General features: G+C 33.9%; 6 protein-coding genes across 6 annotated transcripts; 4 read left to right on the plus strand and 2 right to left on the minus strand.

Moving 5' to 3' along the window:
• Positions 1-10815: 10815 nt before the first annotated feature.
• On the minus strand, positions 10816-12866 carry LOC143566249 (uncharacterized). The gene is made up of 5 exons (XM_077052998.1): positions 12478-12866; positions 12055-12319; positions 11429-11959; positions 11157-11336; positions 10816-11070 (listed from the first exon to the last, which is right to left on the minus strand). Exons 1-5 carry the CDS (start codon positions 12864-12866, stop codon positions 10816-10818), a joined length of 1620 nt encoding a protein of 539 aa, XP_076909113.1.
• An 8964-nt stretch (positions 12867-21830) lies between these two features.
• On the plus strand, positions 21831-24794 carry LOC143566250 (subtilisin-like protease SBT2.6). Its single transcript, XM_077052999.1, has 5 exons — positions 21831-21891; positions 21967-22103; positions 22657-22924; positions 23585-23866; positions 24072-24794. The coding sequence occupies exons 1-5, from the start codon at positions 21831-21833 to the stop codon at positions 24476-24478; spliced, it is 1155 nt and encodes a 384-aa protein (XP_076909114.1). The 3' UTR covers positions 24479-24794.
• A 2395-nt stretch (positions 24795-27189) lies between these two features.
• LOC143566251 (uncharacterized) lies at positions 27190-28221 on the plus strand. Its single transcript, XM_077053000.1, has 4 exons — positions 27190-27327; positions 27412-27531; positions 27622-27700; positions 28123-28221. The coding sequence occupies exons 1-4, from the start codon at positions 27272-27274 to the stop codon at positions 28219-28221; spliced, it is 354 nt and encodes a 117-aa protein (XP_076909115.1). The 5' UTR covers positions 27190-27271.
• A 1657-nt stretch (positions 28222-29878) lies between these two features.
• On the minus strand, positions 29879-37566 carry LOC143566254 (protein HESO1-like). The gene is made up of 11 exons (XM_077053003.1): positions 37494-37566; positions 36680-36752; positions 36151-36333; positions 35881-36057; positions 35037-35221; positions 34293-34388; positions 34037-34082; positions 33186-33292; positions 32993-33094; positions 31161-31798; positions 29879-30165 (listed from the first exon to the last, which is right to left on the minus strand). The coding sequence occupies exons 2-10, from the start codon at positions 36696-36698 to the stop codon at positions 31331-31333; spliced, it is 1383 nt and encodes a 460-aa protein (XP_076909118.1). The 5' UTR covers positions 36699-36752; positions 37494-37566; the 3' UTR covers positions 29879-30165; positions 31161-31330.
• A 19976-nt stretch (positions 37567-57542) lies between these two features.
• On the plus strand, positions 57543-58461 carry LOC143566252 (protein FAR1-RELATED SEQUENCE 6-like). The gene is made up of 4 exons (XM_077053001.1): positions 57543-57581; positions 57649-57809; positions 57898-58156; positions 58384-58461. Exons 1-4 carry the CDS (start codon positions 57543-57545, stop codon positions 58459-58461), a joined length of 537 nt encoding a protein of 178 aa, XP_076909116.1.
• Positions 58462-58696: 235 nt separating this feature from the next.
• On the plus strand, positions 58697-59759 carry LOC143566253 (uncharacterized). Its single transcript, XM_077053002.1, has 4 exons — positions 58697-58906; positions 59080-59156; positions 59199-59625; positions 59748-59759. The coding sequence occupies exons 1-4, from the start codon at positions 58697-58699 to the stop codon at positions 59757-59759; spliced, it is 726 nt and encodes a 241-aa protein (XP_076909117.1).
• Positions 59760-72089: the final 12330 nt, after the last annotated feature.

Consider the following 72089-nt stretch of genomic DNA (forward strand, 5'->3'; position numbering starts at 1 on the left):
ACGATCTCCGGATATTGCATGTACCGTTAGGTTATAAATAAAGATATGGATATTGTATGTAATGCAAGGATGATTACTTGGCGATACGTGAACGATCTTCGGATATTGCATGTATTGCCAAGAATAGTGACGATTGTCTCCTTATATGGATATTAAATGATAACTTATATATAGAGTTCCCTTTACGGATAATATATAGATGTTCCTTAAATGGAAAGCATAGTGTTCCTTTAATGAAAAGCCATGTGTTCCTTTGATGGAAAGCATAGTGTTCATTTAATGGAAAGCCCAGTGTTCCTTTGATGGAAAACATAGTGTTCGTTTAATGGAAAACATAGTGTTCCTTCTATGGAAGTATATAGGATGTTCCTTCTATGGAGAATATATATAGAGTGTCCTTCTATGGAAAATATAAATATTAGGGGTAATAGTAGTAGTTCTTTTAATAGATATTATGTGACGTTCCTCTTATGGATATTTATACAAGGTTAAGATATGTATGTATTATATGTCTCCTGATTAACTAGAACTCACTCGGCGTAGCTGACTTTTAGTATGCACGCAGGTGAATATGTTTATTGATATGGCACGCAGATGGCACATGGCATGGATTGAATGGCTGGCATCTGAAGATGGAAGATAAATGATGATTTAAATAAGATGTTGAATATTATGTTTTAACGAAAAGATCAAATGTTTTGTATCAAATGATTAAAGTTAAAATTTCCGCGAAAGTTTTAATAAACTCTGATTTGTAGAACTGTGTTTATGAGTAAATCCGACGCTAAAGTAGGGCTACCGGGAACGGGGCCTCACGAAAGTCCAACTGTATAAGTGTATAAGTGGTCAAGAATTCGAATTTCAAAATGGTGTAAATAAATATTTTTTATTATTCACATTTTGATATACAACCTAAAAAAATCTCCATTGTATCTCCCACAACTTTCGTCTCCTTTATCCTAAGAATATAAACTTTGAAATGAATAATTAACTTTGTATTGTGAATCTTTTGGACCTGCTTGACTGCAAACATAAGAACAATTTAATTGTAAAAACATTAGGAACACAAATTCAAAAAAAAATGAACATAGATAACCAAATTTAAAACGGTGAATATAAAAAGAAAATTATGTTTTGGGTGTGAAATCCCATAATCAATTGAATCTACTATAAATAATAACAATAAGAAGTTAATATGTGATTAATTTAATTATTAAAAAACAAAGTGAAATGTATATTAATAATTCGTTGAAGAAATTAAATGCTTCAACTTAAACATCGGTGTGGAATCCCAAATCATAGATTTTTGTTTCATGGTATATGTTTTAAATTATCATTTTTCTTTATTTGTTTTTGTATGTTGGATTCTTTTAAGTAAAACAACAATGTGATACCTTATATAAATAATATTATATTATCTGACGTTTACAATTCATTAAAATGTATATAACACACACGCATATATATATATATATATATATATATATTCACCCGTGACATATTCAATAAATCATATATGTCGAATAATATTTATAAATGATGATAAAAAGGTTATTTAATTTATGATATATTAAGGATTGATGATTAGAAATTATGTCGATTTAAATATTGTGTTCTATAATAACGCGGTTATTATTTTAGTATTAATTAATAATTAATATTCACATAAATTAAAGTAAGATTACATTACAATTATGACAAGTATTTTTTGTTTGACAATCAGGTTTTTGAACATTAAAATGATAAATTTTTCTAGTTAATGCCAAATCACAAAAATTAAAATCAAATCGGTTCTAATTTTACTAATATGACTAATTCATTTAGAAAAATTACAAAAATGAAAATCAAATCGGTTAATTTGAAAACTTCAAAAAATTATGGAAAGATTTTGAAATGAGTTTAAAATTATGGAGAGTATTAAACCTTTGAAACTTTGTTGAAAGATTGGTCAATTTCCAGATTTAAAAAGAGTTTAAATATGTTAATTAAATTTTGTAGTTTTAAGTTTAAATTTGGTCTTCCATATAAAGATAGAAATAATTTGAAATATCTTGATTCATGGAAATAATAATATTAATAAATTATGAAAAGTTTAAAACCTTTAAAACTTAGTTGAAATATTGGTCAATTTCCGAATTTAAAAGGAGTTTAAATATGTTAATTAATTTTTGTAGTTTTAAGTTTAAATTTGGTCTTCCATGTAAAGATAGAAATAATTTGAAATATCTTGATTTATTGGAATAATAATATTAATAAATTATGAAAAATTGTCATGTTTAATAATATTCATTTAATCATATGTGCCGAATAATATTTGATGTGTTGTGCGTGCGTGTGTTGTAAATATGTAAGGTTGGAATGAGTTGCTTTTGCACAAGATCGTGTTTTAAATTTATAAAAGTGATTTCTATAAAGACTAAACACACACAAAATAGGCAAGTGTACCTATCATATATGTAGAATAGTATTGGTAAGAACCAAGTATCGATCCGTGGACACAAATGTTTCTAATAAAATTGTTGTTTTACTTTAATCGGAGGTTTTAATCATTTTGGGGTTAATTTTTTGAACTTTTTATAAAATATAAATACTTATATATAATATATAGGTGACCAAGACGAGAAATTCTAAACGATTTGTTCAATTATGCGAAGGTTACCATCTAAGATCAAGAATCCACTCCATTTTAGCATTGATAATTAATATTCAAACATGTGATAAACTTGCCATAGCAATATATGATAGATAGCTCCTTAAACTTTAAGTGAGCATCTTTGGCACTAAGGAGATAACATGCGCATTTTAAAGTCCATCATTTCCTAATGTCATGTCATCTCAATGATGTCAACCTAAGTTGGCAAGTAGTTTCGTAAAGTAGAAAGATTAGGATTGACTTCGATTTCTCAAATATCAATTCTAACAACTTCGGGTGGTTGTAGTTAACTCATACAACCTCCCCTTTGTTGATTTATGTAGGTTATATTTACACATTCCGTTAACATATGATTTCATTAACTAGCATGATATCCTAAGCAAAGCCATTTTCGGATTACCAAGACTTAGAGAAATACATCATAACTTATATCTCATCATTTCTAAGTACAATATAAGGATCCATGTTTCGATAATGTATCAAAGTATTTCTATCTTTCAAGAACATGAATCGATCATGAACGATTGCCAATAGAATTGACAACCACCAACTTTGAATTAGTGATTTGAGATGGTGAAACATTCCTCATCAAAAGATAATTGTAATATAACCATGTACTTTACTAGACTACACCACATGTTTTGTATAATTATCAAGTAAAACAAAGCTTCTTCATAGATTTTAGATGGTAAAAGGAGTTTAGCTCATAATGAGCATGATGATAAACATTAAGATGAATGATGATAACAAATACATGATTAAACTTGGAATGATCTAACCAAATGTAGATGAATCTTCCTTCTTAATGATGGTGATGATGGATGATGATGATGGTTGATGGTGATGACCTCTAAGCCTTCAAACTCTTCACTAAATTTTCTATGTGAGTGTTAGTGTGTGTTTTTATAAGAGAGAACCGGATAGAATTCTTTTCAAGGCCCCCTCTTCAAATGGCACAAGAGCCACTATTTAGAGGCTGTCTGGAGAGAGAAGCACGACCCCGTGCTTTATTAAGCATGGCCTCGTGTCTACGTGTCCCAGTTGCATGTTGTCAGATCGTACATGATGACTCACCACGGCCCCGTGCTTCCTGAGGCACGGCCCCGTGCTTTTTAGTGACATGTGCTAATTCTTTTTGTCGTTTATGAAAGGTGACCACGGCCCCGTGCTTAGGTAGGCACGCCCCCGTGTTTTATTATGACATGTGCCAAATTCGTTTTGTCTTTTTCTCGAAGGCGACCACGGCCCCGTGTCCATTGAAGCACGGCCCCGTGTCTAGTTGTCCGATATTTTGTCTTTTCTTGTAGATTTTTGTCTTTTCTGATAGGTAAGCACGGCCCCGTGCTTTGCAGAAGCACAGCCCCATGCTTTCAGAAGCACAGCCCCATGCTTTCTGAAGCACAGCCCCATGTTTTGCTGTTTTCTTGTATTTTCTTTGGTTTTTCTTTGGCTTTTCATTCGTTTCTTCGTTTGAGGCTTGGATTCACCTGAAAATACATTTTAACATGATAAGTAGTTATTTTAGCTATATTATACGATAGAAGTTGCAGTTTTTAGAGGTTATTTGATGCTAAAAATATGTATATTTTTATATACATCAATATTTATAAATGATGATAAAACGGTTATTTAATTTATGATATATTAAGTATTGATGATTAGAAATTATGTCGATTTGAATATTGTGTTCTAAAATAATGGATTCACCTGAAAATACATTTTAACATGATAAGTAGTTATTTTAGCTATATTATACGATAGAAGTTGCAGTTTTTAGAGGTTATTTGATGCTAAAAAGATGTATATTTTTATATACATCAATATTTATAAATAATGATAAAACGGTTATTTAATTTATGATATATTAAGTATTGATGATTAGAAATTATGTCGATTTGAATATTGTGTTCTAAAATAACGCGGTTATTATTTTAGTATTAATTAATAATTAATATTCACGTAAATTAAAGCAAGATTGCATTACAATTACGACAAGTATTTTTAGTTTGACAATCAGTTTTTTGAATATTAAAATGATAACTTATTCTAGTTTATGCCAAATCACAAAAATTAAAATCAAATATGTTCATAATTTTACTAATACGACTAATTAACTTAGAAATAATTACAAAAATGAAAATCAAATCGGTTAATATGAAAACTTTAAAAAATTATGGAAAGATTTTGAAATGAGTTTAAAATTATTGAGTGTATTAAAACCTTTAAAACTTTGTTGAAAGATTGGTCAAATTCCGAATTTAAAATGAGTTTAAATTTGTTAATTAAATTGTATTAAAACCATTAATACAATTTATTGAGTTTGACTATCCTTGTTAGTTATTTAAACAAATAAGGATAGTCAAACTTAATAAATTTTATTAATTGGATACTTAAATGTGTAATTTACGTATACTAAGACAAGTCGGAAAAAAATATATATCAAGGTATCTCCGATATACATCAATATATTATTTTATCTACAAATAATGAATATAATTGACTATTCAAAAAAGAAATATACATCAATATAAAAAAAATACCTCTTATAAAATAATGCTCAATCCATGAAAATTAGCTTGTATCAGTCAGGACATTAACCTGAAATTATAAAGTAAAATATTAATATTGATATCATGTAAAATTAGATATTTAATTTATAACCGGAAAAATTGAATGTCTTACCGGAAAAAACAATATAATGATAATAACCATGGCATCTCAGATTTAGATTTAGAAGGTAAACTGAAATATTCCGTAAATCAATCGGGTAAATAATTTGAAATAATAAAGTTTTGGTATAACATTGATATTATGGAAGATTATAATTATAATTTATAACCGGATAATTTAAATGTGTCTTACCGGAAAAACGAAATAATGATATTTTCCATGGATGAAGGTGATTTTTATTTAGAACCTAGAAGAACAACATGTAAAACAAAAAAAACGTAAAAGAAAAATATAAAACTTCAAATAAATATAAAACAATCATTGTTATAGGTATAACAAATAACCGGAAAAACTTAACGGAAAAACTTACCGGAAAAACTTAACGGAAAAACGTAAATACGCCCACATAGTAGCTTCATCGCCGTTTTTGATTTACAACCTAAACTGATTATAATAAAATCAGTTAACAATGAAAATAAAGATAAAAATGTTAGAGGAAACAATAACCAGAAGAATATATAATGTTGTCGGAAATACATATATCAACAATCGGAAATTTTTTATAAAATATAAACTTACCGGAAAACGATTAATACAAATCTAAATCTAGATTAGTCGGAATATTTGAGAGGAAAGAAAAATATAAAACTTCAAATAAATATAAAACAACCATTTTTATAGGCATAACACATAACCGGAAAAACTTACCGGAAAACCTTACCGAAAAACGTAAATACGTCCACATATTAGCTTCATCACCGTTTTTGATTTACAACCTAAACTGATTTTAATAAAATCATTTGACAATGAAAATAAAGATAAAAAGGTTAGAGGAAACAATAACCGGAAGAAAATATAATTTTGCCGGAAATACATATATCAACAATCGGAAGTTTATTATAAAATATAAACTTACCGGAAAACGATTAATACAAACCTAGATCTAGAGTAGCCGGAATATATGAGAGTGTGAAAAGAGATCCGGCTAATAGAGAAAGAGAGAAAAATATGTTTATGGTGAAAAATTATGAATTATTAAGGTTTAAATACAGGGGGTTTGGTCAACATGACACGTGACAGCCTAATAGAGAATATGTGAATGGAAAGTTGCTGACTGGATTGCACATGTGGATAGCCTAGAAGAAGGCCATGTGTACAATTGTATTGCTTTAATAGTATTTAAAGATAAAAAGGAAAGGAAGAACGGCGAGAAGAATATGTCGCACCCGTCCCTTTTCGCCCAAAAATCGCCCGGAGGTGTTCTACCACCTTGTTGGCCCTTTTCGCCCCAACCTTTGCCCCACTACGTTTGGCCTTATTAGATGTTATATACATCAAACTTACACCAATAAATCCAAAAAGCAATTAATCATTTAAATCTTTTTGCAAACTAGACTGTTGCATATCAAACTGTACCTAATCGATTAATTGGACTAAGAGGGTGTTTGGGATTTCTTATTTTACCTCCTTATTTCTTATTTAAGGCATAAGTTATAAGTTATAATGTTGTATACATTTACAAAACCCAACTTTTCCAAACACCTTATAACTTATAACTCATAAGTTATAAACTATAAGGAGCTAAAATAAGGAATCCCAAACACCCCTGACTGAAACTTGTGATTTGAATTTATCAATCAATTGAAGCTTGCAAATCAAGAATTATGTAAACAACAAAAAAAATTGAAATAATAGTGTTTGCAAATGGCTTCATATGATAACTAGACTAATTATTTTAATAAGTTAAAAATAATTGTAGTAAACATATAACTAGAGTAAATGGTGTTTTAATAATTACATTTTAGCTATGTATGATAATTACTTTATTTATGAAACAACCACAATAATAAAGACAACTAATACTTTATTTATGCAACTAGTTACTACATATAAAAAATATTACAATGTGTAATTATTTGTAGAAGAGTAATTACTTCTTAGTGTGTAGTGAGTCATTTGTTTTTTTTTGTTAACGTAAGTATTTCTATAACTAGATCATTTCATATATAGAGTAATTAGCTTTAGACCCCGTGTATTATACAAGATGATCTAAATAATAAAAATACAAATAAAATTAATCAATAAGTATATAATGTATGTGAAAAAAAAACGAGTTACATATACATTTCTTATTACTTAAATTTAAGACTATTTCCCAAATACCAATTATGTCATTAAAATCAAAATTAGTAGAATCTACCATATAAATTTTGAAAATACCATAATATATTATGTAAATAATGTGTTCAATATGACCACAATCTAGAATACTACAAAGTAATCTATTTTTTTCATAGAAAACAATAAAAGGTATTTGTACACTTAAATACATAATTTGGATTATTTTTGACTTGTTTCCTTCTAGTTCAAAATGTAGCTTAACTTATTCCACTCATTAGGAATGAAACATAACCCAACTTCAAAAATATAAAGACAACAATACAACCGTTCAATTAAGATAAAACACATTCAAGATAAGAATTAAATTCGAATCAGTTCAACGAAATACAGGAAACCCCTAATAATCATATGAATCAAATAATAAGCAAATGTCAAAACATATTCAAAATAAAAACAAATTAAAACAAAATCAAACAAATATTATTAAGTTCAAGGAACACTATGAGAACCCAAAATGAAACTCAACATTAATCTAAGTCGTGTACTTTTTTTACAATATATTAAGTTACATGTTAAATAACATGTTACAATAATGATTTACATTTGAAATATACTTATTGGTATACAACTTGATGTGGTATTGATAAATTTATCAAAGATTAATAACTTTATATTTACTTTTTACTTTAAATAATGCAACATGTAGCTGATCAATAGTAAACGCTAGACATTTCAAATACAAATCAACCATTGGAAATCATTGTCATCGACTTTTATTTATGGTAATTCCAAAGGACAAAAAAAATGAGAAGAATGAGAAGAAATCTAATCAATTGATCTTAGATTTGAATGATATAGATTAATTTAAGGGTTAAAATTTATGAGAAGTGCATAAAGGTAATAACCAACTTTTGTTGACTTTTCACTTCACATGCAAGACACATGTCAATTCCCATCATTTTAAAGCATACATAACTTTTTCATACAACATTTTTGTTTAAAATCACCATAATTACAAATGTTTTTTTATCTTATAAAAAATTGTGTTATTGGTTGATCATTGTGTTTTTAATTGGGTTTTTCTATGCAGTGTATTATAGATTTTGGTCATTGTGTTTTTCAGTTAGTACTCATATTAAAGATTAAATTTTAAATAAAGATTACGTTATTGTGTCTTTTTGTTCTTCATTGTGTCTATATGCTCATCATTTGTCTTTCTATTTATCATTGTGTAATATGTTCATTGTCTGTTGTTCGGGATTGACATGTGACATTCACTTAATTTGAGAAAAAGAGTATTATGTTCATGTCGTAAACTTGCAACTATTTTTTTAATTTTAAAAAAGTTAACTAAAGTTAAAGGTGAAAATTGTAATGAATGTGAGATTTTTTTACTTGAAATACCATATTACCCTTTTTTCCAGCATGCATTGTGGCTGTACGTTGTGTTAAATATATTGTAAATTACTACAAAATAAAGTGTCTTAAATCACTCATGACTCATATATTATATATACAAATAATCTTAAATATAACTAAACTTTTAAAAGCTTTCTGGTCTATACATTTTCTTAAGCCACCGGATTGTTTAATTTATAAATGAAGGTTTCTCATCCATTTAACCCGAATTTACGGGTATGGGTCCCACCAAATCTAGATAGCCCTTAAACGTGTTATAACATCTCATTAAAAAAATTAATATCGCCAAATATTTGATATAAAAATTCTATAAAATAGGGATATACTAAAAATTAATATCCAATTTTTTTTAAAAAGATATTATATATAACTAAGAAACAATTTTATAGTAAAAAAATAAACGGGACATTGGTCTCACTAAACCCATATAGCTTTTAAACTGGTTATAACATTTCATTTATATGTGAAACCCTTTAATCTTCAAATCCTAAGTATATTATTAACTATCTTATGATCAATAAAATTAAAATACAAATAAATATATAAATATTAGAAACGAATAATGTAAAATAATCCCATAATACGAGGGGGGTAAAAGCTAGTTGTTTATATATTAAAAGTTAGTTATTCTATAAGTAAAACTAGTTTTTTACCCTGTTTATTGTGCCGGACAGATCAGATAACGTGCAAGGTACGCTGAACATGTTTATGTACTCATCGCATTGCAGTTGTGCACTACCGTGGGTTCGGTTGATTAGCATATAAAACATTAAAAATATTAAAAACAACATTTGTTCCTTCGGTAAAACCCAAGCTTTGTCGGTCTCGGGGGCTGTGACGGTGAGTTGGTAATACTAGGATGAAAACCTAAGCATTTTCGGTTCGTGGCTGCAATTCGACGTGAATTCGGTCGGTTTCGGTTACGTTCGTTACGACTCCGGAAGTAAACAAAAAGATTGGTAAAACCCGGACGTTAGTATAAACCTAACGTTGTCTGTTTCGGGCATTTTAATGGTAAGTCGAGACGAAAACCGTTTAATTGTCAAATTTAAAAAAAAATGTTGTGTACCACTTTGTTGTCACCACATGGCCTAATAGGGGCTTAGCGACATCAAAGTTGTAAAATATATTTATTTATATAATAATGAAAACTCGAAAAGGATTCTATCTTTAAAAGAAAAGTTGAAAACAATTTCGATTTTCGATTGAGCCTAATAAAAAATCTTTTAACACAAATATGTTTTTAGTAGGAGTTGGAATGGAATGTCTCATGTTATATGTTATGGTACAAGTTAAAATGTTTTTAGTAGGCTAGACATAAACATTTCTCCTCTTTTTTTTCCTTTTTTTCTTAATCAATTTTAGCTTTCAAGTATGGATTTTTCGATGGAGACCCATGTTTAATCCATACATACAAAACTTTGAGGAGAGCATATGTGGCTTCATGAATGAAGACCAGGATCTTGGTGATCTTCGGTTTGATCATGAGGGCATCCGGGATTTACCACCAGTAGGCCTTCGGGCGGGTGTGTTTTCTCAGGACTGGATATATCTTATAGGCGCTTAAGTGTAAGGCCCCGTTACCGGTGCCTCACATTTGGACGTTGGATTTACTCATCATCATAGTTCTAATTATTAGAGTTAATAAAAACATATGCGGAATATAAAATCTTTCATAAAACATTTCATATCAATTCAAAACGTGTCTTAAACAAACAACTTGTCTTTCAAATAAACAACATTAAACATAAATCATCTTGAGTCTTCCGATGTCAGCCTCTTATCCAATGCCACGTGTTCCCCTCAAGCGAGTTGTCTTATCCTACTCACCTGCGTGCAGGGCCATCTCCGAGAATACAAAAAAAAAATCAAGGCCTGGGACATGAAAAATAAAAGGCCCTAAAATATAAAACAAAAGTTTTTTTTTTAGCAAAATGAACTAACAAAAGTACTTAAACGAATCGTGATGCTCTTTTGGCATTTTTGGAAGCAAAGCCGTCGATTAAATCTTTGTAATCTATGGTCTCTAAAACATAGTTTTCGATAGCAATAATCGCCAATCCATTAAGCCTTTCTTGGGACATTGATGATCGTAAATAGGTCTTCAACAACTTCAACTTTGAAAAACTTCGTTCTGCCGATGCCACTATTACCGGAATAGTCAACAACACTCTATATGCAACTAATGCATTAGGGTAAGAATCTACCTGTTTCATTTTGATTAAAGCATCAAAAGATTTAATAATTTTACAAGGTAAAAAAATAATAAAATAACGCATTTGTATAAACGAACCTGTTTCAGATTGTTTAAAACATCTAAAGGACTTATAGCATCACCAGGTAAAAAGGTCTCAAACAACTTTAACTCTCCATAAAGTTCTTCAGCATTGATATCAGGTTCTTCACCATTCTTCAATGCATCTTGAAGACAATAACAACGAGATTTAAGATCTTTTTCTCCAAGTTCCCTCAACTTTTTAGGAAACAAAAAACCAAATAGTTTTTCGTATTGTTGGTATTGTTCAAATCTTTTTTCAAGAGATGAAATCGCATGATCAACGATACATTAAAAGTAATTGACTCTAAAATCCTCCTCCGCTGAAAATAAAACATCTTCTCCATTTGAAGTCTCCCCAAATTGTTTTTCCTTCGAATCGGACGCCTTTGATTGAATATTGGATCAACACTCAATTCAATTGCAATTTCCTTAGCTTCATTGATCGCCTTAGACAACCCCTCTTCTCTATATTTCTTGAAGTAATTAATCAACTTCTTCACTTGATCAATAGCATCATCAATTATCATATCCTTGGATTGCAACTTTTGACTCACCACATTCATGTTTGATAATACTTCATACCAAATAATGATTGATACTATAAATTCAAAATCACTAAATTCATTCCTTGTTAATGAATTAGCATCACTTGTTGTCTTAGGATCACCACCCTCGGTGTCCCTAACCTCAAGTAAAGCTTCTCCTACATCCGATAGTTGAAATCTAATAGGTTTCACACTCTTAACCTGACTTTCCCAACGAGTCGCAGACAAAGGCTTAACAGTCAATCCTTTAACATTGTCTTTTAAAATTTGCCACTTCTTTTTAGAATTGGAAAAGATATTGTAAATCCGTTGTATGGTTCCAAAAAAATATTCAGCTTAGTACACGTGGTAGCCATGTCACATAATACTAGATTAAGACTATGACAACCACATGTGGTATAAAAAGCTCTAGGATTCATATCTAAGAATCTCCTTTGAACCCCTTGATGTTTTCCTTTCATGTTGGCTCCATTATCATAGCCTTGGCCGCGCATATCATTGATATCAAGACCAAGAGACTTTAATTCCTCACGCGTAACATCAAAGAGTCCTTTACCCGTTGTATCATTAGCAATCATAAAACCAAGAAAAGATTCCTCAATAGTAATAGGTTTGGCGTTTAAATTCACATACCTAATATTTAAATATATTTGTAATAGTATAAATAACATAGCAATATAATAAAACTAACAATTAAAGAATTAGAGTTTAGATTGACATATCTCACAATTAAAGTCATTTGTTCTTGATAACTTTTATCCGGGGTGCAATCAAATATGATGGAGTAATACTTTGCTTGCTTTATCTTCTTGATGATTTCTGATTTAACTTCGTCGGCTAGTAAAAGGATTAGCTCGTTTTGGATATTGTGTCCAAGATAGTGTACGTGAACTTCATCATTCATGATTCGCCGCACATGCTCTTTAATAATTGGGTCAAACTCTTCCAACATCTCGATTAATCCCAAAAAATTCCCATTACTTTTCTGATATAACTTCTGATTTGTACCGCGAAAAGCTAAACCATTCTTAGCTAGAAACTTAACAAGAGCAATAATTCTAAAAATGACTTCTTTCCAATAATCTCTTTCCTTATTAAATTGGTCATGCGCTACTTTGTCAATCGTTTGGTTACAATTCAACCTTTGTCGCATTTCAAACAATCTTTGCATATTCCTCATATGTTCAAAGCTAAGTTCATGATCTTTAAGTCTATCACTAGCATGCTTCCAATCCCCATAACCATCACCATCTAACGAACCTTTTGGGGGACCTTGTCTAAATAGTTTACAACAAAAGCAAAATAGTTTGTTAACCACCGTTGAATACACTAGCCATGTTCTATCACAAGTCTCTCTATTTGATAGAGTTCTTGTATACAAACTTGAAGAAAAACGTCTTCCAAGTTTATCCGCGGGACCCTTTTTATTAGTCAAATCTCATTTTGGACCTTTCTTTACCAAAACATTAACCAAGTTAGCATTAAGTCCATCCCAAGTTGTAGGATCAAAAATATCAATTTTCGGATTAACATTAACATCATCGTTATCCAAAATAGCATCAACTTCATCCTCATCCACACTAGTATCAACATCATCTTCATTCACATTAGTATTACCATTAACATGATCATGAGCATCTCCGTTCATATTGAAATTAGCTTCATGCCCTTCAACATTACCATAACCATCTTCACCAACATGTAAATCTTCATGATCTTCATCGGCATGTACATCCTTTTCTTTTACATTAGAACTTTGAGGTTGCTTTTGGAAAAACGTATGTATCTTCGCATTCTTCTTTATTTGTGTATTTCTTAGTTCTTCTTCTATTTTTCTCTTTTTACGTTTTTGACAACCGGATAAGTGTTTAGACTTGGGAGGCATAATGTCTGAAAAACAAATAATAACATAGCTAATTAGTATTTAGTAATTAATTATCAAATATGAAATAATAACTTCGCTTTTAAAAACTGATAAGTACATGTGATGCTGTGCATACAGTGTCATGATATATATATATATATTTCAAAAGTCTCATGTTTCAATCGGCAATTATCATATATATATACTGTATAAAATAATACAAATATACAATTATACATGTTTAAGTTGTTATTAATCTACAATATTATTTTATTTGCAAGTTGCAACTTTCAACATATACATAAACTAGAAACTGAGAATTGAGAAATTCCAATCGGAACTTTTGTTACATGGTTTTCACTTTTTTTTATTTAAGAATGTATCATTAACAAATAATGTAATAGACAGTAAGTACTTATTTGTTCCAATCGGCCCTTTTTTGAAATAGAAAATTAAAATAAGTTACAAACCTGTAATAGGAGGCAGACTTCGATCACCGTTGGCCGGAAAAACTGTCGTCGGAAGTCAGATGAAGTCAGATGGTCGCTGCTGTTTTAGAAGTTGTGATGTGCAAGTTACTGTACGTACGTTTAAACTTCCAAAATCCAAACCCTGGTTATTATTTTGTAACTGGGCCTCCTTTTAATGTAATTGGGCCTAAAAATACTTATATATATAAAAGACATTTAAAAACTAATGGGCCCTGTAAAAGTTGTGGGCCGGGGGCCTGAGCCCTACCTGCCCTGCCCATGGGCCGGGCCTGCCTGCGTGCATACTAAAAGTCAGCTACGCTGACTGATTTCTAGTTAATCAGGTAACATACATTACATTCCCATACATACATACGTACCTGAAGACACGTATTTTCATATTTCCTTACATACTTACATATATACTTACTTACATACTTCCATTCATATATATACGTTTTAAAGAGCATTTCGCACTATAATCTTCACCGATACTATTAGGGTCGGTTCCCTACATTCGCTGATACTATTAGGGTCGGTTCCCTACATTCGCCGATACTATTAGGGCCGGTTCCCAACATTCGCCGATACTATTAGGGTCGGTTCCCTACATTCGCCGATACTATTAGGGTCGGTTCCCTACATTCGCCGATACTATTAGGGTCGGTTCCCTACATTCGCCGATACTATTAGGGTCGGTTCCCTACATTCGCCGATATTATTAGGGTCGGTTCCCTTCCTAACCATACCTTCCATTCGTCCTACCTTTCTTTATATGATCGTTCTTTCACACATACTCACTTCATTACGTGCTTACATACATACATACATGATTCAAACTAGGCATACTACATATTACCTTCCCTGCCGATACGTGCAATATCTGAAGAGCGTTCACGCACCAAGCATTCATTCATAACGTTCAAGTCATACATATAAATCATACATGGCATACATATCATACTTACAATATTCATAGCATTACAACTTGACAACACGTGCAATATCCGAAGATCGTTCACGTAGCGACAAGCAATCATTCATAACTTTCACATAATCACATAAGGCATACACTTATCACTTAGGATAAGTGTATTAACAATCACATCGAGTATGCACACAGCCCCGAAAACATAACAAGGAGATGGGGCTAGAAACTCACCTGAATCATGTTTCTTTCTCCGTTAATAGTTAATCCTTTCTTTAGTTGAGCTCTACTAACTATATAAGTTACACGTATCAATACTCGTCTGATCTAATCTAACGGTCTTGTATTAGATTACTTTTACTCAGCATATATATTGTTTTCCTTTATTTTAATATTTGTCTTTCTTTGGTAATCTTTCTGCCATACCCGTGCATTCGAACCATCCAGGTAATCCAAAGTAATCAAGCCTTAATGTAATCAAATCTTGGATATGTAAGCGAGCATAAATGTAAGCGAACTTACATTAGCGAACTTACATTAAGCGAACTTACATTCGAACTTACATTAAGCGAACTTACATCAAGCGAACTTATATGTACGTGAACTTAATTGTAAGCGAACTTATATGCATGCGAACTTATATGCACGCGAACATATTTGTAAGCGAACCTGCTTGGGCTGTTGTCCACGGGTTCGGTTCATCGCACGTTTCGCGACCTTAATACACTTATTATGATTCGGCCTTAGCCCCAAACGTTCCCTTACCATTTGCGGTCCAAACTTGACCCGAATGAACATAAAGCTTGGATCTTTATGGCTAAGATGCTCAAAACTAGATCTAGGGTTTCTTTATACGAGCCTTATATGTCCATAAGTTCATTAAGTCCATTTTAAACATCAAGTTTGCAAATTTATTACATAATAAGGTTCGATTTACTATCCTACTAAGTTTCATGCAAAACCGACTTCGTTTACTCGTTCTTTTCACAAACCGAACACTACTCGTTTTACCCGAAACGAAACAACTAACCCGTTTACTATCAATTTCATTACTTTATCAATAATCATGCCCCGATGTATCATCCTACCAATTTTCATGTAAATCCGTTCATGAAAAGTAAGCCTTTTTAACAAAAACGTACCTTTGAGGTTTTTGTTTGAAATCACTCGAGAGGCTCAAAGCCATATCAAACGAACTATGATTTGAGTGATTCAAGCGGCCACAGAACCGTCTTGTCCCGATCTACAAATCCATCAGCTCGCCTTCACCGGCAACCACCGCTACAGTCACCGGAACATCTGAACAGTCGCCGGAATCTTCACTTTTGAGCTGCTATGGTTTTGCTAATAAAAACCCTACTTCCCGACCTCTGATCGAAGATCTAATCGGTGGGAATCTTCATTTTTATACCATGAACACTCATTTAAAATTTGAGACCAATCCGACGGCTAGATCTCCGGAAATCTTTGTGTCTTTGTGGGTGGTTTTCTCAAAAACGCGAATTGGGTTAAGTGTGTGTTTTGATGGTGTAGGCTATGGTGTAGAGATGTATGAAAATGGAAATGATTAGGGTTTTAAGGTGTGTTTATACTCCCTTAAGCCCATGGAACTTATGCCCATCTTTCCTTTTTGTTCCATAATTAATTACATCCAATTAGCCTACTTATCCTTCCATCTTTATTATTTTACTATTTTTCTATTAACTCAAGTAAACTTTTCGGTCTTAAATAAATAATATATTAATTATTTATTATTAGAAATTTCGGGATGTTACAAGTCTACCCACCTTATAAGAGGTTTCGTCCTTGAAACCTGCTTAGTCCTTGTAAAAGGAATACTTCCTGTGTTCACATACTTTCTTGAACAGGCTTAGCTTCCTAACTTATCGGTTTATCCTTTGTCTCACAATAATCGAGTGATGTTCATTAGTTTTAGCTGTCTTAGGTAGATTGTGCATGAAGTCCTCGATGATATGTTTCCTTATCTAGACTTTGCAACTACACATCATTTCCTCAAGCATGCTCTTCTTTCTTGTACTTACCAGTTTCTCCTTAAGGATTATTTCTTAAAATCCCTTTGTCTATTCTTTGAGATAGAACACTCCGTGCAACCCTTGAGCACATCCATTGCATAACTTGTCGAAAGCTTCTTAAGTCACCATTTAAACCTTCTTTCATTCTCAGCCTTGCATCAATACGTAGGGTTCATGAGTTATAGCTGTCTAAGGTAGCTTGATCATGAAGTCCGTGCTGATACATCTTTCTTCTCTCAACTAATCAAATCTCGTCTTGTCCTCTGAATAATGTTGTCTATTGCTGCATAGCAGGTTGTTCGACATATCATAACAATTTATTTTAACCAGCTTCTTTTCTGAGCATGTGTTGGCCTTCATATGGATATTTATGATACCATTCTTTCTTTACCGACCTAAAGGACTTCTCGTTGGTGATCACATGAATATCAGTTACACACTAATCATTCATGTTAAGACTTAATTCCAATAACATAAGTCTAAGCCATCTCTATGCATTCCTTGCATGTCTTTCTAGCTTTTGTCCTTGGTTTCTTGTACCCTCTTTCTGCGTTACTGTTGTTTTCACCTTCGTAATAATTGCGGTTGTTCTTGTCTGTGTAGGAAAAGTATCATATTCTTCCAAAATTATTACATATCATGAACTCATCTTCGTTTGACTTCTACTTAAGGGTTTCACCTTCATCAGTATCCGCTTTCATTGTAATCAAATTCATTCCTTTCGAAACCCCGATGTAAACCGACTATTTATGTTTAACACAATTGACAATGGCACTCCATGCCTTGTCACAATCTTGCTAATGAACTCCTTAACTAACATTTCCGATGAGATGGCTTCTCATATTGGTATAAAGTGAGCACCTTCTTCAAACGGTCCACAATCACCCAGTTAGTATCATGGTTTCTAGCAGTATTATCTTTCAAATCTCTATGTAACCCGATAATTCATTCCTTTTCTTTTTCATCTTGCTCCCATTCTTTATAACTTCTATTGCGTCTTGCAGATCTCGCTCATGAAATCCGAAGTGCTAACTAATTTATACAACTTAATCGTCATGATAGCCTCTTCAACTTTACGACTTAGCGCGTCAGCGACCTCATTAGCCTCACCAGGATAATACTTGATTTCAAAATCACAATTCTTTTATCAGCCTTACCCATCTTCTTGTCTTATATTCTGTTCCTTCTGCTTGAAGAGATATCAAAATTCTTATGACATGTATTAATAGTACACCTTGAAAACCTAGCATACAATTATTCTTTCTTCAGCGTTTCCAACACCTCTTTCAAGTGTTCAGCATGGTCGGACTTATCCCTTGAATAATCAAAACTATCGTCTATGAAAGCAATGGCATATTTGTCCTAATATCGGATGACATGCCCTATTCATCATAACCATAAATGCTGATTGAGCATTCGTCTATCCAAACGATATCACGAGAAACTCGTAGTATTCATCTCGCGTCTGAAATGTTGTCTTAGGGATGTCTGCCTCTTTCACCTTCAACTGATGATAGCCTGCTCTGAGGTCTATTTGCGAGGACCAAATCTCACCTTGCATTTGATCAAACAAATCATCAATTTGTGGCAACAAATATCTATCCTTCAAAGTAAGTTTGTTCACCTCGCAGTAATCTATACACATTCTCATACTTCCGTCTTTCCCTTCAAGAACATCACCGGTACACCCCCGTAGGGAAATACTCGGCATATAACACCTTCGTCGAGGAGTTCCTGTAGTTGGGACATTAACTCTTTCATCTTGGACGGCGACATACGGTAAGGTGCTTTCGCGAAGGGTTGTGCTCCTGGTATTGACTCTATCTGGAATTCTGCCTTTCGTTCCAGTGGTAACTCGGAAGGTCCTATGGGAACACTTCTGGTTAGTCACACACTAGATGAACATTTTTAATTTCCTTCCTGTCGGCCGTAGCTTTGACAACAAACGCCAGGTTGGCACTGCACCCTCGTCTTAACAAACCTTCAGCTTCTATTATCGCAATGACGTTAAGCCTTGCACTTTCCTTATTACCACACACCGTCACTGTACTGCCATCCAATGACATAAACCTTATCAACTTACTCTTACATGCATATGATCTTTAAACTCAAACGTCAAATCCATTCCCCAAACGACATCGAACTCTCTTAAGTTCAATCATAAAGAGTTGCAAGGAACTCACGTCCCTCTAGTTCTACCTTACAATTCTTAACCGTTGTCATACTTTAACGAAAGTATCGCTAGTGGTCTCTTCCATAAAGTTTCAGGTACACAACTACATTCTTCTTAGCGTCTTCTTTTATTTTTGCTAAACTATGTAGCCTCATCCTTTCATGCATGCTCACTTAGGATATCTTGACAATCACCCGTACTTCTCGTTCATCTCCGCTTCCTCGTCGTTCGCTTAGTTACTCCCGATCCCAGCAAGTTCCCTTATGGAGTTAACTACTGCAGGCATACTACATGTCTTGACTCATTCTATTTGGTTTATCTCCGTTTCTTTCATGTTGCTTCCACTAGGATTCCCTAGTTTGGACTACCTTTTATGCTTTAGCGAACATTGTTGGCATTGTATTTCAAAACAATTGAGAAAATCCCTTAGTGTTCATGAATACAAGCTCCAAGCATGATCCTTCTTCATTACTTCCTAAAGTCGATGTCCAACTACTTTTGTATATCGCTTTGACACATCTTCTTCAATAGGCGTCTGGTTGGCATGTGTCTTACCACAGCGTCCAGTACGACTCTTTGCGCTCGTCCCTTTTGTAGCAGTCATCTATCTTATCTCTAAGGAAACACAAACGTTATCACTCTAGGAATTACTTAGCACATGATTCGTAAGGTAAGTAGTTAACGACAGTGGCCAAGTGTAATTAACTCTTTACATTACTCCTCAGGTTCTACATATTTCTCTTTGTGATTTCCCTTGTGCTAGTTCCTACTTCTCACACAATCATAACATACATATAACCTACATTCTTATCCCTAACAATTAAGCTAGCATACACACATTCTTTCTTTAGAAATTAAGCTAACATTCAAATATTCTTTCTATAGCAATTAAGCTAACTTCCTTACACATTCTTACATTATGCATGAAATTAATCATATACATTACCTTTACCGAGCTTGCTAGAGTGACACATGACATTCTTGAACTGGCATCTTCTTTCTTTTCTTACTTAAATCCCATTCTCTGTTCGAGTCTAAGCATGTAGGATGCTTAAATCTCTTGAACTTTGCTCTGATACCAACTTGTAAGGCCCCGTTACCGGTGCCTCACATTTGGACGTTGGATTTACTCATCATCATAGTTCTAATTATCAGAGTTAATAAAAACTTACGCGGAATATAAAATCTTTTATAAAACATTTCATATCAATTCAAAACTTGTCTTAAACAAACAACCTGTCTTTCAAAATAAACAACATTAAACATAAAACATAAAACATCTTGAGTCTTCCGATGCCAGCCTCTTATCCAATGCCACGTGTTCCCCTCAAGCGAGTTGCCTTATCCTACTCACCTGCGTGCATACTAAAAGTCAGCTACGCTGAGTGAATTCTAGTTAATCAGGCAACATACATTACATTCCCATACATACATACGTATCTGAAGACACGTATTTTCATATTTCCTTACATACTTACATATATACTTACTTACATACTTCCATTCATACATATACGTTTTAAAGAGCATTTCGCACTATAACCTTCACCGATACTATTAGGGTCGGTTCCCTACATTCACCGATACTATTAGGGTTGGTTCCCTACATTCGCAGATACTATTAGGGTCGGTTCCCTACATTCGCCGATACTATTAGTGCCGGTTCCCTTCCTAACCATACCTTCCATTCATTCTACCTTTCTTTATATGATCGTTCTTTCACACATACTCACTTCATTACGTGCTTACATACATACATGATTCACACTAGACATACTACATATTACCTTCACTGCCGATACGTGCAATATCCGAAGATCGTTCACGCACCGACAAGCATTCATTCATAACGTTCAATTCATACATATAAATCATACATGGCATACATATCATACTTACAATATTCATAGCATTACAACTTGACAGCACGTGCAATATCCGAAGATCGTTCACGTGCCGACAATCAATCATTCATAACTTTCACATAATCACATAAGGCATACACTTATCACTTAGGATAAGTGTATTAACAATCACATCGAGTATGCACACAGCCCCGAAAACACAACAAGGAGATGGGGCTAGAAACTCACCTGGATCTTATTTCTTTCTCCGTTAATAGTTAATCCTTTCTTTAGTTGAGCTCTGCTAACTGTATATAAGTTACACGTATCAATACTCGGCTGATCTAATCTAACGGTCTTGTATTAGATTACTTTTACTTAGCATATATATAGTTTTCCTTTATTTTAATATTTGTCTTTCTTTGGTAATCTTTCTGCCATACCCTTGCTTTCGAACCATCCAGGTAATCCAATGTAATCAAGCCTTAATGTAATCAAATCTTGGATATGTAAGCGAGCATAAATGTAAGCGAACTTACATTAAGTGAACTTACATTAGCGAACTTACATTAAGAGAACTTACATTAAGCGAACTTATATCAAGCGAACTTGCTGTAAGCGAACTTATATGTACGTGAACTTAATTGTAAGCGAACTTATATGCACGCGAACATATTTGTAAGCGAACTTGCTTGGGCTGCTGTCCACGGGTTCGGTTCATCGCACGTTTCGCGACCTTAATACACTTATTATGATTCGGCCTTAGCCCCAAACGTTCCCTTACCGTTTGTGGTCCAAACTTGACCCGAATTAACGTAAAGCTTGGATCTTTATGGCTAATATGCTCAAAACTAGATCTAGGGTTTCTTTATACGAGCCTTATATGTCCATAAGTTCGTTAAATCCATTTTAAACATCAAGTTTGCAACTTTAACACATAATAAGGTCCGATTTACTATCCTACTCAGTTTCATGCGAAACCGCGAAGGCTCTTGGTGTAGTTGGATTCGTTCTTGCTGTGGAAAACGCATCACCGGGCACAAAGTTTGACCCGGTGCCTGTTGGCATGCCAGGAAATATCATCACTGATGTCAGCAAGTCAGAGGTACGTGTGTAGGAGAGCTAAACTGGTCTTGTTCGCATGTTGGCGGGTCCGTCACGGACCCAAAGTTCGTGTCAAACACATGAACCGGAACACAACATAAGTATTTGCAAGTCAACACGGACATAACTTGTTTAACCCGATTTTTTCCCCGCGTATTAATACTTTAAATGTTCAATTTTACAGCAAAAAATACAAATGCATATAATACAATTAGTTTTTAATTATAAAATCCTATGTCAATTTCTCTTCTTAAGTTTTACAATTTGGCATTAAATGCCAACTAATTCATTTAGTGACATATAAAATATTCTAAATATAAAAAAATAATTGGGTTAAATGGGCCAACCCGCGAACCCACCTGGTTTAGCTAAACGGGTTTGCGTGTTCGGCCCAGAACTGACCCGAAACCGTTTACACTAAACTTAAACCTGAGATTTTCGTGTTAGGTTTGTGTCGTGTTAGAAATTCACACCCCAACTTCTGTACTAGTTTATTAATGTATCGTTGAGTTACCAACTTTTTAATCACTATAACATTTTTTGTACTGTTTTAGGAGCTTATTGATTATTATAATGTCTCGACTTCAAGGGATTGGACGGGCCGGGTAAAGAGTTTTAAAGCAGTCGGGTCAATTGGAAACGGGCTGGAGCCCGTTCTTCACAAATCAGCACCAATGGTGGCATTGTTCTCGGCCCGAGGCCCGAATATAAAAGATTACAGCTTTCGAGATGCGGATCTTTTGAAGCCTGATATTCTAGCACCGGGTTCTTTGATTTGGGCTTCATGGTCCCCCGATGGAACAGATGAGGCTAATTTCATAGGTTAAAATTACACTTTGGACCATTTTTTGACCCGTTTTATTTTTAACTAAATTTCTTGATTTTGCCTGTTTGATCTGTTAAGAGATAAAAAATAATATGAATTGGCCCGTTAACGAGTAACGGGTCGAAATTGCCAGCTCTGGCTGATAATCTGATATAGTTAAGTATTTCTTTTTAATTAAATTTGGCATGTTAAAGATAAAACACAATCTGAGTCGGCCCGTTAATAAGTAACGGGTCAAAATTGCCAGCTCTAATGATATAACTAAAAACTAAATTTAAATACTTTTTAACTAAATTTGTTGCTTTTTCCAATTTGATCTGATAAAACAAAATCAGCCCATTAACAAGTAGCGGGTCGACATTGTTATCTTTAGCTGATATAACTAAAAAATAATATAACTGAGGTCTGAGTATTTCTTATTAAGTAAATTCCTTGCTTTTACCAATTATTTTCACCTGCTGATATACATAATTTGAACCGGCTCGTTAACAAGCAACAGGTCTTATTTGGCAGCTCTAGCTGATAATCTGATATAATAATAATAATAATAATACAACTCAATACCTCCTTTTAGCTAAACATTTTGCTTTTACCAATTGACGGGCCGAATTTACCCGCTCTAGCTAATATAATTGAATACTTTTTTGTTTGTGCAGGAGAACACTTTGCCATGATCTCTGGAACCAGCATGGCAGCACCACACTTAGCCGGGATCGCAGCTCTCATTAAGCAGAAGCACCCTCGGTGGAGCCCGGCCGCTATCAAATCAGCCCTGATGACAACCACAAATACACTTGATAGAGCCGGGAGCCCGATCCTTGCCCAACAATATTCGGGCTCTGAAACCATGACATTTGTCCGGGCCACACCATTTGATTATGGAAGCGGTCATGTTAACCCCCGGGCCGCTTTGGATCCGGGCCTCATTTTCGACGCAGGTATGTTTCTTTTGGCCCATTTACTTTTTGTTCATTATAATTAATTACTAGTTATTATTGGTATTTAGTTATCTATAGCCCACGGGCCCATTATAGGTTTGTTTAGAGTTTCTGAGTTGACTACATACCGATTTGGGTTATGTTTCATCTCAAACGGGCCAAATAAAAAACGTTACTTAAAAATGTTTTTAGTTCCTTTTTGAAGGTTATGAAGATTATATCGGGTTCTTATGCACGACACCCGGGCTCGACTCACACGAAATAAGAAACTACACACACCTACCATGCAACTACACCCTCGGCCACCCGTACAATCTAAACTCACCATCCATCGCGGTTTCCCATCTTGTACGAACCCAAACCGTGACCCGAACCGTCATAAACGTTAATGAAGAAGAAACATACAAGATCACAGCCCGAATGTCACCAGCCGTATCCATTGAAACGAGGCCGCAAGCCATGACACTTAAACCAGGCGCATCGGGTAAGTTCACGGTGACTCTAACTGTTCGGTCAGTCACCGGGAACTACAGCTTCGGGGAGGTTTTGTTAAAAGGTAACCGAGGGCACAAGGTTCGAGTCCCGGTTGTAGCCATGGGTTATGACCAGTAGTTTGTGTTTGATTGATTATTTTGTAAAAGTGGTAATAACGAAAAGTTGTAAAGAGTATTAAGTTTTGATGGTGCCAATGTTATGGAGGTTTGGTTGTACGTTATGCTTCTTCGGTTGTACACCGTCGGTGTAAAGGCGTAAAGGAAATGTTGGGATGCAATCGAGTCAAGAGGGTAAATTTTCGTGAGGAGGTTGCGTTGGCTCGGCTCGATGTAGTGTTGTTTTGATTGATGTATGTTTATCTAGAGTTGTAACTGTTAGAATTACAGAATGAATGTTGTAATGATTTGTATTTGTTGTAGTAGAGTTTATATATTTTTTTTATCTTAATGTCAAAGCTTCGTGCTTACTTGAAAATCCTAACGGGTATACCCGATACCTGACATGCAATTTCCCGATAAATGCTTGATGGGTAATGGGCCGGGTATGAGACACATTTTTACAAATGGATATGGGCATAAGATTACCAACACCCGGCCCGTTGTCATCCCTAGAAATAACGCAATTAATTGTATACATATCAAATGCATACATGAAAGAGATTAATACCAACACTACTACTAAGTGTCTAAAATCACTAACCATGCATGAATAGGGTTTGGGTTGTAAACAAACCAAATCGAATCAAACCGAACTAAAAGAAGCCCTGTTCATATTCGTTCGTTTAGCATTAAGTTTGTTCACGAACACTAACCGAATGGAAAATCTTGTTCGTGTTCATTCATTAAGGAATTAAACTTGTTCACAAACGCAAACGAACATATGCTATTTAAGGGGGAAAACCAACATTCTTAATCTAAAACATTAGACAATCACCTTAATTAAAGATATAGTTAAGCACTTGAGATAATAATAATCATATACATAATCATCTCCTGATCGATGATTTTATCCTGATAATGTTAACGAAGCACATGTCAAATTTGTTGCTAGTTAAAGCTAGACTCTATAAAATAAAAACAAACAAAACATAAACAATAAAATTATAATATTTTTTTTAACGATCAACAAACAACTTTAATAAAAAGAAAATCGTTACAAGCAAGAAAAAAATTGTAACTTTTAAATGTTAAGGTTTATTATTAGAACTAAAATATTATAAAATATAAAAGAAATCTTTTAACTAACGAATATAAACAAGCTCTGTTCATCTAACTAAACGAACAAAACAAAATGAACATTATATCATGGTGACAAAGCACCTGGTCCGGAAGGCATTTGAAACCCACTGAAAGCGTTCACGGTTGGTTTGTTTGCAATTTTCCAATCTATGGTTTTTGTTTTTTACCACTCAGTCACAAGTAACTGCTTTGAATCATTTCACTTTCATGTTCTTTTAATTTTAATTTAACCTAATTATGGTTCATGTTTAATTATCGATCCGGACTTGAGAATAGACATTGTTTCACCACTCAACAGACCTCAGCAGGGCGAACACGAACAAAGCCTTGTTCATGTCTGTTAATGAGGAAATAATGTGTTCACAAACACTTATCGAACGAAAATGAATGTGTCAACGAATACAAATAACACAAATAAAATCGGCAGGGCCTAGAGATTGAGACTGATGTATTCTAGAAAGCCTATAAATGAATCGAACGAACACGAACAAGGGCATGTTCATGTTCGTTCATTTAACTTTAAACGAACATGAACACTTAATCGAACACATATTTATGTCTGGTTCGTTTATTTAAAAAAATGAACATATATGAACAAATGTAAATGAACACAAACAAACATAAACGAACACAAATGAAAACACTTAAATGAACACAAATAAACTGACATAAACGACCATAAGTAAACGTATGTTCATGAACATAAATGACGAACGGAAGATGTGTTCATGTTCGTTCGTTTAATTAAACGAACACAATTTTTTTGTTCATGTTCGTTCATTTATTTAAATAAACGAACATAAATGAACTTCCCGCCGAACGATTCACAAACAGTTCGAACGTTCGGTTCTTTTATGGGCCTAGAGCTCGGCTCATGAGTCGTTTTTTAAAGCTCGAGCTCGACTCGTTTATTATTTGTTTATTAATTAATGTATACACATATTTTTAAATTATTGAGGAAACCTTAACGAGCCTAATGTCACGAAGCAATCCTCTTAGACTCCATGTGACGCCCGAAGGTCATCCAATTGGTCCACTTATGATCCGGGTATGCAGGCTTCGTCCTGCCTTGGATTCATAAGGCAATCGCAACTAGGCATGTACGCCTCCTTTCTCGTTGAGGCAGTGCTCAATAATGTCCGAGAAGAGCCTGGCAAACCCAAGCGTTAAGCACAAATTAAGCGATTCGATCTTCAAATATTTGGTCTGTGACACTAAGCTCAGCTAGTTGTGCAGTCAGTGTGTAATTAATATATAGAAGTACAAAAGAGTGAAAATAAAATTGAAAATTCACTAGGATCAACGAGCCTAAACGATATTCCAATACAAGGATCGAGCTTTGGAACTAAACAAGCTTTATTGAGGTTTCGGCTTGATAACTAAACGAGCTTTATTCCAGCAGTTTGCAAATGGCTTGGCTCGTTTGTTTTTTATTTTTCACATAATTAGGTTTGCATAATTTTTTATTATTATGATCTGCTCATCTTAAATATGTAAAGATAATTGCTGATATTATGTTTATACATTGCGGTTTAAGCATATCCTTAATTCTATGCACTTGCTTCGTTGCATACATTAGTCATTTTACATACATACATGTAATTGTTGTGTTTAATGTCTTTCAGATTATTAAAAGCTGTTGATTCCTTCGTTTCAATCCCTACAAATATTGATGGAGGAGCAAACGTTCTTTGACAAAATGATGATTAATCTTCGTTCCACCTGCAAGTACGTTTTACATTATTGTTCTAACATCGTTTGTTTCTTTTAAGTCTCTTATATTGTATCATATTTTAACTATTAGTTTTAAAGGTACTACACTGGATATCCAAAGGATCTTGGGCCATCTAAGGTTATTAATTTCACTTCAGAACGTGAATTCGTTCATCTGTTACATCAAGGTCACCCGGTGATTGTTGCGTTCACCATCAAGTATGAGATTTATATCTTTGTTATTTGCTGTTTTGCATATTGTTTTGTACAGTATACTTATTTGTTTATATGAGCTTAATTTTGTTGCAGGAGTAATTATACCAAACATCTTGACAAAGTCTTGTACGAAGCTGCTGCTGAGTTTGATCCCCAAATTAAATTTTTGCGCGTAAGTTGGTTATTCTAATATTGCCAATTTTAAACGTTCAACAATTCGTGTATTGGAAAACGATCATATACTCTAAAAACTATGAATGGGTTGATTTTTGGTTGCGTTTATCTCAAACGGGTCAAATTGAAAAATATAGCTAAAAGGGTCACACTGAACAGTATAGCTGAAGGGGTGAATGGTTGGGTTAAATTGAAAAATGTGGCCGAAAGGGTGAGCAGGTCAAATGGGTCAAATTGAAATATATAGCTGAGAAGGTCAAATGGGTCAAGCTTTTAAATAAATAGCTTGTTTATGTCACAACATTGTTTTTGTAATCTTAGTTATAATATTAGTTATTTGTCACAACTCTTGTTTTTATAAATGCACTTACTAACCATACTTAATTTTAATGATTTTCTGTTATTTATGACGTGTTTCAGGTCGAGTGTCCAAAATATATTGGATTCTGTATGACCCGACAAAAGAAGGATTATCCATTTATAGAAATGTTTCATAGCCCGTCGCACGTAAGTATTTGATATTTCTTGAAACAAAATCCAAATACACTATAAATCTGGTAAAATCGCGTTGAGTTGGGTTTTATTGACCAACTTTTTTTGTGTTTTTTAAAAATATTGAATAGTGGGGTGAAAGCATTTAACCCTTTTGACTTGTTGATTTGATACAGGCAGATAATCACGGAAGAGCTGTTGACATGAATGTTACAAAGTACTCGGTGAAAGTTTTACCTGTAAGTTTTGTAAACTTCAACTTCATCGTATAATGTGGTAATTATAAATTTATAACCTAGTTGCTTATGAATGAGTTGATTCGGGTTATGTTTTATCTCTAACATCTCAAACGGGTACATTTTAAAAAAAATGATCAAGATGGGTCATACATTTTTGAAAGTCTTGTATAATTACCCTTTTGACCTTTGTTTCTTTGTATTTCCAGTATAACTATGATGTCAGCGCGTACGGATTTAGAGAATTCTTTAAACACCACAACATACAAGCGATCGATCGCAAGTAAATTGAACTCCATTTGTTATTTTGGTTATGCAGTCGTGCGTAGTTTTAGGTGCATTTACATTTAGCCTCATTTTTTCTATGGATTTTGCAAAATATTGAAACTTTATTATAATAAAGGTGACATTTGGGATTTAATATGAAGTTAAAGAGTGGATCAGTGGATGTGGTATGTAAATTAATTTGAACAGCAGCTGACAATATTAGCATGCTTTAGCGGCTTGTAACTGGCGCTTTAAAATCTGTAGGGGTAGCACAGTAGCACAATGTGAGATAACAGGAACTTGTGAATTATTATATATATAATTGGTTTTGTTGATTTGAATAAACGATTGAAGGCCAAGATACGATAAATATTGGTTTTTGTTGATTTAAACAAATATTTAGAAAGAAAAAAAAAATCCAAAATGAATCCATGGACCGGCCTGAGGAATCTTCCCAAAATAAACCCGACAAAGAAAATGAGCCAAGCAAACAATAACCATAAACGTGTTCCCCATTCATACAAAGGGAATCTCTTAAACACAAAAAATTATAGTTGAGCTTTGAATGTCTATATGGAATAACAATTATGGTCATTTCTTATAGAGTTCTTTTATAGTCACGATGGTCTGCTACAATTTTTTTTTTTACGCTTTTAGTGTATTTTCCCGATATAAAGGGCGTTAGTCTATAGTCGGAGGTACTTATACAGGGCGTTAGTCTATAGTCGGAGGCACTGATTCTTGGCACCTCTTTTAGCACTCTTGTAAAATATTCCATTTTAAATAGATAAAAAAAAACGTCAAGCTTTAGAGTCTTGTTTGTATATCAATATCATTCTTGTGCAAGTAGAAATTCCGATTATAGTTTTAGTAAATTGTTTGTTTAGTTATATTAATCATGACGTAATAATACCCAGAAATAGTAATATTTATGCGTGATGTAAATATAAAACTACACTTCAAAATTTAACATGTACTTTCACATTAGTTACGAAAATGCCAACGCGTAAAAAGCATTCAACAGCGCTAAAAAGTCGTTCTTATTTCATCAAATGGTTCTCAACTTTCAATCATTCTCATTTGAACCAAACCCTACAACATAATATATGATTACATAAAATCATAAAAAAAAACTAAGCGATGCAAAATAGATTAAAACAAGACATAAGCGCAATTTAATTTAAAATTAAACCAGGTATGGTAAAAAGAACATCAAATGCAACTGTCACATGATGTCCTCTGCTATCACTTTGAATCTAAATGAATTAACCAAAAAGATACATTTCGGCCCGCTATGATTATAAACAGCTATCACTAACACGCTACAACAAACAAACACAAGCGAAAACGAACAAACTCGACAAAAAAAGCGCCACAAATGGGTGCAGTCTGGTTAGTCGTTTTGCACATGTTTGTTTAAACCCCGAACCTCAACGATATGGTGGACCATATGTGTTGGAGGAACTCCCTGTAGAAAAGAAAACAATGAGTTTGTAGGTGCAAAAGTTTTTACTTGGATATAGGTCGATTTCGGTTATGTATAACCGAAAAGCATAACACAAATTTTTAAATAGAGAGAGTTAGTTAATTACTCGAATGGTCTGTGGTATGGACATATTGTCAGTATGGTCCTTATTTTTGAGAAATTACATGCATGCTCCCCAATACTTCTAAAGTGTAACACATATGGTCCTTCAAATTGATGGGCGTTAGATTTTTTAGTTAAGTGATGTGAAATGACTAAAATACCCTTACTCCTAAAACACCCAATGGACAGAAATCACCATGTTCTCAAACAGCCTAACCACCACATCCGTTGGCCTTTTTCGGAGGTTGGATTAGGGTTGAGGGTAGAAAGAGTGAGAGTATAGAAAGAGAAAAGGGTTTTAAATATCTTTTATTTTGTTGTTTCGTTATTAACATTAAGGGTAGTTTCGTCATTTCACATACACTTAACTAAAATACCTAACGTCTGTGCATTCCAAGAACCATCTTTCAAAATAATTCGGGCCATACGAGTAATTTTTCAAACTTAAGGGCCAAACTTGCAATACGGACATACCAGAGAGATCATCTTAACATATAAATTGTGGATTTTTTTTGTTTATAAATTATGCATTATGTGCATGTTAAAAATAATCAAGTTTTATAAATATTTATGTGTAAATATATAAATTTGAACCTTTTTTTTAAACAAACGAGTCGACCCATCTCGTCTTGTTTACAACCTTAGTTATGTTTCATCTCAAACTGGACAACTTAATAAAAGCCGGTTAAATGTTGTCCAAAGTGGTATTTTTAATACATAAAACTCCAAAAATCATTCTGTTTAAAAACTTAAGAATATTTTGTGAATGAAATATTGGAAAAGATGTTTTTGGGTTAACCCGACCCGAAACCCTATTGACCCGTTAAGCCCGTTTTGACCCAAATTCAGGTTTATGCCGTTGCATAATAAATTACCATAAGGAGGTTGTTGAAGCCTTCTTTCCCTAGGGTCCCATGCATGCTGCATCTCATGTGACCTTCTAAGGTGGTCCCCAACAGAAGCAGCTCCGTGGTCCCCACCCCTACTGCTAGGAGAGGTGGGGCCCCAGCCTTGTGTCCACCCGGGCCCACCCCAAGCGGGTCCCTTATTTTGCGTTGCAGGCAGTCTCTGCAACCCTCATTCTTTTAGTCAACTGATGGTCATATGACTGTTCGGCCCAAGAATTCGCGGGGCCTGTAGTCACGGCCCGATACAGTGGCGTGACCGGTACCGGTACAGCCCAGTGACTGGTTTGTGGTTGACTTGTTGACCAATTAGGACCAGCTCTCAGATCCATCACAGTGTTATTCACGGTCAATATGGGGTTTGTTGTCACGACATGTCGGTTTTTTTCATAATGTTCTTGCCACATATTCAACTGTGAGTCAACAGGGGGATGAGGTATTTTATCAATGCCAAATAAGGATTCTTTTAACTCTGGTTCTTGAATTTTAGCATTCATGAAATCATCGAGACTTCGATTGGTGAAATGAATGCATTCATAAATACTTTCCACTTCTGATTCTCCGACCGCTCTAGCCACATTTTGGGTCCGGTCCGTAAAATCCTCAACCTATAGAGATTAAACATAACCCAAATCGACCCATTAATAAGTAAATTGGTTCAATTCACCAATTCTACATGAATTTAGGGGTTGTGTCGGGCTGGGCTGGAGAGCTGATGACAGATTAAATTGTTCAGACTTCAGACCGAACACAACCCATATTTTTTATTTATGTTGAAAGCATCAACCCTAACCCACACATGCTTAAAATTGTGTAACCTGAACACGACCTGTTTAACTCATTATAGCGTATTAACTGGGTTGGCGGTGATAACCAAGTTGTAAACGTGTTAATCGAGTTGGTAAACTGACTTGTTTAACTAAACACGTTGACGGGTCAACCTGTTAAACTAAAAGAGTTAAACAGGTCAACCAAAATACGACCCGTTTAATTAAGTACGTCAACCCAAACTCGTTTAATCCATTAATCATAACGTGTCAAACAGGTTGGTATAAACCAAGTTGTAAACATGTTAATCAAGTTAATGGATTGTCAAAAACAATGGGTTAAATGGGTGGTCAACCTGTTTAACTAAGCCAGTTAGTGGGTCCACCTGCTTAGCTAAACGGGTTAAACCGGTCATCCTAAGCACGATGCGTTAACTAAGCAGGTCAGCCTACTAACCCGTTTAACCCATTTGTCTTAATTTGGCAGCAATAACCAGGTTGAAAACATGTAAATCGAGTTGGTGGTTGTGAACAAATGGGCTAAACGGGTTAAGTGGGTCGCCTTATTTAACTAAACGGGTTAAACAAGTAAACTTGAACACAAATCGTTTAATTTAACATGTCAACCAAACCACGACCCGTTTAATCCGTTTATCTTAACGTGTCAAATGGGTTGGCGGTGATAACCACTTTGTAAACATGTTAATCAAGTTGGTGGATTGTAAAAAAAATAGATTAAACAGGTTAATGGGTCGACCTGGTTAACCAAACAAGTTGGCGAATCGGCATGTTTAACTAAACAGGTTAAACAGATCAACCCAAACACGACCAGTCTAACCCATTTATCTTAATGCGTCAAAAGGGTTGGCAGCAATAATACTAATGAGTCAAATCAAGTTGGTGGGTCGACTTGCTTAATTAAATAAAATGGTGGGTCGACATGTTTAACAAGACGAGTTAAACAGGTCAACCCAAACACAACCCGCTTAATTAAATAGGAAACACGACCTGTTTTTAGACAGGTTAGATACTTACACTCATCCTGGCTATTTTAGTGTTCCAAGTTTTAGACGTCCAATGCCCTAAATAAGGACTCGCACACAAACCTTTGGGCCAAAGTTTTTCAACCGATGCTAACTGCAAAACCCGTTTACAATAAAAAAAAATCAAAAACGTAAAATTTAAGAAATGAAGATTTGTTACCAACAATGATATTTAATGATGCTACCTTCGTTAGAAACGACACGAACAATTCACCTAAAGTTTCTTTGTTTCGTATACCATAGTTCTTAAAGCTTCTAATCGATCTCTTCACGGACTCAGGATCCTCTCCATCTAAAAATTTCTCATGCCAAAACAAACGCAAAAAACCATGAGTTCTCTAATAAAAAAAAGCAGAAGTGATTTTATATCTGGTAAACGGTAGGCCTATAACAAACCGAACGGACACAAACGAAGCATGTTTACGTTTGTTAGTTTAAGTTTAACCGAACAAATGATCAAAGACGAACAATTAAATGAACGTGGTTGTCTTGTTCGCGCTCATTAAGAAAATCAACGTGTTCGTGATCGTTTATGTTCATTCGTTAACACTATAAACAAACAGTTCGCAAAAGTATATAAACGAACATAAATAAACATGGATGAACAAACATAACTGAGCTAAAACTCAATAAAAGTATATATTAACAACAATGTGTGGAGCTTTCAAAAGTTATTAAAAAAACTATTCTAAATTGTAATGAGGCTTAAACATTTTAAAAGAATATACCAACGGATGTAAACGAACGAACATACACAAACATGAATGAACAAACTATACATGTGTTCATGTTCGTCCGTTTAACTACATGAACAAACTTTTTTGTTCATGTTAGTTAAACGAGCACAAACTTCCCTTCAAGCGGTTCACTAAGCGTTAAGTTCATATACAGGCCTAATTGCCATTTATCAAGTTTTAATCATTTGATATTAGTCAAGTCAACAGATATAGCAAAATATCGCACATACTTGTAGTTTTGCATAAGATGAGTTCTCATATGATTTATTTAATTTTAATTAAATAAGTCTCAACATTACCTTTTAATATGGCAGAAAATGGAGGTAATATAGGGGGGTCTCGAGTCTGCAACCAAAAATCGACAATAAAACCAAATTTCATGGTTAGAAAAAACAAAATAAACTGCTTATTTGTTTCTTTCTCATAATAATAGCACATTTTAATCCAGAAAAATAAAAATTAACACAAACTAAACAAGTTCTATATAGAGTTTCCCAGAAGCAACCAATAATGATACAGATAAAAGAGTTCAAGTAAAAAAAATATATCTAGCACCTGTAGATGAAAAGCAACCAATAATATTATAGATAACGAATTGAGAGTTTGATCTTTTGAGCTATTAATATCATTTTCTTTGGCCCACGCTTTCATCTGCATAAATAGATATAATTTCAATATCAAATAAGAGAAAACAATAAAATTCCCTACAAAATTTAATATATGTTGCATTCGTACAAACCTAAATTCATGCATTTTGTGGTTTTAAACAAATTAAAAAAAATTGCACAAATGGTCCATGTGGTTTGACCATATTGCAAGTTTGGTCCCCGGATTTTAGAAATTGCAAACTCGATACAAACATTTGTAAGAGGGTTAAACTTTTAGCCCCCACCGTTAATCCCTGTTAGTTTTTAAGAAAAAAGTGATGTCATGTGCCACTCATGTAGGGTAACCGTGTCTTTTCGAATTTGGAACCCTAGTAGAATATTCTTTCTTACTCTAGAACTCCTGACGCCGACTTCATCACCTTCGATTTTGCACTGATTGAAAGGTGACGAAGTTGATGAAAAGACACAATTACCCTCACATGAATAATACATGACATCAGTTATCCACTAAAAACTAAGATTAACAGTGGGGGCTAAACATGCAACCCTCACGCATGTTTGGAGTTTGAACTAAGCTTGCATTTTTTATAATCTAGGGACCAAGCTTGCAATATGGATAGGGACCATTTGTGCAATTTATTCTTTAAACTAAAAATTCTACAATTTTATTGAAGCACAAGCATAAACTTACCAAGAAACTTAGCTTTTGAAACCGTTGATCTATTGAAGTAATGAAGCGAATAATCAAAGATTTTGAAATCCCGTCACGGTTTTCTACCGAAAGGTCACATTCAACACCCGTTCCCGTATCAGTAATCTTGACAATTGGTACCTTAGCAGCCATGATCGGTTGGACACCTTTAACGTGGCCTTTATCTAAACCACAAAAGACCAAAAACAGATAATAATCAGACATTAGCGTATGGTAATTCATTTAATATTTTAACGTCACTTTCTAGGTAAAAGTATGTTATTTTTGCATAAACCAATCTAATTACTTATAATGGGTCAATTTGGGTTGTGTTATTATCTCAAACGAGTCAAACTGAACAAATAAAAAAAATTAGCTAGAAGTAGAATAAGTCAAACTGGTTTAAAGTCAACAAATTCTACCTTTTTATTCAAAGATTTAAAATACTACCATTTTTGTGATGATAATTAAATCGTTTAACGTTTATAAAGAATTAAAATGATGGATAAAGTTAAGAGCTGGTGGGTTAAACTAGCCCGCTTTGACTCATACTAAACAATGATATGTTAATTGTGAATTCGAATTTCGGTTCCACACATTTTGCTTTTTCGGATAACCGAACTGAATTCAATCGAATAAACCAAATGATAACTGGTTTAAACGGTTATATCGAATAGATGAGCCGAATAAAGCGGCTTAATCGATTGAATTCGATTCGGTTAAGACACATTTCTAATTCGGATCAGTATTCGGTTCGTGCCAAAAAGAATTCAAAACCGAATGAACACCCTTAACTGAAAATTAATAATATAAAGAGCAAAGAATTGTAAAGGTAAAAGTTTACTTTGAAGAGCATAAAATTTTCTTGCAAACTTCCTAAGTGTTTTTATTTTCTGATCTCGCGGAAATGCTAACGAGCTATTCTTGAAGTTAATCGAGAGATCTAAATCACTTTCTGTTGTAAAAAGATCCATTGAAAACGAATCAAATTCCTCGACTACAGGACAGCTGGCAGAATTACCTGAATGACATACATTATAACTTAGAAACAAATTATTTACTCAAATAAATATAATTATACAAGAACAAGTAACTGTAAATGTATTTATATTACCATATATATCTTTTGCTATCTCATTAGAAACTCGAATCAGATCTTTGCGATGCTCATATTCACTCAGTTTAAGGATTACATACACATCGTTAAGTAGTTTTTCGAGTAATTTTAACCGTTCTCTGTTTATTGTAATCTTCTGCAATTCCTTTACTTCAAATTTCTCTGCTTTCGTTATGAGGACTGAAATATTAAAAAAAACATAAAAAAAAGATGACACAGGTCAAATAATGCATATCACAAGGTTTTAAACATAAAAATTAAAATAAAATAATGTTGCATAATTTTTACAGCTCATTAAGCATGTGGCTGACTCATTAAGTGAGTTACCAAAAAGGAGGACAACATATCCTATTAGGGCTCAAATTATTACCGTCACGTTTTCCATATCTTATCTACTATAATTCATTTTGCATATATCTTAATAATGCCATTTTCCAGATAAATTATTATCACATGTTTATCAGTTCGTGTCGTTAGACATTAAAGTATACGAGTATACAAGTGAAAGATTTTAGGTTAAACTCACCCTTTTCACGCAATGCCATGATTGTGCTTCCAAAAGTTAACAAATGAACCCTCGTTGATGTGATAGAGAAACCCTACAATAAAAAACCAAATCAATCAAACTATGAATCTATGATGTAATAAACGATTGAATTGAGTACAAATGTAAGAATGCAAACACACGAAATCAGTATGATGATATCATTTTATTGTTACACATAGAGATGCGGATCTTGTTAAAGAGCAAAATAACTCATTCCCTTAAAAAGTTTAACATTGCAAAAGGTAATGTAGTTATATAAAAACATTATTCGGTAGTCAAATAAAAGCATTATTCATTCAAGGCGCTTAATTATGTATAAACACTGGACTTACGCGATACATACGTACTCTAATGTTTAATAGATTATATTATATTTTCGATAAAAAGAATCCGATTTCAGCAGCTTTGGAACCCTAAAAGCTTCATGAGTTCAATCGGAGTTCGTTTAAGCAGGTTACCAATAAAACAAAAATCCGTTTCATTTAATCCTCACCCGTTATAACTTGTACTTTATATCTTTGATTATTAAAACAAACACACCAACTGTTTATTAAAATGCCAAACCATTGTAGAAAAAATAAATTGAAAAACTTTACATCATTTTGTTGCAAATAAACAATTCATAATCACTAATTTATCATAAAAACACAAAACTAACTAACTTTTCTAACCTAATTTCACACCCATGAGTCAAGACTCACTTTCCGATTGAACCCAGATGATCAACTGATTAAACAGTAATAATGCAGATTATATAAAATAAATAAATAAATAAAAGCCCCAAATTGCATACCGATTATGAAGAGGAATGAACGGGTCGACTGCTCGTCCGGTGAATCGGGTCGAGCCGTCGAGTGAATCGGGTCTGATGAAGAAGAAGAATATGTGAAGAGTTGGGGGTGGGGTTGTGTGATTTTGAGGTTATCTAAGGTGGTTGGTCCCTACGTGACATAATAATAATAATCTTACTAGAGTATTATGTCACCAATCAATTTCTTTTGTTAACTGGTGTAGGAGATGTATCAACAAGAGGTAATTGTTTTTTATTTTGATTAAATGTTGCTGATCGATTGAAAATTGGAGTTTTCGTTATAACATTTGAAAATTGGAGTTTTCATTATAAAATTTTCATGTTTTTTCTTTTTCTGTGTCATATTCTAAATCTTTCCATTTCAAAAAGAAACAAATAAGCTCATATTTTTTTCCTTTTTTAAACAAAACTCGGAAACACAATGTAAACATACATTTTACTAATGTTTTTTACTTGTTTTAGACATGTTATATCTTTTATTTATTTACTATTAAGAGCATGTATAGTGGGTCGTGTTTCACCTATCACATTCTTTTTGAAGGTGGGTTTCGTGTCGTCGTTGAAAGTGTGTGCATGAACACGACGTGAGGTAAAAGGTGGGGTGCTTTCCAACAAATCGCCATCTGCCACTTAACCTTTTTCTAACTATATATATATATATATAGAGAGAGAGAGAGAAAGGATCCAATACAAAAATTGATTATCGTACATTACGTACGCGAGGGTTTTGATCGTCAATTAGTAGTTTATTTAATTTGATCACGTAAGTTAACGGAAGGGTATATTTGTCTTTTACAGTATTTAAAATATCAATCACGCCTGTATATTTAGAAACCGTTTTGTAGTATACCCTGTTTTATTCAATTTGATCACGTATCCAAAAACTGCTCTGTAATTGACATTACCAATTGGCGATTTTTCTTATTCGAATTAACTTGATGGCCTTTGTTGATTTGAATGCCATGTATTACGATAATCAAAGTAAGTAATTCTTGGTTTAATTTAAATCAATTTTGATTTATTTAGTTGTATACTTAGTTTAATCGACTAATAACTTAATTTTTGGGATTTTTAGGTTAATATTCTGTTGAATTCATGATCGATATTGTGTTTTTAGTTTGTCAATTACTTGTGATTCGATTAGACTTCAAATTATGTGTTTTAACAGCAAATCGTGAATAGGATCGTTGTTTTTTTTTGTTTTTTTGAGGATTAGAACATATTAATTAATAACCAGAACGTGTAAATGTTTTTTTGTTTATTAATAATCTATTTTGATGTTTCTAATTTGTTAAGTTATTTTGATATTTGATTAAATTTAAATTATATCTATTTTAGCAGGTGTTTGTAACCTGTAAGTAGATGTTTTAGTCAATTTTTTGATATGTTAACCACTTAACTGTAGTTTGTATTAGGTTTTGTAGAATTGAAAAATGTTATTTATAAATGGATGATTTGTTTAGAACGTATTAACCAAACACATTAGAGAATGTGTTAATAGAACGTGTTAGCAGAACTGGTTATATTTTATGACTTAAATTGTTTTTTAATCAGATCCTTCATCAGATGTTGTCATACCACAAGTTAATGTGTAACGATTCCGACGAAACCAGGTATACTCTAACCGGTAGACAATAGTTACGTCATATTTAATGTCGGGTACATGAATTACCATAGTAATTATACGAGAATACATGGTTCACTGTATTGATTGTACGTGAATATATAATTCATCGTATTGAATATGCGATTAATCGATCGATAATTATTGAAACCCGAACGAATCGAGGGTTCAATTATAGACGATATCTATAATATTTAGTGATTTTACGAAGCATTAATGCTTCGGGATAAGTAAAGTACGGCACAGAAAAAGAATTTCGATTTAATGATACGTCGGTACATTAAACGAAACCTTCAATACCAAACCGAGCAAGAGATGATCGATCAAGCCGAAAAAGATGCGCAATAATTAATAATATGATGTTTTAAGTTAATAAATGTCATGGTTTAAGTTTTTAAAGTTTTTAAATCGGTTTTAAATAAATTTCATTTTTAAGCCGAAAACGACCGTTTTAGCCTCGTTTTAAGCCGAGTTAAACATTCAACCGAAAAACGAAATGAACCAGATTATCCAAAACATTATCCGGATTGCGAGAATCCAAACATGTGGCTAGGAATGGAGAGGTGGGTCCCACCCCACCTCACCCTTAACACCGATCGGACCCAAGGGGTTAAACCCCATTCTCTTGTTATTTTTTTTAAGCAACCAATCCATGTTCTTCATGTTGGGTTTTATACAAGTTTATCAAAGTTCAAGTTAACCATATTTAACTAGAAAACGCAACGGAAGCTAAGATTTTAAAACAAGTTATGAACATACCATTATGTTAAAACTAAAACCCAAAGAACAAGGATCAAAATTACAAGAACAATATGCTCACAAAATGTAAATTGTACCTTCTTCTACCTTTAGAAGAACAAGTAAGTTGTTGATGATGATGGTGGATGAATGGCAAGCCTCCAAAGAAGAAGACCTCAAGAGTGTGATACCCCAAGCTATTTGTGACAACACCAACTTGATTGCTAGGAATTATGAACACTTAAACAAGCTCACCAAGCTCTCCCAAAAACCCCAAATGAGCCGTGAGTTTTTGGAAGAAAAGAGAGAGAGGATTTTTGATTCAACTCTTGAATTCAAAATGGGGACAAGATCAAAATTGCATGTCTTGTGAATGGTGGAGTATAAAGAGATGGTCCACACAAAAGGACAAAACATTTGGTTGAACCAAAACCACCACCCACATGGGGTGGCCGGTTTTCTTTTTTTTTTTTTTTTTTTTTTTTTTTTTTTGTTGTTTTGTTTTAACCATTTAAAACATCTCCTTTTATTTTATAAAACTCATTTTTATAAAATGCACATACATTTATGTAATTATTTAACCAATTAAATAATTAATTTATATAAACAAATTATCCAGATAATTTATTTAAATCCTCAAGTGTGTTTGTTTAGAAAACCAATTTTCTACACACGTAGTGTTCGGTATTCGTTTAAATGATCAAATCACTAAAAGAATACATTTGGTGTTGTCTAGCTTGTTATTGGGTATGACCCGACTTGGATCAAACACAGTTAGCCACATTAATATAAGTATGTGTCTCGGGCATACGTAATTCCAACAATCTCCCACTTGCACGAGATACATAGAAAATTAATGCAAGTGGTGAATACCGCCTAACAACAGTTCACCACCCCTAATGTGTTTGACGAAGTGCCATTCAATAACATCATCCCTTCAAGTCCCTTACTTGATATGATTTAGGTGAATCTATCATTATATCCCTTTGTTACTAGATGTCATGTTGAATCTAAGAGACATAGGTGATCATTCTCTTTACAATTCAACTTTATCAGGCCTTAGACATCTAAACTCTCAACACATAAGAGGAACAAATTCCGTCTTGACTGTATACGCCTCTCACTATCACTTTATACTCCACCTGAGCTCATCCTTATGTACCATCTTTTACGAATAGCGAAGGGGAGAGTCAAAGTGTAATACTCGGTGAAAATCAAGACCCAATATACATCTCAGGTCTAAGGATAATATGAAATTCTCCTTTACTCAAGATTACTAATGATCAAGTCAATCGACTCCATGTAGTAATATTGAGAGCGGGTCAGTCCAATATTTGTATCCCACAAATATCTATGAACTTTGGCAGCAAACCTATGCTCCATATTCATTTCTTATGAATATCCACCAAACCTAGTTCATAATAGTCTTGCTTCATATTTGTTCCCACAAATGTGATCGACTACGGACTTTTAGAATAAGATAACTTATTCATGGATTAAACATGCAAAATTAGAATTTAACTCAAGATTCCATAATCATATAAAAGAGTTAAATTACAAAAGTCTTTTAAACTTTAATACAAAATAGATCAAATCCAATTACTAGAATATCGAAGTCCTAAGCCACTCGCATGACGCTCATGTTTCGGTCTTTCTAGGAGCTTCGTGAATGGATCCGCAAGATTTTGATCAGTTCCAACTTTGCGAATACATATCTTTCCTTTTTCAACTTCATCCCTTATGTAGTTGAATCTCCGCTCTATGTGCCTTGTCTTTTGGTGTGAACGAGGTTCCTTGATTTGTGCAATCGCACCCTCGTTGTCACAAAAGATTTCTAGGGGGTCTTGAATGGAAGAGACCACCCCTAGATCAGTAATGAATTTCTTCAACCATGCAGCTTCCTGAGCTGCCAATGAAGCGGCGATGTATTCTGATTCTGTAGTGGACAATGCTACCACTTCCTGTTTTGAGCTCTTCCAAGAGACAGCTCCTCCATTAAGAGTGAACACATACCCAGATTGTGATCGAGAATCATCTCGATCAGTTTGGAAGCTCGCATCTGTGTAACCTTTTATAGCGAGTTCCTCTTCACCAGATCCATATATCAGAAACATATCCTTAGTTCTCCTAAGGTATTTCAATATGCTCTTAACAGCCATCCAATGACTGTCTCCTGGATTCTGTTGGTATCTGCTTGTCATGCTCAAAGCGCATGACACATCCGGTCTAGTACATATCATCGCATACATGATGGATCCTATAGCAGAAGCATATGGGATTTGTTTCATCATGTCTTGCTCACCCTTTGAGCTTGGACATTGAGCTGAACTCAATATGGTCCCTCTTTGAATAGGTACAAAACCTTTCTTGGAGTTTTCCATCTTGAACCTTTTCAAGATCTTATCAATGTATGTACTTTGGTTCAAACCTATCAAGCGCCTTGACCTATCCCTATAGATCTTTATTCCCAAAATATAGGCAGCTTCACCTAGATCCTTGATGGAAAATCTACTTCCAAGCCAAGCCTTAACGCTTTCCATGGTTGGAATGTCATTTCCAAATAGTAGAATGTCATCGACATACAATACTAAGAATGTAATTATACTCCCACTAGCCTTTTTATACACACAAGCCTCATCAGCGTTTTTGATGAACCCAAAACTTTTGATTTCTTCATCAAAACGATGATTCCAAGTTCTAGATGCTTGTTTCAATCCATAGATTGATTTCTTTAACTTGCATACTTTATTAGGATGTTTTGGATCGACAAAACCTTCAGGCTGAACCATATAGACATCTTCCTCAAGATATCCATTTAGGAAAGCGGTTTTGACATCCATTTGCCAGATTTCATAATCATAATGTGCAGCTATGGCAAATAATATCCTAATAGACTTTAGCATTGCCACAGGCGAAAAAGTTTCATCATAATCAACCCCTTGAGTTTGAGTGAAACCTTTAGCTACAAGTCTTGCTTTATAAGTATCCAAGTTTCCATGCATATCGGTTTTCCTTTTGAAAACCCACTTACTTCCAACAGCTTTGGAGTTGAGTGGTGGTTCAACCAATTCCCAAACTTGGTTGTCATACATGGATTGCATCTCAACGTTCATGGCTTCAAGCCATTTGTCACAATCATTCTTGGACATTGCATCACGGTATGTGGTTGGTTCATCCGAATCTACCACGTAGCAACCTTCTACAAAAAATCCATATTTTTCAGGTGGATTGCTAATTCTACCAGATCTGCGAACGTTTTGTGTGTTTTGATCAACCACTTGATCACTTTCAACAACCTCTTGTTGAGTGCTAGTATCAACCAATTGTGTATCATCTTGTGATTCTTGATCCTCATCAAATTTCACTGTTCTACTATTAGTTCCTTCCTCAAGGAACTTAGTTTCCAAGAACTTACCCTTTCGAGCAATAATAACATTTTGCTCACTAGGATCGTAAAAGTAATATCCTAAATCATCTTTAGGATAACCTATAAAGATACACTTAGTGGATCGGACTTCTAATTTGTTTGGGGTGTATTGCTTTACATAAGCTTCACAACCCCAAACTTTTAAGAATGATAGCGATGGAGCCTTTCCATGCCATACTTCAAAAGGTGTCTTCTCCACTTTCTTGGTTGGAGCCATATTCAATATGCGAACAGCGGAAAGTAAAGCATAGCCCCAAAATGATAGAGGTAAAGTGCTTCTAGCCATCATCGATCGAACCATATCTAATAGGGTACGATTTCTCCTTTCAGACACACCATTATGTTGTGGTGTTCCAGGTGGAGTAAGTTGTGAAATAATTCCACAACTCTTAAGATGATCTTGAAAAACACCACTTAGGTATTCACCTCCTCTATCACTACGAAGTACTTTGATTGTTGTCTTAAGTTGTCTTTCTACTTCAGTTTTGAAGTCTTTGAACATTTCAAAAGCTTCATCTTTGTGTTTCATTAAGTACACATAACCATATCGACTATAATCGTCAATAAAGGTAATGAAGTATCTTTCACCATTCCTAGTCATTGGTCTAAAAGGACCACATACATCCGAATGTATGATACCCAATAATTCTTTTGACCTTTCAAAAGTCTTATTAAAGGGTTGCTTTGTCATTTTGCCTTGTAAACAAGATTCACATACATCAAATGAATCAAACTCATTGGTTTCTAGAATACCACTCTTGCGAAGAGTTTGCATGCGATTCTTGCTTATATGTCCAAGGCGACAATGCCAAAGATAGGAATCACCCAAGTCTTTCTTGAGTTTCTTGGTGTTGACATTATACATTGAACTACTATGTGACATACCACTTTGATCTATTTCATATATACCATTCATGGGTATAGCTTTAAAATAAAATATGCCATTCATCAAAACATGAATATCATAATCAATAAACTTAAGATCAAAGCCACATTGTTTTAAAAGGGACACGGAAATAATGTTTCTCCTTAACTTAGGAGCATACAAAACATTTTTCAAAATTACTTCCAAACCACTTGGAAGCTTTAACATTTAGTCTCCTTGAGCTTGGACTTCAACTCTTGCTCCATTGCCCATAAAGAGACTAATGTCCCCTTTGTTGAGTTGTTTACTTCTTTTGAACCCCTGCAACAAATTGCAAATGTGAGTTCCACATCCGGTATCAAGTACCCATGTATTTGAAGAAATAACATTTAGTTCAACATATATAGTAAAGATAATACCTGAGGTTTGCTCCGCATCCCTCTTATCTTTTAACGCTTTGAGATAGGTCGGACAATTTCTTTTCCAATGACCTATCTCTCCACACTCAAAGCATGGATCTTGCGTCGCAACCTTTTGCTTCTTTTCCTTCGGTTTGTAGGGCGTAATGGCTTTCCTCTTTCCCTTTCCTTGGACGTGGCCCTTGCCCTTAGCAACACTTGCTTTGGGTTTGGAGTTATGTCCCTTTTTGCCTTCATTGATTGTTAGAACGGGTAAAACCCTTTTACCCATTCCCGCTTCGGCCGTTCTTAGCATTGCGTGAAGCTCTCCAATGCTTTTGTCCCACCCATTCATGTTATAGTTCATGACAAAGGTTTCAAACCTTTTGGTCAAAGAGTTGAGGATCAAATCCGTAGCCAACTCATTAGAGACGGGACAATTCAACCTACGAAGCTTTTCAATGTAGCTTTTCATCTTTAGGACATAAGATGAGACGCTTTGGGTTTCCTCCATACGACATGCATGAAACGCTCGAACCGTTTCGAAACGTTCCGCTCTAGCTTGTTGAAGGAACATTTCCTTCAATTGAGTTATCATGTCGTATGCCCCATGATGCTCGAAATCCTTTTGGATTTCGGGAATCATAGTTCCCAACATGAGGCAAGAGGCTTGCACCGAATCTTTGGTGTACTTGACCCAATCGTAATAAGCCTCCTCATCTTCCACGTTAGGCTCGTCGGGAATGGGATCGTCTAAGACATATGATATCTCTTCTTGCTTGAGAACTATTCTCAAGTTGCGATACCAATCCATAAAGTTATTATGGTTTAGACGATCCTTTTCAAGGATGGTTCTTAAGGATAGGTTACGGGTGTTATGGGTAGAGGTGTTTGCATTGTTAGCGGCCATCTACAAAATTTAACAAAGTTTTATTTAGTATTATAAACAATTTAATTATTAATACCCTTTTATTCCAAATTTTAAAATAATAATTAAATTCTAGAATCCAACGATAAATCAAATTTCGGTTAGGTGACCTTTATCCCGTTATTTGATTTAACAAGGTAGTCAACCTTGACGATTGCAACCCTTTGCAACTTCTAGAGGTATGGGACCATTCGAAATCCATATTTCGTGTTGGCATGTTTATCCCATCAACACCATTGGACCCCCATGCTTAGGTGACCTTTATCACATGGTTTCCAATTCAAGTCGTCCTACTTGTATAAACATGTAAGATTAACATACAAGTGGTTAGGTGACCTTTATCCCACAAATATGTTAATATTACCCTAAGTACATTAGTTTGCTCAAAATGGTTAGGTGACCTTTATCCCATTTAAAGTTCCCTAATACGTTAAGTGTCATACAAAAGGATGGTGTAAGACTTGTTTCCTTGGTAATTATGAAAAAGGGATTTTAAGTTTTCCAATATTCTAGTTTGAAAAACATTATGCCATATCCTAACATGCATTTAGTAATATGGCGATTTTGAAAACCAATTTTCAAGGTTCAAATTATAATAAAACCAATTTTATTATATGTGAGAAATCGCTTAGTTTTAATAAACCCATTTAATTAAACTAATTGACGCGATATTACCAAATATATATTAGAACCCGTTTTATGCTTGTTGTCGTTCCTATGTGACGGTTTGGATATCCTAATATCTATCAACCACACATTACATAAAGTAAAACAAACAACCAAGCATACATGCAAAATATAGTCATAACCGAAAACCGCTAAGTTTGACCATACTTGTTAGCCGAAACAAGTATAGGTCATAAGTCACACCTAAGGGACAAAACATGACACAAGGATGGAATGTTGACTCCCACTTGATCTTGCATCCAAATGCTTCAAGTATCCTTTCCAAGTTGTTGTGTTCTTGTTGGGCTTGTAAATGGGCTCCAAACTTCCAAAAGTCTTCTTGGGCCCAAGAGTGAAATTTATGGGCCTAATGGGCTTGAATCCCATGATGGGCCGGTGAGGCCCAACAAGCCCAAAATTTCGGTCCAAGGCCCAAATCCACCAATTCTTGCATCTTCAATTTTTACAAAATGTATCCTAATACATATTTTTCTAAAAAAAAGAAATGCAACTAATCTATTTATTACAAACCAATTTATGAATAAATAAATTACACAAGCCTAAGATTATGAATTATTACAACCATATTGAATAATAAACATAATCAACATACACAAACAACAATCAACACATCCAAGGTCTAGGTTTCGGTTATGACACAATCAAACATACCAAATGTTCTAAGCATGCAACCTAAGCAACCAATGCCTAAATACATCAAAAAAAAAAGGCAGCCCCCCCCCCCAAAGAAGGCTACGGCTCAACCCCCCCCCCCCCCCCAAAATTTTTGCAATTTTGATATTTTCAACATCCAAATGTTAGTAATGGTTTCCTAAGATCTTTGCATGCATGTCAAGATCTTACAAAACCATGAGGGGTAAAATCCACCAAAATTTCGGACCCCTTTTCACCCATGAAAAACCCGAAATCTATGAACATGCAAGGAGCATAAGTCCTTGTAACCGGCTCTTGATGCCATTGTTGGGTTTTATACAAGTTTATCAAAGTTCAAGTTAACCATATTTAACTAGAAAACGCAACGGAAGCTAAGATTTTAAAACAAGTTATGAACATACCATTATGTTAAAACTAAAACCCAAAGAACAAGGATCAAAATTACAAGAACAATATGCTCACAAAATGTAAATTGTACCTTCTTCTACCTTTAGAAGAACAAGTAAGTTGTTGATGATGATGGTGGATGAATGGCAAGCCTCCAAAGAAGAAGACCTCAAGAGTGTGATACCCCAAGCTATTTGTGACAACACCAACTTGATTGCTAGGAATTATGAACACTTAAACAAGCTCACCAAGCTCTCCCAAAAACCCCAAATGAGCCGTGAGTTTTTGGAAGAAAAGAGAGAGAGGATTTTTGATTCAACTCTTGAATTCAAAATGGGGACAAGATCAAAATTGCATGTCTTGTGAATGGTGGAGTATAAAGAGATGGTCCACACAAAAGGACAAAACATTTGGTTGAACCAAAACCACCACCCACATGGGGTGGCCGGTTTTCTTTTTTTTTTTTTTTTTTTTTTTTTTTTTTTTTGTTGTTTTGTTTTAACCATTTAAAACATCTCCTTTTATTTTATAAAACTCATTTTTATAAAATGCACATACATTTATGTAATTATTTAACCAATTAAATAATTAATTTATATAAACAAATTATCCAGATAATTTATTTAAATCCTCAAGTGTGTTTGTTTAGAAAACCAATTTTCTACACACGTAGTGTTCGGTATTCGTTTAAATGATCAAATCACTAAAAGAATACATTTGGTGTTGTCTAGCTTGTTATTGGGTATGACCCGACTTGGATCAAACACAGTTAGCCACATTAATATAAGTATGTGTCTCGGGCATACGTAATTCCAACACTTCAACCCTCTCCACCTTCATGAACTAAAAACCGAGATTTTTAGCAAGAAAACCGAGGTAAAGATCGAGTTATTTAAGTTTTCATCTTCGTTTCTTGAGTTTGTTTGCAAGAAAATGAGGTTTCAAAGATGAAAACCGATTCTTGCATGATCAAGTGAAAGTTTTTAGGTTAAACTCACCCTTTTCACGCAATGCCATGATTGTGCTTCCAAAAGTTAACAAATGAACCCTCGTTGATGTGATAGAGAAACCCTACAATAAAAAACCAAATCAATCAAACTATGAATCTATGATGTAATAAACGATTGAATTGAGTACAAATGTAAGAATGCAAACACACGAAATCAGTATGATGATATCATTTTATTGTTACACATAGAGATGCTGATCTTGTTAAAGAGCAAAATAACTCATTCCCTTAAAAAGTTTAACATTGCAAAAGGTAATGTAGTTATATAAAAACATTATTCGGTAGTCAAATAAAAGCATTATTCATTCAAGGCGCTTAATTATGTATAAACACTGGACTTACGCGATACATACGTACTCTAATGTTTAATAGATTATATTATATTTTCGATAAAAAGAATCCGATTTCAGCAGCTTTGGAACCCTAAAAGCTTCATGAGTTCAATCGGAGTTCGTTTAAGCAGGTTACCAATAAAACAAAAATCCGTTTCATTTAATCCTCACCCGTTATAACTTGTACTTTATATCTTTGATTATTAAAACAAACACACCAACTGTTTATTAAAATGCCAAACCATTGTAGACGCATAAATTGAAAAACTTTACATCATTTTGTTGCAAATAAACAATTCACAATCACTAATTTATCATAAAAACACAAAACTAACTAACTTTTCTAACCTAATTTCACACCCATGAGTCAAGACTCACTTTCCGATTGAACCCAGATGATCAATTGATTAAACAGTAATAATGCAGATTATATAAAATAAATAAATAAATAAAAGCCCCAAATTGCATACCGATTATGAAGAGGAATGAACGGGTCGACTGCTCGTCCGGTGAATCGGGTCGAGCCGTCGAGTGAATCGGGTCTGATGAAGAAGAAGAATATGTGAAGAGTTGGGGGTGGGGTTGTGTGATTTTGAGGTTATCTAAGGTGGTTGGTCCCTACGTGACATAATAATAATAATCTTACTAGAGTATTATGTCACCAATCAATTTCTTTTGTTAACTGGTGTAGGAGATGTATCAACAAGAGTTAATTGTTTTTTATTTTGATTAAATGTTGCTGATTGATTGAAAATTGGAGTTTTCATTATAACATTTGAAAATTGGAGTTTTCATTATAAAATTCTCATGTTTTTTCTTTTTCGTGTCATATTCTAAATCTTTCCATTTCAAAAAGAAACAAATAAGCTTATATTTTTTTCCTTTTTTAAACAAAACTCGGAAACACAATGTAAACATACATTTTACTAATGTTTTTTACTTGTTTTAGACATGTTATATCTTTTATTTATTTACTATTAAGAGCATGTATAGTGGGTCGTGTTTCACCTATCACATTCTTTTTGAAGGTGGGTTTCGTGTCGTCGTTGAAAGTGTGTGCATGAACACGACGTGAGGTAAAAGGTGGGGTGCTTTCCAACAAATCGCCATCTGCCACTTAACCTTTTTCTAACTATATATATATATATATAGAGAGAGAGAGAGAAAGGATCCAATACAAAAATTGATTATCGTACATTACGTACGCGAGGGTTTTGATCGTCAATTAGTAGTTTATTTAATTTGATCACGTAAGTTAACGGAAGGGTATATTTGTCTTTTACAGTATTTAAAATATCAATCACGCCTGTATATTTAGAAACCGTTTTGTAGTATACCCTGTTTTATTCAATTTGATCACGTATCCAAAACTGCTCTGTAATTGACATTACCAATTGGCGATTTTTCTTATTCGAATTAACTTGATGGCCTTTGTTGATTTGAATGCCATGTATTACGATAATCAAAGTAAGTAATTCTTGGTTTAATTTAAATCAATTTTGATTTATTTAGTTGTATACTTAGTTTAATCGACTAATAACTTAATTTTTGGGATTTTTAGGTTAATATTCTGTTGAATTCATGATCGATATTGTGTTTTTAGTTTGTCAATTACTTGTGATTCGATTAGACTTCAAATTATGTGTTTTAACAGCAAATCGTGAATAGGATCGTTGTTTTTTTTTGTTTTTTTGAGGATTAGAACATATTAATTAATAACCAGAACGTGTAAATGTTTTTTTGTTTATTAATAATCTATTTTGATGTTTCTAATTTGTTAAGTTATTTTGATATTTGATTAAATTTAAATTATATCTATTTTAGCAGGTGTTTGTAACCTGTAAGTAGATGTTTTAGTCAATTTTTTGATATGTTAACCACTTAACTGTAGTTTGTATTAGGTTTTGTAGAATTGAAAAATGTTATTTATAAATGGATGATTTGTTTAGAACGTATTAACCAAACACATTAGAGAATGTGTTAATAGAACGTGTTAGCAGAACTGGTTATATTTTATGACTTAAATTGTTTTTTAATCAGATCCTTCATCAGATGTTGTCATACCACAAGTTAATGTGTAACGATTCCGACGAAACCAGGTATACTCTAACCGGTAGACAATAGTTACGTCATATTTAATGTCGGGTACATGAATTACCATAGTAATTATACGAGAATACATGGTTCACTGTATTGATTGTACGTGAATATATAATTCATCGTATTGAATATGCGATTAATCGATCGATAATTATTGAAACCCGAACGAATCGAGGGTTCAATTATAGACGATATCTATAATATTTAGTGATTTTACGAAGCATTAATGCTTCGGGATAAGTAAAGTACGGCACAGAAAAAGAATTTCGATTTAATGATACGTCGGTACATTAAACGAAACCTTCAATACCAAACCGAGCAAGAGATGATCGATCAAGCCGAAAAAGATGCGCAATAATTAATAATATGATGTTTTAAGTTAATAAATGTCATGGTTTAAGTTTTTAAAGTTTTTAAATCGGTTTTAAATAAATTTCATTTTTAAGCCGAAAACGACCGTTTTAGCCTCGTTTTAAGCCGAGTTAAACATTCAACCGAAAAACGAAATGAACCAGATTATCCAAAACATTATCCGGATTGCGAGAATCCAAACATGTGGCTAGGAATGGAGAGGTGGGTCCCACCCCACCTCACCCTTAACACCGATCGGACCCAAGGGGTTAAACCCCATTCTCTTGTTATTTTTTTTAAGCAACCAATCCATGTTCTTCAACCCTCTCCACCTTCATGAACTAAAAACCGAGATTTTTAGCAAGAAAACCGAGGTAAAGATCGAGTTATTTAAGTTTTCATCTTCGTTTCTTGAGTTTGTTTGCAAGAAAATGAGGTTTCAAAGATGAAAACCGATTCTTGCATGATCAAGTGAAAGTTTTTAGGTTAAACTCACCCTTTTCACGCAATGCCATGATTGTGCTTCCAAAAGTTAACAAATGAACCCTCGTTGATGTGATAGAGAAACCCTACAATAAAAAACCAAATCAATCAAACTATGAATCTATGATGTAATAAACGATTGAATTGAGTACAAATGTAAGAATGCAAACACACGAAATCAGTATGATGATATCATTTTATTGTTACACATAGAGATGCTGATCTTGTTAAAGAGCAAAATAACTCATTCCCTTAAAAAGTTTAACATTGCAAAAGGTAATGTAGTTATATAAAAACATTATTCGGTAGTCAAATAAAAGCATTATTCATTCAAGGCGCTTAATTATGTATAAACACTGGACTTACGCGATACATACGTACTCTAATGTTTAATAGATTATATTATATTTTCGATAAAAAGAATCCGATTTCAGCAGCTTTGGAACCCTAAAAGCTTCATGAGTTCAATCGGAGTTCGTTTAAGCAGGTTACCAATAAAACAAAAATCCGTTTCATTTAATCCTCACCCGTTATAACTTGTACTTTATATCTTTGATTATTAAAACAAACACACCAACTGTTTATTAAAATGCCAAACCATTGTAGACGCATAAATTGAAAAACTTTACATCATTTTGTTGCAAATAAACAATTCACAATCACTAATTTATCATAAAAACACAAAACTAACTAACTTTTCTAACCTAATTTCACACCCATGAGTCAAGACTCACTTTCCGATTGAACCCAGATGATCAATTGATTAAACAGTAATAATGCAGATTATATAAAATAAATAAATAAATAAAAGCCCCAAATTGCATACCGATTATGAAGAGGAATGAACGGGTCGACTGCTCGTCCGGTGAATCGGGTCGAGCCGTCGAGTGAATCGGGTCTGATGAAGAAGAAGAATATGTGAAGAGTTGGGGGTGGGGTTGTGTGATTTTGAGGTTATCTAAGGTGGTTGGTCCCTACGTGACATAATAATAATAATCTTACTAGAGTATTATGTCACCAATCAATTTCTTTTGTTAACTGGTGTAGGAGATGTATCAACAAGAGTTAATTGTTTTTTATTTTGATTAAATGTTGCTGATTGATTGAAAATTGGAGTTTTCATTATAACATTTGAAAATTGGAGTTTTCATTATAAAATTCTCATGTTTTTTCTTTTTCGTGTCATATTCTAAATCTTTCCATTTCAAAAAGAAACAAATAAGCTTATATTTTTTTCCTTTTTTAAACAAAACTCGGAAACACAATGTAAACATACATTTTACTAATGTTTTTTACTTGTTTTAGACATGTTATATCTTTTATTTATTTACTATTAAGAGCATGTATAGTGGGTCGTGTTTCACCTATCACATTCTTTTTGAAGGTGGGTTTCGTGTCGTCGTTGAAAGTGTGTGCATGAACACGACGTGAGGTAAAAGGTGGGGTGCTTTCCAACAAATCGCCATCTGCCACTTAACCTTTTTCTAACTATATATATATATATAGAGAGAGAGAGAGAGAAAGGATCCAATACAAAAATTGATTATCGTACATTACGTACGCGAGGGTTTTGATCGTCAATTAGTAGTTTATTTAATTTGATCACGTAAGTTAACGGAAGGGTATATTTGTCTTTTTACAATATTTAAAATATCAATCACGCCTGTATATTTAGAAACCGTTTTGTAGTATACCCTGTTTTATTCAATTTGATCACGTATCCAAAAACTGCTCTGTAATTGACATTACCAATTGGCGATTTTTCTTATTCGAATTAACTTGACGGCCTTTGTTGATTTGAATGCCATGTATTACGATAATCAAAGTAAGTAATTCTAGGTTTAATTTAAATCAATTTTGATTTATTTAGTTGTATACTTAGTTTAATCGACTGATAACTTAATTTTTGGGATTTTTAGGTTAATATTCTGTTGAATTCATGATCGATATTGTGTTTTTAGTTTGTCAATTACTTGTGATTCGATTAGACTTCAAATTATATGTTTTAACAGCAAATCGTGAATAGGATCGTTGTTTTTTTTGTTTTTTTGAGGATTAGAACATATTAATTAATAACCAGAACGTGTAAATGTTTTTTTGTTTATTAATAATCTATTTTGATGTTTCTAATTTGTTAAGTTATTTTGATATTTGATTAAATTTAAATTATATCTATTTTAGCAGGTGTTTGTAACCTGTAACTAGATGTTTTAGTCAATTTTTTGATATGTTAACCACTTAACTGTAGTTTGTATTAGGTTTTGTAGAATTGAAAAATGTTATTTATAAATGGATGATTTGTTTAGAACGTATTAACCAAACGCATTAGAGAATGTGTTAATAGAACGTGTTAGCAGAACTGGTTATATTTTATGACTTAAATTGTTTTTTAATCAGATCCTTCATCAGATGTTGTCATACCACAAGTTAATGTGTAACGATTCCGACGAAACCAGGTATACCCTAACCGGTAGACAATAGTTACGTCATATTTAATGTCGGGTACATGAATTACCATAGTAATTATACGAGAATACATGGTTCACTGTATTGATTGTACGTGAATATATAATTCATCGTATTGAATATGCGATTAATCGATCGATAATTATTGAAACCCAAACGAATCGAGAGTTCAATTATAGACGATATCTATAATATTTAGTGATTTTACGAAGCATTAATGCTTCGGGATAAGTAAAGTACGGCACAGAAAAAGAATTTCGATTTAATGATACGTCGGTACATTAAACGAAACCTTCAATACCAAACCGAGCAAGAGATGATCGATCAAGCCGAAAAAGATGCGCAATAATTAATAATATGATGTTTTAAGTTAATAAATGTCGTGGTTTAAGTTTTTAAAGTTTTTAAATCGGTTTTAAATAAATTTCATTTTTAAGCCGAAAAAGACCGTTTTAGCCTCGTTTTAAGCCGAGTTAAACATTCAACCGAAAAACGAAATGAACCAGATTATCCAAAATATTATCCGGATTGCGAGAATCCAAACATGTGGCTAGGAATGGAGAGGTGGGTCCCACCCCACCTCACCCTTAACACCTTTCCGACCCAAGGGGTTAAACCCCATTATCTTGTTATTTTTTTTAAGCAACCAATCCATGTTCTTCAACCCTCTCCACCTTAATGAACTAAAAACCGAGATTTTTAGCAAGAAAACCGAGGTAAAGATCGAGTTATTTACGTTTTCATCTTCGTTTCTTGAGTTTGTTTGCAAGAAAATGAGGTTTCAAAGATAAAAACCGATTCTTGCATGATCAAGTGATGTATACGAGTTATATAAGGGATCTTGGTCCAAGAAAGGAGTTAAACGAACCAAAAACGAATTTTTACGGTTTAAACTTTAGTTTTGAAACAATAACCGAAACTATAGTGTAAGAGGCTTGATTGTGAGTGTAACTTGCTTGGTATTGTGGTATGTTGGTTGTAGGTTCTGCATTTAGTGGTAGATAAGGTGGAAAGACGAGTTTGTAGCTTGTAGTGGCGGAAAACAAAAGGTATATTCGGTTTATGTTCGGTTATGGATTTTTGGACAGATTGTGAATGGTTTAGAGTTAGGTCATAAAATTTTACAGAGGTGTTAAATACATGAAAATAAGAGTTCTGTGAATTTTTAGTAATTTTTGGACAAAGGATGAATATTTGGTGAATTTAATGCTCGGTTTTGGCTAAAAATGGTGAAAAATAGTTAAATATCATGAAAAATTCTGGAAAATTCCAGATAAGCTTTTTATAACATGTAAAAATCACACAAAAAATTTTAGATCCGTTGGAGAAGTCTAAGTAGGCTTTTCGGTTAAACGAGTTCTAGGGTTTTCTAGCTCGGTTTTAGTGAAAATGGCATGTAAAAAGAGATTTTGGTTCTGGAAAAATTACAGGGGACTATGTGGATGGCAGGGGTCATCCAGGAAAAAATTGGGATTTTTCTAAGGTCGTTTGGTATTTACGACATATTTAGTGTTTAAATGGTGTTTAAAAATAGATAAAAAATTTTAAATATAAAAATTAATTCTGGAAATATTTTTATAAAATTCCCCACTGTCAAAAAATGATCTGTACAAAATTTCAAGATCCGAGATTAAACGGATAATTATTTGTGCAAAAACAAACTTTTAAAGTTTAAAACGTGTAAACCGGTAAAGTTCGCCTAAGCGAGCTGACTGGTGTATAAAAACCCTAAAAATGAACTATTTTCATATAACTGAGTTAAATGTAAATCATCCGAAAATAATTCGGATAATTTGAGTAATTTTAACCGATTTAACAGTTTCCGGTGCACTAAAGACGGAAACGGGTCCCGCGGCCAATCGGGGCGTCTAAACCGAGCTCTAATTTCACAACTTTAATTAAATTATCAGTCAACGACTATTTTCGGGTCGTGTGTGACCAAACTCATTTTTGAAACGTAAAAACGGATAACCGTGCTAGACACGCTAAACGGGGAAAACAAACTAATAGAATTTTGACTACTGAACTCTAAACGATATCACAATCTGAGTCCGGAGAAGTGTTTCTGGGTTAATATTGCCCCCGGAATGGGTACAGTACTGGGTTAACAGTGTCCCCAGATGTCCCTAGAAGTGTTTATGGGTTAACATTGCCCCCGGAACGGGTACAGTACTGGGTTAACAGTGTCCCCAGATGTACCGGTTAACACGGTTAAAGTTATATTAATAGTAATTGTATAGTAACGATCATAGGGATCATATTACAGATTGGACATGTTAACTGATAATGACTGTTGTTACCTGCTTGCATGTGTTAAGGTGAGTTTCACGAGCCCCTTTTTCTGAATTGTTTTATAATATTTTCCCGGGGCGGAAAGCATGTTACTATTGAAATGTTTAAGTACATACTGAACGCATGGATTTGCGTGTATTTATAAATATTTGATTGTACGGGAATCGTACGGAATGGGTACAGTACTGGGTTAACAGTGTCCCCAGATGTCCTTAGAAGTGTTTCTGGGTTAACATTGCCCCCGGAATGGGTACTGTACTGGGTTAACAGTGTCCCCAGATGTCCCTAGAAGTGTTTCTGGGTTAACATTGCCCCCGGAATGGGTACTGTACTGGGTTAACAGTGTCCCCAGATGTCCCTAGAAGTGTTTCTGGGTTAACATTGCCCCCGGAACGGGTACAGTACTGGGTTAACAGAGGTTTCACTTGTGGGCTCAGCATAATTACATCGATAATATTATATTTTGATATTGATTTATCATGGTTTACTCGAATTGTGAAACTCACCAACTATTCGTAGTTGACCCATTTTCTCACATGCTTTTCAGGTACGATTAAGATGAAGTGATTGCTTACGTGCTAAGTGCTTGTTGTGAGTAAGATTTGCGTGCGGAATGTTATGATACATTATAATAGATAGAATTATTTATCATATTGTATGATGTGTGTATCACCTAGACGGTAATGAAATATGAAATAATGTAAATTGAAGTATATTAATGTATTCAGTTTTCTTTATAAACAATGTGGTTGATATCAGAGGTGTCTGTGGCGCCCCGGTTACGTTTCCGCTGCGGTTACGGGGTGTTACATAATGCCTCTTGTAAACCTGTGAAAGGAATGGTTTTTGAATCTGTTGATCATGCATATGTTTTCTATTGTGAATATGCAAAGAAAGCTGGTTTTTGTGTTCGTAAAGGAGATTCATACATGAATGATGGTTTACTAAAGTCTAAGTGTTTTACTCGTTCAAAAGAAGGTCACAAACCACCAAACCGTTATGATTCTATGGCTGAAAAAGAGTGTTTAAACAGACCATATTATAAAAGAAGGAATAGACCAACAATTTGGTGTGGTTGACGAGCTCAAATTTTTTTAAAATCTGATGACGGTTTGAGGTTTGAAATAAATGTATTTGTCGAATGACATAATCATGAAATGGTGGGTTCAAATGATATGCATTTTCTTCGAGCGAATAGAAAGTTGACTTATGTACAACAAGATATTATATATGAGATGTCAACATTGAATTTGGGTACTTTTAAGGCGTTTAATATTCTGAGGACAAAGTATGGAGGATTTGAGGAAGTTGGGGCTACAAAAGATGATTGTAAGAATTTTAAACAAAGTTTAACTTGTTTTATTGGTGAATATGATGCTGAAATGGTTGTACAAAGATTAAGTGGGAGAAAAACTGTTGTGATGATTATTCGTTTGAGTACACTGTTAATAATAATGGTGAGTTAGATCGTTTGTTTTGGGCTGATGAGATTTCAAAGAAGAATTATTTGGCTTTTGGAGATATTATATCATTTGATGCCACATTTAATTCCAACAAGTATGTCATTTAATACATTTGTTTTTTTTACTTTTTAATATTTTACAGATGTTTTTATTTAATTCTTTTTTATAAATTTGTTTTACAGATACATGATGGTTTTTGTACAATTTACTGCCACTGATAATCACTGCCAAAATGTTACAGTTGGTGTTGGATTGCTATCTTCTGAATCTATTGAATCTTATTCATGGCTTTTGAAAGTTTTTCTTGATTTTTTTGATATTGCCCCAAAGGTGGTTGTTACTGATCAAGATCCTGCTATGAAGCAAGCAATCTCCTCAGTCTTCCCAAACTCGAGACATCGGTTATGCATGTGGCATATTATGAAAAAACTTGCTGATAAGGTAACTTATTGTTATGTATCACAGTATTATGAAAACGTATTAGAACGTTTTAGAACGTCTAAACATATTAGCATGCATCACTATGTTTACTGCATAGTTTTAAACGTATGAGAACATATTATTTGTGTTTTAGAAGTTTTTGTATTTCAATTGGAATGATATAGAACCTATTAACCTTTTTTACTGAAATAGAACGTATTACTAAATTTTTAATTTTGTAACAACAGGTTGGTGTTGCCCTTTGTAATAATGAAGATTCCAAACGTAAAATACGTGACATTGTTTGGACAGATGCAATTTATTAATCCGAATTCGAAACACAGTTGGAACTTATAATGAATGAATATGATCTCGAAACAAATAAATGGTTGTCTGACATGTTTGAAATGAGATATGATTGGATACCTGCTTATTATAGGGATGAACCGTTGTCTGGTCTTATGAGAACTACATCGAGATCAGAAAGTGAAAATCATTTGTTTTTTGTCAATTTCTAACTCAGTTATCACTTGTTGATTCTTTAGTCATTTTGATCATTGTATGGAGATTCAAAGGCACAATGGTAGGAAAAATAATCATGATACTAGGTGCACGCATCCTGCTTTGGTTAGTGAAAACCCTTTTGAGAAGGAAGCAGAACTGATGTATACAAGGGTTATTTTTAGTGATTTCCAAGATGAAATGTATCATATTAGAAGCGGTGTTGCATGTTTGAAATCAACCGAAGAAGAATATTTTGTGAGGTTTTCTGTATTTGACTTTTAATGCGTATGTCCCAGGATGTTTGGAGGTAAGATTGAGTTAATTCTTTTTTACAAAACGTGTTAGAACGTTTAAACTTTTTTTTTAACATAGATCGTGTTAGTATTGTTTTTAATTGATTTGAAATATAATGTTTAAAGTATTTATATTTTTTTTGTTAGGTTTTGTTTAAGAAGGATGGTGTGGACGGAATTGATTCGACAATTTCATGCGGATGTAAAAGATTTGAACATTATGGGTTATTGTGTCATCACAATCTTCATATTTTAAATTTGTTCAGAGTTACAAGATTCCCAAAGAAATACATGTTGGATCGTTGGAAGAGAGATGCTGGTGTAAATCCTAGAACTGCTTCAATTTCAAGTTTTGGTAACGAGACAAATTTCAAAGTTAAAGAGATTTCAAGAGAAATAACGTTGGTCGGTGGGTATCTTATAAATTGCTATGTAATCGATGTTGACGAACTAATTATAGTCAGAGATCAAATGAATATAATGATCAAACATGCCGATGAGACAAGATACAAAAGAACTACTTTATCAAACAAGGATAGGTTTGCTGTTGTTCTATGGTATAATCAATCATCAAAGGTGACTGTCCGTTTTCCTAGTGGTATAAAAAACAAGGGTCGCGGGTCACATAAAATGATTAAATCCCAGAAAGAGATAGCTATAAGTCGGTCTGGGAAGAAATATAGAGAATGCAAAGTTTGTCATCAACATGGTCATAACAGCCGGACTTGTCCCCAACTTCGAGAAGAATAATTTTTAGCCGTTTCGTTTTGTTTATATTTTTCTTTTTAAACTTTTGTTTTTGGTTTTTTTTGTAGTCGAACGTGTAAGTTGGTTAGTAGAACGTGTAATTGTATTTTTTTGTTATGTTATATATTTTAATTCAATAATGCATCGTAAATAAACTGATCTTATATTAAAACTGGTTCAAAAGACATTCATAAGAGACAAACCTACTTACATCAAAAGACAACCCAACCCAACTTATCAAACAACCTAATCACAAACTTATTATAAACCACCACACCAACAGTCATCACGAACCCTAGTTGTTGTCAAGGATATCTTGAGCCCCTTTAAGCTTGAGTCTCTTATTCATCGACACCTTGTGAGCTGTCTCTCAAGAACATCATGAAGTTTACCATAGCATGAAGCTTGATTTTCCAGGTAGTTTACTGCCTTTGTCTTGAACGTGCTTTCAGGTTGTTTCTTAAATTCTTGGTAGAGATCATTGCTTTTTGTCGCTTCATCGCTCACACTCCCCTTTGTAGCTTGAATCACTCTTAGCCGATTGCAATCTTTCTCAAGCTCAATGTTGATTCTTGCTCTAAAAATGCTCTTCACTGTAACATTTCCGGAATCCTTTTATTTTCATTTGTGTGTGTTTGTTTGTTGTGTTTGCTCTCTTTTTATAGACTTAAAGATTTTTGGTTGGTGAATGAAGTTATTGCATTATTTACTTAACATCTGACTTGAGTATATATATCTAGCTATATTAACATTTCAGTAGGCATGATTGCATTACATTTTTTTGCAATTTGAGTAGTTGAACGTATTAATGGAATTTGTAATTAATTCTTTTTTCTTGGTAATTTAATCTTTGATGTGTCTTCACTCTTCTTATAATTGGTTGGTGATGTAACTTATTGCATAATTTAGTTAATATCTAACGTAATTTTCTAATTACATATAGCTGTCATTTCAGTAGGGTTATTATGTGACCAATTTTTTCAACTTTGACTTGTAGAACGTATTAATTGAACGTGTAAGTTTTTTTTTCACAGTTCTCTAATATTTAAATTTTTAAACAAATTGTTAATATTTAAAAGATTTTCACTTTTCCAATAATTGATTTTACTTTAGTTTTTTTTTTGTCTTATCTATCTTTCTTTTTATCTATTTAATTACAACCACACCTTTCACCTCACCACACAAATTTCAAAACTCATCACCCAAGATATAGATTGTGAGGGTTCCTCACCTTCATCGTATTCTTCATCAGCTAAGGATTTGCTATTGAAACAATATCAAGCACAGATCCTTGAAGATACAAAGAGTCGTGCTGCTTTACAAGATCAGTTTATCATAACCGTTGGTGTAACATGGATATGAGGGATGAAATAACAAATTTGCTAGAAAAAATGTCTGGTAGTACTATTAACTATTTGTGTGCTTTGTTTTTGGTTGACATAGGAAAAAAGGAAGCATATGAGTTGAAAGATTCATGCAAGGTGATATAACTTCTGAATTGCTCTATTAAATTGAAGACCGACTTTCTTAAATCTATCATGTAATAAATGGATTTTAGGCTGTGTTTTCTGAATATACATTAATTGTTGTGTCGTTTTTATGTGTTATGTGGTTTGATAACTTCTATGTTTAATGGTAAGTTAATTCTATGTTTAATGTTTTTGTTTACTTGATGAAGAACTCTTTGTTATCTTATAAACAACTAGTTAATACAACTAAATATCAAGGACTGATAATACATATAAGCAAACATAAGATGGATATGTTTAGTTAGAACGTATAATCAAAACCAAAATTAAACTCTATCCTATTCTGGTAGAACGTATAAGCTGTTATAACTTGGAAAAGATAAAACTAGTCATTTCTATACAAACATAACAAAGATACCAAGGTTTCCCGATCTTCTGATCTGCCATTTCTATTCCTCTTGCCTCTCATTAATTTTAGCAGTTAAATTCTTGAAACTGAACAGTGTTTTGTCATCAGATAATGCATCATATTCCTTTGCCAGTTTAACTAAATCGGTTTTGGCTTTATTGATATCAGATAGTAAAACCTTTGACATGTATTTTATCCTCAAATCGTTTAGTTGTCGTTTCTGCCTTGGAGACTCTTTATAAAATCCGCATGTCCATGGATACTTCCCCTTATAAGTTTCCATGTGTCTAGTGAAGATATACCATAATCGAGTTTGTTGCTTTTTGTTGTCCAATCCATCTGCAGCCTTTTGATTTCTGATATCTCCAACCTTGGTGCAATCGGGTGCTTCATCTTCACTAAATATATGCAAAAAATATCCCTCTGCGGGCAATCAACGTAATTCAAATTTTTTTTTTGGCTATATTCCGTAAATCAGTTTACAAAATATTTAAATGTTTACCAGCTTTTCTGGGACACCCTTGTATCTTATTCCCAAAGTTTTTTTTATTTGTAGAATTTGCTTATTCTTGAACTGATTTAAAGCGAGTAGTTTTTAATATATCACTGTTAGCCATGTTGTCAATCAGCTCGATCGTTCCTATTTTCAAATTGTAAACCACTCTATAGAAATGGTATTCATAAAGTACCGGCACAACAAACAGCGTAACCGGTTCGAGTGACTCGTATTTATGTAAAGCCATTATCTTTTCAAGGTTGTCCGTGAAAACTTCTAGTATTCTATAATCGCTGATGTTAGCTTCCTTTAAATAGTAATCACTTGGCTTCATGTATCAAAATGAAAATTTGATATAATTAATCTACATATAAATTTTTTTAACGTATAAATAAAGGTGTAATACTTACTATAATTGTAGATGAAGCAAAAAACCTCAACGGGGATAATTTTTCATCTCTCTTCTTTTCTTCATAATTCAACAATTCTGTGTAAATGCCCATAGCACCAGCCGAGATGTATATATTCGGACAAAAGCAATCAAATACAAACTTGAAAGCAGTGATGAATTCTGACTTGTAAATCACTTTCATTTTATTTTTTTTTCAGAAAGATCACTAATAACAAATCGTGAAGCAATCCACTCATCAATTGTTATTTTTTCAGTCATTGCAATTTCCTTGTTGAGGTAAGGTGATTTCAAGGCTGGTGCTAGCGTTTTTCTCTTTCTTCTCGCTGTAGTTTATCTATTTTATGATAATTTGTAGCTGGTGTAGGAGATGTAGCAACAAGAGACAACTTTTTTGATTTTGATCCAGGAGTTGTAAATGTTGCTGATTGATTGAAAATTGGAGTTTTCATTATCACTGAATCCAAATTTTCACTATTCATAATTTTCTTCAACATTAACATCAACAAGCCCTGTAATACAACTAAGTTAAAATATATATTTTTTTGTGTTGTTTTTGTGATTGTATATACAAAACTTTTTAATACTTTGAGTAGAGTCGTTGATAAATTTTTTTCACCAATTTCTGCATTTAATTCTTCCACTTCTGTAACTACATACCATTTTTTATTTTTAATTTTTTTTTGTTAGTGTATTATGAAAATACTATTTTAAAACAATAGTTTTTTTTAATTAATTACCTCGAATGATTTCTTCAGGTTGTCTTTCAGCATATTCTTGTGTTGATGTACCTTTATTCTCAAAATCAACTTTATCATTACACACTTTCTCATCTCCTTCAATAAAGATTATCACAATTTAGAACGTTTTAGATATTTATAAACAAATATTGCTATTTAAGTCATAAAGAAAAATTGTTACCTTGAGTTTTTCTTCTTTCTTCATTCATTTCTTCAACTTCTGTTACTGCAACTTTTTTTTTGTTTTACAAGTTTTTTTGTCCTTTTATGTATTATAATCAATAGTTTTTTAAATAATAGCCTTGAATTATATCATCTGTTTGTCTTATACCATCGTCTTTTCTTGATGTACCTATAGTCGTAACCGAATGTTTAATTAGTAACAATTATCAGGTTTTCGGTCATGAATGTCTAAATAATTAGAGAAAGTTCATCTTTTTTATTACCTTGACGCATTCATAATAATACAACAACAAGTATTTTTGAAAAATTTCTAAATCTTATTAAATTGTTATACTGTTTGGTTGTTTGTATGTGTGAAGATGGTAAAAGTTAAAGATTTTGATGCTAATCATAATATCTGTGCTTTCTTAGACGAATCGGATGACAAGATGGAACCCTTTCGTGTGATGTTACTGTACTTTGAAAGATCGAGGATCTTTAAAGCAATTACTGCAAACACGGTAATTATCAAGGAGCTTGTTGAAGAATTTTCGAACAACGGCAAGCTGGTGGGAGAATGTATAAAGTCAGTTGTCAAGAAGAAAGTGATTATTATTTCTGAGCAGGTGATTTGTGATGTATTGGAATTGGGTGATGAAGCTTCTGATCCTACTTCTCTGGACGAAAGAATGGTGAAAGGTTGTATGTTGAGAATGGGTTACAGGAATGAATTGGATCGAGGTTTCTTGAAAGTGGTTTGTCAAGGCCTTACAATTTCTTGGTGCACGTAATAGTACATTGCTTTGGACATCGAAAAGGAGTATACGAAGAGATACTTGATTATCACATGTGCATGTTAACCGCTTTATGCTTGAACCTTAACTATAACTTTTCTAAAGTTATATTCGAGCATATGAAGCTATACTTTAATACCAAGTGGCTGATGTACCCGAGATTTGTGCAGCTGATTATTGATCATCAGTTCCCTAACATTGACAAATCGGTTGAGGAATTGAAACTAGCATACATGTCGGTTACTGGATGTGCTAAGCTGAAATCGTACAGGAACAAGAAATCCCTAAGTTCCGAGCTTTATTTGGACATTTACTGAATGCTGATTATGTTGCACCATCGAATAATCAGTGGAGAAAAGAGGAAAGTGTTCGAATAGGGAGAATGAGAATGTCCGAATGTAGAAATATGTACCTCTTGGTGGCAAATAGTTTGTTAAAGCTGAAAATGATGAAGCTGGAGGTTCTCAGAAGACAAAAAGAAAACGTAAATGTGTGATAAAAAATGAAGTTGTTAATCCTCCTACTCCTATTCAAGATCTTGTTATTTCTCAACAACAACAACCTATTGTTGATGAACCTGCTTTTGTTGATTAAATTGTTTATGATGAAGAATCCGAGTCTGATAAGGAAGCTATTAAGACTGTTTGGGCTGATCCGAGGGCCATGCATGATATTCGAAAGGAAAAACGATCCAAGAAAAAGTTTGATGAAAAAGATAAAACTTATGTTCCTGAATCTGAAACTAGCAAGTCTAAAAAGAGAAGGGTTAAGCACATGGAAAAAAGATCTGTGATTGATTCGTTCTAAGATGATGAACCTACGATTGTTGAAGTTACTCAAGAAGCATCTGTTGATAAGACTCCAGAAGTTGCCAAAACATCTGAAGCTGAACACACACCCGTGTTTGAGGTAAATTTGGATGACGCCATTGATCAATTGATGAAAACACCAACTGCTCAATAGTATACACCAAAGTTTGATGAACCCGTGCGTCAAGAAACCCCTAAATCTGAACCATAAGTCTCTCAACAATCGTTTAATGATATTTATTTGCAAATAGATGGACCATCAAGAGAAGAGGTTGATTTGTTGAAAGAAAAATTTTCAAACCAGATGTGAAGATTACAAGTTTTATTGATGAAAATGGTCGTCTAAGGGCTGATAATGTTGAAATAAAGAAGAGGTTATATGAGAATGAAAGGAAAAGAAAGTTAGATGATGATTTACTTGTTGAGAATATGACATATTCTGTTATCATCGAGCAGAAATTGGGTATTCGATTTAACTTAGAAGTTGACAGAGCTGAAGCCGACAACACTGTGTATCAAAGAGTATATAGTGGTGATATTGGTGTGGCTGAAGCATCGTTTCGTATTGATCATATTGTTGAAAAAACTGCTGATAAAGGTAAGTCTAAAATCGAAGAGCCTATTATTGTTGAGGAAGTGGTTGAAGCTTCTGTGCAAGCTGGGTAATCTAGTCATGTGGATGCACCGATTATTGTCTCTGTGGTTGAACATGTGATAGTACAACCTATTGAACAACCTGTTCAAGTTGCTGATGAAGTAAATGTTGTAGATGAGGAGGAATAAGATAAAGAGGATGAGGAGATGGTAGATTTTGGTTATTCGGATAACGATTATTTTAATGATCTAGTTGATGATGATACACCTCAAGGTGGCGCTGGTTTGGTTGCTGGTAAGTCTGAAAAGAAATTTGATTATGTTGGTCGTGATGTTCAACAAGATGAACCACAACAAGAATCAGAGTCTAAAAGTGCACCGACTGAGAATCCTTTAAAGGAATCAGAAGACTTGATTACTTCTAATTTCCGTGTGTCTAATATGGTGGTTGAACTGGAAGAGGGGGAGATTCCTGTAGACAAGTCTGAATTGGCCAAAATGTTAGATGTCTCTGTTGAGGATTTAGCATTTAATTTTGATAAGGATATTCCTGAACCAGAAATTCATGAAGACTGGTTGAATACGAATGTGGAATTTATTGATAAACCAGAAATATAAAGTATGTTGGTGAACAAGAAGAGTTTGATGCTTTCGATGAAGTGTTTGATGAGGAGATAGATATGGAGCCGAATCCGAATAAACAATCAAAGAATTTTAGTAAAGATAAGATAAAGGATTGGTATCCTGATCGTGTTGAGGTTCCTAAACAATTTTATCTGAATCCTGTGATATATTATCAGATAGACGTTTCGATGGGAAAGTGTTTGAGTATTGCTTATCTAAGTAAGATTCTAAAGATTAGGATACGAATACTATTTGGAATACAATACTTCAATAGTTTAATGGAGTTGAAGAGTTTGCTGTAGTTTGATGCATATGATATTTCTATGCATTATGACTTGTTGTATAAACCAAAGAGTGGTCCGGTGAAGGAGATTTGGGAGTTTATAGTAAATGAGGCAAAGCTTGGTTTTAAGAAATGGACCCCTCAGTTGCCTAAGGTGTTCAAATCAAGAAATCGTAAGAATCCCAAAGGTGATTTGATAAAGACGTTGAGGTATACAAGGCTAGACTTGCTACGTGTTATATCGTTGTACCCAATGGAACAGAATTTTCATCCTTACTTCCTTTGTTGGTTTTATTTGGCGTTTACTGGTGAGCGAGCATATACTTGGATCGGGGGAAAGAAAAGTATGATGATATTCGATTGTATGATCCAACGTGGCTGGTAAATTGTTCATCGAAAGATATTGAGACATTACATATGAATAAGATACAATGCAATGATGACAAAGTCAAGACTCAAGTCAACCGGTTCTAAAGAGTTGCGGATTTATGTTTTGATAAGAAGATACATTCTGGTAGGGCTTGGGAAACTAATTGGAGGGTAGTGAGTGAAGAACAAGAAAGGCTTGACGCTAAAATGGAGGCTAAACTTCAGGACCGAGTTACTGAGGCGTCATGGAATAGATTTCAATTTAAGTCTATGGGTATTTCTTGTCCTTCATCACAACGAAAATCGACAAAGCCATCTTTTGAAGAAATGAAAAAAAGGTGTATTGAAAAAGAGTTTTTTGGTATGAATTAAATACCTAGAAATATCCAAGGGGGAGTTTGTTAAGAATTAATGTCTAATGCTAGGTCTTGGGGGCATTATATGTCATATCTGTATTGTAAAGGGCTGAAATTATCAAGTTGGTATAGTTGTATTAAGCGTATAAGTCTAATCAACCGTATAAGACTTATACGGAGGGTATAAGTCTTATACGCTGATAGCAGTCTTATACGGTCACTGTAGTTGTATATATAGGGCGTTAATGTTCATTTTGTAATAGTTCTGGCATAACAGTTCTGATTTTGTATTCTCGTTTTTATATCAATATATATCAGAGCTTATATGTGAATTTGCTGTTAATCCTTTATGATATTATTCTAAGATATTGCTTAGTATAGCAAATAATAAGTTAATTGATCCTAATCACTACGTTTACACGTAAATGATGCCATGCATGATCAGGATCATGTCCTTTCAGGTGTTATTTATGAGTTCTAAAGATCAGTTAATACTTCTTGTGCAAAACTGGATCACCAAGATCGAATCACTTTACAAAGAAAACCTGCGACAAATTCAAATTAATAGTGTTACAGAGTTCAGAAACATTGTATTGGACTTTTTCTGTATTCAGAAAGGTATTCATCGAGAATATAGTGCTCCTTATGTACCACAACCGAACGGTGTTGCTAAGAGGGAGAACCAAACATTGATTGAAGCTGCAAGAACGATGCTAGCAGATTCAAAGCTTCCAGTTCAATTCAGGAGTGAAGCTGTGAACACTGCTTGTTGTACGCTCAATCATGTTCTGACGGCTAAAAAGCTTCAAAAGACAAGTTATGAGCTTCTCAATAACCGTAAGCCTAATTTAATGTTTCTTGAACCATTTGGGTATCCTTGTACTATGCTGAAACGTGATGCGGGTAATTCGATGGGAAGGCCATTGAAGGTTATTTTATGGACTATGCGTTGCCTAAGAAATGAGTCTTTAACATTTCTTTGGGTTGTGTAGAAGAATGGTACCGTGTAGATTGTCAAAGCTACACTACACCACCTACCGGCAAGGGGCATGGTTAGATGTTCGACTATGAGAAACTATTTAAATCTTTTACTCCCTCAGTTGAAGAACCAAACCAAGAATAGGTGCGTGCTTACTTGGAAGAGCAATTTTTTTCCACACCAAGATCATCTAATTATGATGTTACTGCTGAAAATGATTAACCGTACACTTCGTATGATGTTTATGTTTCTTCGGACGACGGTTATTTGAAGATTCTTCTTCAGTTCCATTTGTTGAGAATCTAGAAGTAACTGAGGTACTTGCTGGTGAATCTTCTTATTCAATAGATGATTCAACAACTGGTGTCAATGAAGAAAATCGTACTAATTTATCTGACAATGTGGTTGTATCTGAGAATCCGACTCATTGGAAGAATACTTATTATCCTCAAGACAACATCATTGGTGATCTTGATGTAGGCGTTCGTATGTGATATCAAGTTGATAATGTAAATGAAGATAATGTATCGTGTGCCTATGCTAATATGAATACTTTTAGAATCATGAGTATCGCCAGATACACTTTCTTCTTATCTCATGTTGAACCGCCAAGTGTTCCTATGGCACTTCAAGATTGTGACATTCGTCATTTTCGGTTTAAATCGTATTTGTTCTTGTATGGCAAACCCGACCCATTTTATCTTTCGGATTCTTTGATATAAATAAACATAGTAGTTTTTATGTTACAAATTTGATCCACACTTGTTGGATCACGAAACGTCCTTTTCAGTACCTTAAAACACCCCTTTTTGGCTAGAAACGACTTAAAACGAACTTCGGGGACTAAACTTATCAAATATCGAAAGATGGAGATCATCCACCCCCCCTAGGGGCGCCGCTTCGCGCCATCATCGCCCCTAAGGTGGCCGCGCAGCGCCTAGCCATGTCTGTGGGTCACCAGCTCGTTTATTGTTTGTTTTGTGCATTGTTTGACGATTTTTAACCAATCACTTGCATGTATACCCCTTATGAGTAACTTATACTTTTTCCATTATAAAGAAATTCCCGTAGACCCATTTTGGTTTGCTCATTCTTCTTTAATATCTCTCTATCTAGGATCTAAGTATCCATTCTTCAAACTCTTGATAGTTTGACTTATCAAGGTCAAACTCTTGCTAATCTTTGTTTTCTTACTAATTCTTGTTAATTATGTTGAGTCAAGATTTTACCCAATACTGATCATGTTGAAGATTGGAATCTTCTCAACCTCCTCAGAAATGACTAAGTATGGAACCGGGCACACCTCAGACATCCGAGCAAGTTTTTACTTAGCCGGGCTTGATATTTTGCCTATCGGGCAAGGTTATCTTCAAGAAGTCTTCTTTAGTGGTTAAACGGGCAGGGTTCACTCTTTGTGTATACCCCGGCAAGGTTCACTATATCAAGCAGGTTTGGTCTTTAGAGCCGAGTAAGGTTTACTTCAGAGTAAGCTTTTGGCTAACCAAGCTCAGGAAACCAAGTGTTTGGAAGTTCGGGCAAGGTATTCTTTAATACTACAGTGGTTCGAGTATGCTTGATGTATAAAGCAATATCTCAAGAAACATCAGGCAAGGTTCAACTCAAGCAAGGTACAGTGCTCCCAAGCACACTTTGCTAACAAGCCAATTTCAAGCAATGAGTTAATGGACCATTGAAGAATAAGGTTGCTCGTTGGATAATGTCGGCAAATTCTGATATAATCAAGAAGATTGAAGTCTGCTTGTTGAGTATTTTCCTTCGGAAAATACTCTAAGTAAAACATACCCGGAAATTGTTCCCGGGCACACTTCAAGGTTATCAAGTCTACTAGGGAAGGCAGAGCACAAAGTCTACTCGGAGAAGTTTACTTCTACAAAGCCTACCTGGAAGACTTATTTTACACTTAGCATAGCTTTGATTATGTAATTTGGATATGTACGCTCTATTTAGGGTTTCTAGAAGGAATGACAGCTGTCCTGAGGTGTCAGGCCTATAAAAGGAATATTTAGGGCATACCTGAGAGAAAGACAAACACGGAAAGAATAGACGGCTGTATACGAAAATTGAAAGAATATTTTGTTAAGTGTCGGCTGCCCTTTCTATCAAGAAACCCTAGATAAGATTATCATTTGTATGATTTGATATTATATAGATGGAAATATTTTGAGTGAATCTTGTGTGTTTGTTATCATTGATTAAGTACTCGGCAACCAAATCATTTATTATTGATTTCGCCTTTATCAAACGGTTTTCATTCTAAATATAGCAACCCGTCATTAACTCTCTTGTCAACACATCATTGTGTGAGTTATGACTTGATTTTGTAAAGATCTATCTCAAATCGGCGACCTGACAAGTGGTATCAGAGCTGTTCACCACTATTTTTAGTAAGAATTCGTTGCTGTTTGAAGATTTGAAGAACAAATGACGTCAGTAGAACACTGTTCCATTAAAGGGTGACGTCAGCTGCTCTGTTCTTCCTTTTTTCTTTCAAGATCTACATCTTTCCGGTGTTTTCTCTTCCTTATTTCAATTAAAGTTTAAATCTTTACCTCTGATTCTTGTTCTGTTCGCACCAGATTCATCAGATCTGAACAACCGGTTTTCAGATCTGAGTATTTTTAAACTTGACCTTTTACAAATCTACTGATTTTGTTTTTCAAAATGTCTGGTTATGAAGAACAAGATGTCTCTACTAATAAGATTCCTAGACTCTATGGACAGGAAAACTTCACAAAATGGAAGGTCTTATTTGAAGCAATCGTTTGCTATAATGATGTGGATATGTGGAATTCAATCAAGAATGGTCCACAAGACACTACTGATGGTGCCAATTCAACTGCTGCTGTAAGGGACAGAATGAGAAAAGTAGATGACAAGGCCTTAGCCATGATAAAGCTAGGTCTGTGTAAGTCCCTCCGGGGCGTCGCTGATCGATACGAGATCCGCACAAGGTCTAGGAGTGTGGAATCCTCCTAGACTCGTTTAATGGTGTAGAAGACGAAGAACACGATTACACATAAACAAACACACGAATGGAATAAACGAATCTGCAGATACTTTATATAATAACCAAACCACGTTACAAACCGAACAAAAACAAAGACACGGCCGACCCGAGGTGAGCTCTACCTCGGGCCGTCCCATACGACTCTCCCTCTCTGTTTCTCTCTAGACAATTGAACTGATCATAAAATACTCTTAACTTTCTGGATTCCTAAACCCTAAACAAGACACACATATATATAGATAACCAACTTCGCGGGCTTGGGCTTGGGCTTGTAGGCGAAGTTGTTCTAACTTCGCCTATGGCGAAGTTGTTCTAACTTCGCCACTTCGTCTCCACTGGTCAGAATTGCATAGAGACGGTCACAAAATGCACCAACAGACTCCCCTTTGACCGTTGCTCTCAATTCTAACAAACACAAAAGATCATCTGTTACAAAACATGCACCAACAGTCTGTCATGGGAAATATTGACCAAGGTTGCACATCACACCACAGCTAAGGCTATGTATGATGCAATCCTTGAAATGTTTAAGGGAAACACTGAATTGAAGAACATCAAGAAACAAAGACTCAAACAACAGCTAGAGAGGTTCAAATATAATGAAGGAGAAAGACTGAAGTCAATCCTGGAAAGATTCTTGGCTATTGTAAATGAGCTAAGAACCACTGATTATGTTTTGACTGACTTTGACTTAAATACCAAGTTGCTGAACTCTATGCCTAAGGAGTGGTACACTGCTTGCAAATTCATCCTTCAAAAGCCAAATTTCAATGATTTGAAGGTGGATGATGTAGTATGTTTTCTTCAGGCTGCAGAGATAGAAACGATTGAAAATGAAATGATCAAAGAAGAGAAGCCATGTTTTCAGGTCACAAATGCTCTCATTGCA

The sequence above is a fragment of the Bidens hawaiensis genome, unplaced genomic scaffold, assembly GCF_021521415.1.
Source record: "Bidens hawaiensis isolate Kalapana, Puna unplaced genomic scaffold, B.hawaiensis_p1.1 tig00022778_1, whole genome shotgun sequence".
Lineage (NCBI taxonomy): Eukaryota > Viridiplantae > Streptophyta > Magnoliopsida > Asterales > Asteraceae > Bidens > Bidens hawaiensis.

Excerpts from the sequence above, each read along its gene's own strand:
- LOC143566250 (XM_077052999.1), top strand. The coding sequence starts at position 21,831 with ATGGCTAATATGCTCAAAACTAGATCTAGGGTTTCTTTATACGAGCCT. Across the intron at positions 21,892-21,966 it reads CGAGCCTTATATGTCCATAA|TTTCATGCGAAACCGCGAAG; the intron begins GTTCGTTAAATC and ends TATCCTACTCAG. Across the intron at positions 22,925-23,584 it reads AGATGAGGCTAATTTCATAG|GAGAACACTTTGCCATGATC; the intron begins GTTAAAATTACA and ends TTGTTTGTGCAG.
- LOC143566253 (XM_077053002.1), top strand. The coding sequence starts at position 58,697 with ATGGAGATTCAAAGGCACAATGGTAGGAAAAATAATCATGATACTAGG. Across the intron at positions 58,907-59,079 it reads AATATTTTGTGAGGTTTTCT|GTTTTGTTTAAGAAGGATGG; the intron begins GTATTTGACTTT and ends TTTTTTTGTTAG. Across the intron at positions 59,157-59,198 it reads AAAAGATTTGAACATTATGG|AGTTACAAGATTCCCAAAGA; the intron begins GTTATTGTGTCA and ends AAATTTGTTCAG.
- LOC143566252 (XM_077053001.1), top strand. The coding sequence starts at position 57,543 with ATGGAGGATTTGAGGAAGTTGGGGCTACAAAAGATGATT. Across the intron at positions 57,582-57,648 it reads TGGGGCTACAAAAGATGATT|ATTAAGTGGGAGAAAAACTG; the intron begins GTAAGAATTTTA and ends GGTTGTACAAAG. Across the intron at positions 58,157-58,383 it reads TGAAAAAACTTGCTGATAAG|GTTGGTGTTGCCCTTTGTAA; the intron begins GTAACTTATTGT and ends TTGTAACAACAG.
- LOC143566249 (XM_077052998.1), bottom strand. The coding sequence starts at position 12,866 with ATGAGGAATATGCAAAGATTGTTTGAAATGCGACAAAGGTTGAATTGT. Across the intron at positions 12,320-12,477 it reads AAGAAGATAAAGCAAGCAAA|GTATGTGAATTTAAACGCCA; the intron begins GTATTACTCCAT and ends TTTAAATATTAG. Across the intron at positions 11,337-11,428 it reads TAGAGTCAATTACTTTTAAT|TTGAGGGAACTTGGAGAAAA; the intron begins GTATCGTTGATC and ends TTTCCTAAAAAG.
- LOC143566254 (XM_077053003.1), bottom strand. Across the intron at positions 35,222-35,880 it reads AAAATTTTATGCTCTTCAAA|ATAAAGGCCACGTTAAAGGT; the intron begins GTAAACTTTTAC and ends TTTGTGGTTTAG. Across the intron at positions 34,083-34,292 it reads TGGTTGCTTTTCATCTACAG|ACTCGAGACCCCCCTATATT; the intron begins GTGCTAGATATA and ends TTTTGGTTGCAG.
- LOC143566251 (XM_077053000.1), top strand. The coding sequence starts at position 27,272 with ATGGAGGAGCAAACGTTCTTTGACAAAATGATGATTAATCTTCGTTCC. Across the intron at positions 27,328-27,411 it reads AATCTTCGTTCCACCTGCAA|GTACTACACTGGATATCCAA; the intron begins GTACGTTTTACA and ends TTAGTTTTAAAG. Across the intron at positions 27,701-28,122 it reads CCCAAATTAAATTTTTGCGC|GTCGAGTGTCCAAAATATAT; the intron begins GTAAGTTGGTTA and ends GACGTGTTTCAG.